The sequence below is a fragment of the Lactuca saligna genome, chromosome 5 (genome assembly GCF_052625555.1).
Source record: "Lactuca saligna cultivar CGN05327 chromosome 5, ASM5262555v1, whole genome shotgun sequence".
Lineage (NCBI taxonomy): Eukaryota > Viridiplantae > Streptophyta > Magnoliopsida > Asterales > Asteraceae > Lactuca > Lactuca saligna.
The window spans coordinates 11,046,779-11,118,867 of NC_136421.1; the positions used below are offsets into that span (position 1 = coordinate 11,046,779).

Sequence of the window (72,089 nt, forward strand, 5' to 3'; positions counted from 1 at the left end):
TTCTAGGCCCAATATGACCTAAAATGTTGAAATAAATTAGTGTGGGTCCAATTAGAGCCCAATTAGGGTCCTAAGCCCATGATAGTCCAATTGGAAGCTTATTGGTCCATTTGGATCCAAATAGGAAGTCCTAGTCCAAGTGGACTTAACAAGAACTTCTAGGGTCTCCAATTGTTTGATGACTACTTGTAGTGCTTGTATATTGTATTTGATCGAAGTTTTTGATTCACATTAGGTTGAATGTATAGATTACATGACACAAAATTTCCAGTTGTGACATCATGCACTGTGATTATGTGATGAACATGAAACATATTCTTGTATAAAAAGGTTAATATCATTTGTTAATTACATAAAAAATTTGACACATGTGTTTGTTATCATTTTCTTACATAAAAATCGTTATTGACTAGAGTTGACCCAAAATAAAAATATTTTGTGTTACAAATTTACAAACCGGTAAAAAGAGTGTTAAACAAAACTACAAAGTTTGATATTTTCTTTTACAAATAATTTATTAGTAAAATAGTCGTAGATTTGTCATCACTATTTTTGAATGGTTTAAAAACCCAAGAAAACAATGTTATGTTTACTACTAGACATAACTATTATTAACTACTAATATAAAGTTTTATAACTAGTTTTCGCAAAAGAGATTACTAGACAAACTTTTGACAGAATAATTTGCATGTCACAGAACACACGTCATAAAACATGTATCATGAAACTGTTAAAATGTCTCATAAACTATATGTCATGAAATCTATAAAACGCGTGTTATAAAACATCTGTCATAAATTTACACAAGTCAAGTCAATGCTCTAGTGAGACATTATCTTCACCGTACCTACCTAGTGTACACTTTAAGTCATGTAATTATAACCAGAGTCTCCTGGAGGGAGAGCGAGGTAGTTGTGTATAGATCTATACGGGGTTGACACCCCCACACCTGAGTTGTTCGCTACAACTAGACGGACTAGTCTAGGGTGACAAATATCTTACTTATTTCCGACGTCTGAAGAACGTTGCAACAAGCATACAGTCATATTAGGCATGGTTATAATGACTCACATAGAGATTAATAACACTATCTTGGTTTATGGGAAGCTCACACTCTACTGGTTTTATAAATTATAAAACTACATACTATTTTTCAGTATACTATTATCACTATTCCAGTCTTAGGGTTTAAGATTACAGATTTTCATACATAAGAGAATATTGGATTTTCTAGGAACATACAAGAAACATGCATACATACCTTTTCTGTCTTTGGTATAAGACATACAATTCACTATTATAAAAAATATCGGATTTTCTGGAAACTTACAATATTTTTCAAACAAAACAGATACAAACAAATTTTTCATACAAAAAATACTTATGAACTCACCAACATTCATTGTTGACGATTCACAAAATGACTTGTATTCTCAGAGAACTAGTAAGCAAGTACTTAAGTCGTCAGGAACTGGATTTTTGTTGCACTTTGGAATTATTACCTTTCAGTTAATGTTGTGCAAACTTTTAACAAATACACTATGTAAACCAGGGTCGGCTCTATGCTTTACAAAACTAAGTAAGGGCTTAGGGCCCCCAATTCTAAAGGGCCTCCAATTTTAAAACTTATTATGTTAATTATATATGTATATATACATATTTCCTAGGTTGCAAAGACAAGTTGTAGCTTGGCCTAGTGGTAAAAGTGGTGGTTTAGCAAACCAAGGGTCTTAGGTTCGAATCTATTTGCTTTCCTAAAGGGCCCTAATTTTTTTTGTTTTCTTAGAGCCTCTAAAATGGTTGAGCCGCCCCTGATGTAAACAATGTAAATTTGTATCTCTTAATGTATGTTGTGTGGGTTACTATGTTCAATTTATATTTAATTGTTATAATACTATACAATGACGACATCCACCCCCGGACATTTCCGCCATCTTGGTTCGGGGTGTGACAATATATACTTGATATTTTAGATTCGTTGCATATGTCTATAATTCGTAAAACAGTTTTAGAAGTAATCATTGTTACTATGTGGTGGCAATTTGGAATTTCATAAATATATATGTCTTTGATACAAATAAACTGAGAAATTATAGAATTTTTGATGATATAGTTTCAATTGTTTTTAGTTTGATAGTTCATAGGTAGCATTAGTTTCAAGTTAAATGGAACAATTGGTTTTAGAATCCTCTTTTAAACTTTATGTAATTTGTTTGTTTTTGCTCTAACTCTTTGTTAGAGTGTTGTTTTTTTAATGCATTCAGCCATTAAAAAAATGATAAATAAAAATAATAATAATACCTTAATTCGTATAATATAAAAAAAATGAAAAAACAAAACATACCAAGGGTAAAATGTAAAATATTTATAAATTTAAAAGGGTTTTTTTGCAAAAAAATATTTTATGATAACCTAAAAATCAGTAATTATAAGTTAAAAAAACAAACAAAAAATAAAACAAAACAAAAAAAACTTGAAAAGTTGAAGACAAAAAATCACCAAAACACAAGACCAATAAAAGTTGATAAAGTTCTTGACTTTTATGTCAATAATCCTTTTTAAACAACCTAAAAGTCTTATTACAAAATTTCTCTCAACAAACATATATGATCATGTTAATTATTCGGCATTCCCTGCAAATTTGAGTCGAACTTATAAAGTAAACAAAATCTACCGTAGGTGTTAGTTATATGCTTAAATTCAACATTAAAATATGTCTGTGTTTGTAGGCTTGAAATCAGCAATGGGATCAACACAAATAATGATATGATGATCACATCTGAAATGTTTCCTTAGATCCTAAGCCAAATAAACTCTGACCAAGAAGGCCAATTTTGATGAATAGAACATGTCCATCCTTAGAACAAAAAAAGACAGTAAAAGCAAAGCCTTCCAACGTGAAGAATCACTCAATTCTATAATCCTTTGACTCCAAGATAGAAAATCCTAACCTACTTTTTGGGTAAGCCAAGCCTCATGAGAGCCAAATAAGCAACAACCCGATAAAATACTAGCATTATAGCCAGAGCAACAAAGGAGATCACTTGGTTATCGAGCCCAATACTCTTAATAGCTGGATAATCATCAACCAAACAAGTCTTGTTACCACATGGATATCTCTGGCCATGCACATATTGTGATCCTATCAAGAGCTTGTAAGTATGTTGACTGATGGATATGTATTTGATCCACGATATAAAAGCTGGCACATTTTGAACATAGTATCCACCTGCTAATGTGAAGGATAGCATGATCACCGACCCTAAAACTGTGGCTGATTTCAGGTCCATGACGATTGCACCTAACGCAAGTCCTAGCCCTTGTGACACCATCACGCTTAACAGAAGTGTCAACAAGGCATGCAAGAAACTTCCCAACGCACGTTTCAACCCAGCCATCCAGTATGTTATGATGCAAAACACTGTGGGAAGAGCTAACTCCATTGGAAGATCTGCTAATGTTCTTGACATGAAATAAGATGAAAGCCTGTACATTCCAGAAGATCTTTCTTTCGCAAGCATTTCTCGTTCTTGAGGGAATGTGAAAATCGCTTGAAATAAAGGAAAGAAGCCCCAGAATCCAGAATAGAAGAACAACAATCCAGACTGCCAAGAAATTATGATTTTAACAAATCAAGAATTTATTAATTATATTGGTTGTTAGATTATATACTTTATATATATATATATATACCTGATCCTGTAAATGAGCCACATCCGATTGCCACCATAGTAAACCGCAAAGAAATGCAATTATTAAAACCTGACCAATCTTAAGACTGTCGAAAGATTCATGTTTTCTTTCTTTGAGGCCTCTTCTGAACAAAACCACGAATTGTTGCCACCAAGTAGTGCTCCATCGTTCAGACTTCTTGTAGTCTGAACTATCATCCTGGTGATCATCAGGTTCAAGTGTTTCAGCTTCCAGATTCTCTGCTAGATTCGACTTATAAGCCGAAACCAACTTCTGTTTGACTGTATTTTGATCCTCCTGACTAGAATCATCGGATGAAATCCCTGTTTTACAAATAATAAAGTTAGTAGTTTTTTTAATTAATGTAGATAGATACGATCAGTTTTCAGTCAAAAACTATTACACATACCATTTGCAAGATCTAGCAAAAAGTCGGAAGGATTCATGGCAACCGATGGTGAGAACCCAATACGATTAAAATAATCCATAACTTCTGATCCTTTTCCAAAAAACAATGGATTCCCTTCTGATAGCAACAACACCTTATGAAACATGTAAAAAAGCCTACTCGAAGGTTGATGAATAGTCATCACAACTGTTCTTCCTCCTCTTGCTAAATCCCATAGCGTTGAAACAATCCTTTGAGCAGTTGTTGAATCAAGCCCAGATGTTGGCTCATCCAAGAACAACAAACTAGGGTTTATAAGCATTTCTTGCCCGATACTAACTCTTTTGCGCTCTCCACCCGATACCCCTCTTAAAAGCGGGCCACCTATAATGCTACTCTTGCATCTTGTTAACCCGAGTTGATTAATCACAGATTCGGCATGCATAGCCTTTTCGTGACTAGTGAGACTTCGGGGAAGGCGGAGTAAGGCGGTGAACACTAGGGTTTCGGTGACTGTCAGGTGAGGGTATAGAACATCATCTTGAGTAACGAAACCAGTGTTTCGCTTCATTATACTAGAGAACGATTTGCCATTGTAGGTGATTGTTCCACCGAGTTTGCCACCTAGTCGGCCACCTAGCGCTGTCAAGAGCGTCGTTTTTCCACTGCCCGATGGCCCTAACATCGCCAACATTTCTCCGGGCATCACCTTGCCTGTAACCCCTTTCAGTATCTGCTTTTCTATTGATTTGTCGCTGTTCTTCTTCAGCCATCCTTCTTTCTTGATTCTGATTGTGTAAACCACTTCCTGAAACTGTTCGATCCCATAATAATAAAAAAAAAAGTTACTTGTTAATTAATTAATCATATTAAAATTCGTTTCAAGAACTGTTATGTGACTAGATAAATCAAAGACGTTATCTGCGGTTCGATATTCATTATTAATGTAGATGTAAATGCGATTAAAGAATACGTATAGATAACAATTACACGAATAGATGTCAATTAGCAGACTTAAATTTTCAAGAACTCGTCTAGAGAAAGAAGATACCGCTTTTAGTTGGATCTAAACCAAACGGCAAAAACCCCATTAGCCACAAGTAAAAAGAAAATCATTAATTTATTTAAAAAAGGTTAAAGACGAGTAAAGAAACTGTAGAAATCTTAAAACCCTCATGAATGTTTCGAGACAATCATAAAACCCTAGAATGGAATACAATGCTGTTTTTGTTCTAATGCAAGATTCAAGAACAAAAAGAGACCATGCATAGCTCATTATTGCATCTTCTTGGGGAAAAAGAAAAACCCTATATAATTAATGGAAGATGTACATGATCAGTTGTAGAATATATATATATATATGCAATCATTATTTGAAAACAAAAGAGAAAGGCCATTAATTTATGGCTCATCTTGTTCATGCCATCAAGAATTAAAAAGACGAAGAGCAAACCTTCAATATGACTGGACGATCAACTTTGTTGAAGATCGATGGAGGAGATGAAGATTTTCCATACGACGATTGTGCCTCTATATCCACCATCTGTGCTTCCATAATCAAATCGATAACAAGATACTCAATAAATCGTTTATGAATATATGACTATATGTGGTTTTATGCCCCCCTCTTTCTAGAAACACAATGTAATTATGTAAAGTAGGAATTCAGATTATAGGATAAAGAAAAGATGGAGGTGGTGAGTGCGTGTTGTGTTTTGCTTACGAACAGGTGTGCCAGCTATATATGGCTTATTGCCTTTTATTTGGGCATCTGGTGTGGTTTTTTGTTTTAAATGTAATTATGGATTGTGCTACTTTTTAAGTACCTCTCTTACGTTTGGAAAAAAAATAAACATTTATATCAAAGTATATGGTCAACATGATAACCCTTTTCGGATTGGTTGGATTAACTCTTAAACTATTTTCTAGAACAAAATATTAATTTCTCATCAAAGATTTAATTTACGTTCACATTATTATTTTGATAATGTTGATCCCGAAATGATTTTTGCTTTTTAAATTTTCTTTTACATCTGGTCAAATTCACGCCGGGGGTTATTAATAATTTTACTTTGTCAGTCAATTTAATTTAATTCAAATAAGTTTATACAATATTAAATAAAAAAAAAGAAAAAAAAAAAAAAGAAAAAAACTATCCTCCATAATAAATCAAAATTTTTTTTATCACATATCCTCTTCTCATTCACTTGGATATATAACATTTTCTAAAACTTTTGAATTTTCTTTTTTTCACTTGTTATTTTATTATATTTTTGATACAGTTAATAAAGTAAAATAACATAAAGATTATCAAAATCCCAAAACATAACAAAAAAAATTTAAATAGTTATTTTTATATAGCATTTTGTGTTTTGTTCATAAGTCTATCAGCATTATTTTTAATTAAATTTGTAAAATGGTTTCAAAATTTAAGTAATGTTCTTTGACCCAAGACTAATAATAAAATCATTGTAATATAAAATTTATTAGACAGAAAAGAAAAAAAAATAAAGACAATCATACATGATAATACAATTGTTTTATTTAAAATCGAAAATTAAGGTAATATAATTAAGAAATCTAAAATGAAAAAATAAATTACAACTCAAAATGATAGCGGTCAATTGTAGGAGCATATTAACGATGAGGGAGAGAGAGGTTGGTTGCAAGCACATTAGCGCCAATGATACTATGAGATCAACTATGTTATGTCTTATGATTTCATCAAATGGATGTTGTTTGTAATAAAATATTGATTAACTATAATTTGATAACCACTTAGTGAAAACTAAACCCTGACTATTAAGAGGATGGACAAATTTTTGATTGAACCATGCCAATAAAGACTCTTTTTTAAAAAATGATCTATTTTTTATTTAAGCCTAACATATATGACAACACTATGTTGTTTTGATTTAAAAATATAAGAAATATTGCTTACCCATCACATAAATTTTCTAATAAACCATGTTGATATGTAGACTTTGTCATGATTAAATGCTTTTGGCAAACTTCCTTAAAATACTTGTAGTTTTGTTTTGTTGCATGTTATCTACTTATCTTGGACGTCTCATAAAGGTTAATCGAGGGTGGGAAGATTACAGTCATAGATTTAGGCGATGGTTTGATTTTATTTTTTTTTAAATAAAATTTAGGATCGTCTATAAAGATAACATATAGTAGGACTAAGATGTAAGAAACATGATGGATCAATGATTACAGTAACATTTATTTAACCTATAATTTCTGAGCATAATAATCAAAAAATGTTATAACAAGTGAAAAATCAAAATTACAAACATTGGTTTCTAGATTTTCAAATATAAAAATATAAAAATATAAAAATTCCATCCTATAAAAGCATCCACGATTGTCAACCTCAACCATAATTTGTTTCTATTTTTGTTTTTTCTTTTGTTTTTTGTTTTTTTGGTTTTGTTTTGTTTTTGTTTTTTTGTTTTGTTTTTTTATTTTCATCAGAATTCTATATTAAAAAACCATTAGCTTAACTTTAACTATTTACTTAATAATAAATTATTCAAACTAATACTTTGTCCAATAAAATAACAAAGGGAAAAAAGATATTGGTTGTTATATGTTGTTGATTTTTAAGCTAACTTTGTTGCAATAAATGAGTTTTCAAAAGATTTAACCTTCAACGCCATCTTCTTTAAAATAAAAGAGATAAATTTATGTTGTGGTTTGTTACGTCAAAGGAATAGTTCATCATATTCTTCTAAAAGAAGTGAGAAAGTTCAAATATAAAGAGAAATGTGATGGATATTTTATTAGTACTTATTAAAACATATCTTATATATTGTAAAAGTTAAAAAATAAAAAGTTAAAATCATATTTGTCATTTGTTGTTTGGGTGTTGCTTGTGTTTTTATAATGTTCATTTTTACATGAAATTTCATCTAATAATTTTACTTACGTTGCAATATATCTCAAAGAAAATATCAAATGGATCACCAGCCTAGCTGGTTGTGATGCATCCTGGGTTATAATCCTCAGTGGGTGAGGTCAAAAGTTCGATTCTTGGCTGAGCATATTTGGGGGATTTTCCTTGGATTGGCGTGGGTTCGATTCTTCGTTCCCTTTAGTGGTGAGTGGTGGCCCGCCAGGCATTCCTGATCCATCGGGTTAGGTTACCCTCTCTCTATTTGCCGGTTCAAAAAAATGGATATTTAGGATCAATCATGAATTCATATGTGAGAGGAAAAACTCATTTTGATCCATTTTTATGTAAAAAAGATTGAAATTGTGATTTTATATAAACTGAAAATGAAAGGAAATATGTACATAGGTTTATAAAAGGACTTCACATATATAGTTAGATCAAAGTGCAATACTTAATAAGAAAAAAATTGAAAGTCAAAACAGATGATTTTCCATAATTTTGAAATATATTAATTTGGAACATTACTACTTCTAGTAGTTTATAATGTTACATCAATAAAAAATGACTTTCTAAGATTTTCAAATATGGTCATGCAGACATTTGGATCTCACACAAAGGGTAAAATATCATTTACTTTATTCAAATGGTCCATTATGTGTAAAAAATAGCATTTGTTCATGCAAGATGCAACACTTTCCCAAACAATTAAGTACTCCAGCTACTCATCATTTCCTTAAACTTATTTTGAAACACAATTAACATCAGGCCAGACTTAACCCTTTTATAGCACATCCTCCTTGCCCTCCATAGTCCTTGCCCCACTTATAACCACCACATGAGTCGCTTCATCCCCCTTTTCGTAAACATGTAGCAGATGCACAAAAGTAATGTAAAAAACAAAACGAAAAAAATAAGATAAGAAACGTGTTCATCTGCACATAAAACAAAAGAAGTTCATAATGATTAACCGAGAAAAGATTTAGCCCTTCTAATTTAAGACAGGAAGTCAATTAGTGGAGACAAATTTATCCCAATAGACGTGGGACAAATTTCATCTTGCAGTTCCATCTTCATATGTAAAAAAACATAGGTGTCATTCGATTTTATGTGATCCACATACAAACATACAACAATGACCAAATCAGACTTCAAAATAAAACAGGAATATACCTCATAGTTCAAAGGGAGTTAATAAGGATCATTGATTCCGGTAAGGCATGCATTGTCTCAAGATTATAAAAATGGCGACATAGTTCATGACTTTATATATATTTGATGTTTTTGATTGCTTTTGGTTTTAAAGATCAATAAAATATTCTGCCTTTAATCTCTCGAGCTTGTGCTTGTAAATGATTTTAGGGATTATACTTTCACACAATTGAAGAGGCATTTTCATGAAAGCATTTAAAATTATCAATAAAGCCGTTTATTGAAGAAACCATGAGATTAAGATACGCAAGTTACATCAAACTTTCTTTGAGACATTTCCTTGAACACCTGATATGCGTACTTTTAGATTATTCAATGATTTCACGGATATTAAAGATCAATCATCAAGAATTCAATCGTGACAAGTAAGAGGTCCAAAAAATACTAAATGTTAATATTAAAAAATACATACGAAATCAACATAAGATATTGCATATATCATAGCAAAAAATTAAAGCTTACACATCCTCTTGAAGAATGCCTTCATGTAACTGATTTACGCACGCCTTGAATCTTTTTCATGCTCATAGATAACCAAGCAGGTAAAAATCTCTTTCTCATTCCCATCCATATTTCACAGTAATCTAATGTATGGTGCATTATATTGGATCATGGAAATTAAAAAGAAAGGAATCCGATAATGATGTACACTCACAGTGAGAGGAGTTCCATTTATTTGCAAAGTAGATCCATGAGTGATACTCATGAAATCCATGAAGATCATTAGGGTTTCAATATTTATCAACAATGAAGTTGATTGTGTTTAAATATACCTGATTAATATTTTTATGCAAATAAATCCATGTGACCTTCTGTTTGACAACTACATAATAAGAAAATCGCAAATCAGTTTGAGGTTTATCGATTGTAACCTTGAAACCTGTTATTTTGCTTCTAAATTTATAGCATAATTTTGTTAGTGAGAGAGAAATTGTTTTTAAAGCATACGATAAATAAAAACCGGGGATCATGAAATCATATCAAATTATAAAAAATAAAAAAATAAAAAATAAAAAAAAAAAAAAAAAAACCCGACTGAAATTGTTTTCAAATCGATAACATCGTGCATAAAAGAAACATGAATTCTTCTAAAATTGCATCGTTGAGGTGCATATGAAATAGACATGGAGTTTTTAGAGGAATATATGTAGTAATCGATTTCAAATTTGGAGAAGACTTGTTGATTTCTCGTAGAATACGTCGAATTGAATGAGTTGTTGCATAAATAAATCTTGAGCAATTGGTATTTATCCTAAAAATTCAGGGTTTAACCTATATACCCTAATCTTCTCATTTATTTTGATACTTGTTATTTTATAGATTTTTTGAATTATTTAATATCCACTTGTCATTTTTATAGATTTTTTTTATTTTTAGTTAAATTTCACCTATTAAATGTCATCTCATATTAATTAATTTTATTAATATATTAACTAATGTACATAATAATTTTTTATTTGTGAATTTTTCTTTCTATTAATGTATAATTAACTAATGTAGATAATATCTTTTATTTGTGAATTCATATTAAATAAGTTTATTAGTATAGATTAATTAAGATTAAATTACATAAATGGCCCATGTGATTTACCAAAGGTCACAAACTCAGTTGTTACTTATTTTATTATGAACATAGTCCTTGTGGTTACGAAAACTTACATGAATGGTCTTTTTTTTCTCACACCTTTTACTTTTGGACCTTTTAATAAACTCGTGTAATACACGGGTCACACATCTAGTTTAAGAATAAATGAAAAAAAAAACGTAATTAGTGTGGTGTTTGTTTGGACAAAATAAAATCTTATGGTCAATTGATATTTATTTGACAGTTTATTTTATACAAAACTTTACGAATGGATCTTTTGATTTAAAAAAAAATGACAACTTAAGAATAATATTGAAAATCATTAATATGCTGGTTTTTATGGCTTTAAAATCTTGTATGGTTAGTTTCTCCGTCTTTAAATCTAACTTCGAACATTTAAATTTTTATAAAATAATCAATTTGCATTTGCACCAAATGGGAAAAATATACTATACTACAAACACCATTTCTGTAAATTTAGCTTATTTTTTATTTTTTATTTTTTTTCTTTTGTATTTTATAACTACTTTACATGTGAATTTTTGTATATTATTATACTAGTTGTGAGATCCATATATTATATTGGTTAATTTAAAAAAAAAAAAAAAAAAAAAAAAAAAAAAAAAAAAAAAAAAAGTTAAATATAATGTTCATCCTTTGAAGGAGATTTGGAGAGCTTGGTGTGTTTGATCAAGGAGGGGTTGTAGATCCAGAGTTCTCCAGTGGTTAGCTTCAGTGCAAAGGTAAAAAGCTCTTATCTTGACCTTTCCTTTGTGAGATCTTAGTTTAGGGAGATTTTGAGGGTTTTCTCCCATCCATTATTGGTAATGCGTTATTTGAGCACATTATGAGGTTGAAACCTCAGATCTAGACTATAGAAGGACCTAGGAGACCAAAGATCCAAGATTTATTGAGCCAGAGTCTAACTTTTATGCATCTAGCCCTTGTGGGAGCATGTTTTGGCATTATGAGTCTTATATGTCATGTTTAAACGTAAAGCTTGCAGCTTTATGTGACAATCGACCCTTAGGATGGTAGATCTGGTGTTTGGAGTGATGGATCTGCCTTAAATCGTCTGAATGAGGAATCTGATCGAAGGGACTCGTCGAGTCCATGGCCTGAATCGACGAGTCAGTGAGGGTTTGTCCCAATGGGTTGATTATGCGATAACTTGGCGAGTTGGGGGTCAACTCGACGAGTTGAGTTGGACTTTTTGAGACTTATGAGGATATGAGGGGATTTGACGAGTTGGGTCAAACATGGATTGTTGACTTGATCTTGATTTCTGTTGACTTTGGGGTTTTGGTCAACATGAGTAATAGAGATCATGGAGGGGTAAAATGGTCTTTTATCCTGTAACATCCGGATTTCCAAGCATGTTAATTTGATTATTTCTTTTGAAGTCATGAGGAGGGACTCGACGAGTCGATGCCTAGACTCGTCGAGTAGGATCGCGATTGGTTGACTGGATTAATGAAGGGACTCAACGAGTCCGCGCTGTTATGTGAAACCCTAAATCTCAGGGCCAGAGCCCTATTTTAAGGGCGCTTATGGTCGTCATTTGCGGCCACTTCACCCCTGAGAAACCCTAGAGGGCAGAGAGATCGTTTGTGGAGCAAGAGGAAGGCTAATTCATCATTTATTGAGTGTTTTAGCAATAGAGAAGGAAGGAAGGCATGCAATGAGGATTATGGAGCTTAGATCTACTATCTTTTGGTCAGATGGAGCTAATAGATGTACCAATATGTGCTTAATCTCGTGTAATTGTTAATTACCTTGAATCTAGGGTTTTTCCAGCCCCCTTCATTTGCTTGTAATGATATATAAGTTGTCCCTTTGGGTGTTAGACTCTGGATTTGGACCTTTTGAGGTCAAGAGAGCATTATCAATCATGCTTTATGTTATTCCATGGAAGAAATGAACCTATAATGCCATTTTATACACCGTTTCATCAAACAGAGTCGTATGAACGTTGCATGAGTGTCAAGGTTCGAACTTTACGTGGTTATTGAGGTTGGGAAGGACAGATCTATGGATTAGAGGAACAAACTGACCTCAGAAGGTCATTTTTGTTTGAGTATGGAATGGACTCGCCGAGTCCATAAGTAGACTCGACGAGTCGGGCCGGTTTGATTGTGACTCATGATAGTTAGTGACCGTCCGAGTTGGGTGAGTGACTCGGTGAGTCAGATCGGATTTAAGGAAGTGGAGTTCATGTTTGAACTCGCCGATTCGGTGCATGACTCAATGAGTTGGGTCAAGAGTTGATCGTTGACTAGAGTTGACTTATGTTGATTTAAGGGTATTAGTCAAACTAAGTCAGGGAAGTAATAATTAGATATGTATTTATGTTATAGGAGGAAGCGAGGTCGGAAGATTGAGCACGAGTGTTTATCCGACATCTTCGAGGTGAGTCTTCTCACTATGCCTTACCCGATGGGGTAATTATGTGTGACCGGAAGGTCTTATGTGTATGATGAATATGTGATGCATGTTGTATATGTGATATGTTATGATATGATTATGATGATGTGGACCGGAAGGTCAGGATGATATGGACCGGAAGGTCAACAGAGTTATGGGATGGAAATCCCCTGAGACACTTGGATCGGAAGATCCTATAGAGTTATGGCCTGGAAAGACGTATGTGTTGTATGTGGTATTTTGGGTAACTCACTAAGCATTTATGCTTACAATGTTTGTGTAGGATCATTTCTGAGGTAACAATCTATTACCTTGAGTTTCCTTCTTCTAGATTCGTTCTTGGTTGCTATTTTGGGGATTATGGCTTGAGTGGAATCAATTTCGAGTTTAAAAGCTAGATCTGAAGTTGAAACTTCAGATCCAAGCTTGTAATGATCCTGTTTGTTGTAAAGGTGTTGTCCTAGAGTGGTTGGTGAAGTCCATTTGCCTTAAGCCTTAGCCCTAGAGTATTTTAGGCTTATTTACACATGGTTTCACGTAAAGTTTGCACCTTTACGTATGGGGAAGATTGTAGGAGGTTGGTTCTATGGATTGGAGTCACTGCATGGCTTGAAAGATTTTGTATGGAATGAGGATTGAAGAGACTCGACGAGTCACATGGGTGAACTCGGCGAGTAGTATGAACATATGCTTGGACTCGACGAGTTGGAAGAACAACTCGGCGAGTTTGATGAAGATTGCCTTGGACTCGGCGAGTCTATTCTTAGACTCGGCGAGTCTGGTCATGAAACCCTAATTTGTTGACTTAAGCCATGAATTGGTGAGTTGAGGGGCAACTTGGTGAGTCGAGTAGGATGGGACTCATAGTTTGTGGGACTCGGCAAGTCTTGGGTGACTCGGCGATTTGGGTCGCGATATGGGAGTTTTCAGAGCCTAGGGACTCGACGAGTTGGCGGGCTAACTCGGCGAATAGAGTTAGTCAGGAAGTTTGACTTTAACTGAGGACTTTGACTTTGACCAAGAGTTGACCAGTTGACTTCCAAGGGTATTTTGGTAATTATTGGTATTTATTGAGTTCAGTCTTTTGGTATTGATCAGTGTGGGGGTCATGTTAGCGTTTGGAGCAGCGTGATTCTATTTCTTCAGTCGACAGTGCATGTGAGTTATCCTCACTTTATCAACAGGGTCTAAGGCACCAAGGTCGGCCATTTATCAGATTGTAATCCGGGTAGTACTCGTGATTGTTATTGCTTTGCTATGTTGATATCCTGGTAATTAGGATGGTATATGTTATAGACCTGGCTAATTTCGGTATCCTGGTATGTAGGATGGTATATGTTAGTGACCGGTTAGGTCGGTATCATGGTTAGGATGTTGCTATGCTATGTGATCTGTTAGATCAGTTGATTAGTTGTGAATGGTTATATGTTATATGTTATATGTTTATGTGCACATGGTTGTTGGACTGGGTTGGGTTGAGGTGGGTCCTGCTTTGTGTTGTAGGCCAACATACCCAGGGCGGACCGGTTAGACCGAAGGCCCAACGAGCGGTTCGGATAAGTTGAAGGCCCCACGAGGGCGGACCAGGCATGCCGAGGCTCGGAGAGTGGACCAGATAGACTGAAGGCCCGATGAGGGCGTACCAGTCATATTGTAGACCAAGAGAGTGGACCAGGTGGACTGAAGGCCCAGTGCAGGCAGACCAATCACACTGCAGACTCGGATAGAGAGAGAGTGGACCGGGTGGACTGAAGGCCTGGTGCAGGCGGACCAGTCACACTGTAGACTCGATATGCATGGCTGTTCTGTTATGTATGTTATGTTATGTGTATGGTGTATGTGGTTGGTATTTTGTGGGTATCTCACTAAGCTTTCAGGCTTACAGTTGTGGTTTAATGTTTTCAGGTACTTAAGGAGACCGTGGCAAGGCGAAGGTGTGACCGTACCGCTCCTCATGTTCTTGTTTTATGATATGGTTCTGGGAATACTCTGATAATAAATGCATTGAAAACCTTTTTGTAATAACTTAAATGAAATTGGGTTATTTTTGAAAAGTTTAAATTGGCTTGAATTTTTAGAGTGTTACATCTCCTCTATAAATAGGAAAGGTTGTGAAATATTTCAAAGGGACTAAGCTATGATATCTTCCTTGCATCTAACTTTGTAGGACGTTGAGTGTATTCTTTGGTGAGATTCTCTTTGTCGACAAGTAACCAATTAAATTTCAGAATATTCAAAATAATTTTGGACCATATATTTTAGATTTGGATCGAGTTTAATAAGGATCCGAGTGTCTTCTGGCTGAGTTAGGCAAACTCGCTTCCATTGGAGGCCGAGTTTAAGTAACATGTCGAGTATTTGGCTGTGTTAGTCAAGTTTTACAACTTTGTATGTAATACAATTTAAAGTTTTAACTTTATAAAAGACGTCATTATTATCATATGTTCTACATAATTATGGTAATATTTACGATACAAAACATTTTTTTACTATGTAAGATAAAAAATTTTCTCTATTATCATATGTTGTACAAAATGATAAAATTTAAGATAGATAAAAAGATGTTTCTATTATTGTATTTTCTATATAATGATAATATTTAATATAAACGTTTTAATTTAATATGAAATTATTATTTAATAGATAACAATAACGATTTATTTATTTTTAAAAATTAATTTTTTTTTCTATTTTAATCATATAACTTTGTATATGCAAAACAACTTCAAGTTCCAACCTTATCTCTTATAATATAGTTCAACATAATACCAATATTAAAAATCAATTTTTGTATTTTTTATGAAATTATTATTTAATTGTTAATAACAATGATTTGCTTATTTTTAATATAAAATATTTTTTTATATCCCACGCAACGCGCTGGCATTCGCCTAGTGTGTGTGTATATATATATATATATATATAGAGAGAGAGAGAGAGAAAGAGAGAGAGAGAGCCATGTTCATTTGTTTAAATTAAGTATTGTGTTATTGTATCCATAAATATGGGCCAATCAAAATTTAAAATATAAATAAATAAATAAATAAGGGTAATTAGGTAATTTTATAAACAATTTCCCCAAATACTTTCCTATAATTATGGTAGTTAATTTTAACCTAATTTATCCCCTTTTATAAACAACTTCCCCAAATACATCGATGAAGGTGAGAAGGAAAGCACGAAGCGGCTGCAAGGTTAGATGTCGATCGATTGTAGGCTAATTAAGCGTCTCCGGGGTCGACGAGACTGAAGCAACGAAGTGAAGAAGCAACATAAGTCATCTTCATTGTTCAATCTAATGAACGACGTTTCTTTGACTTTCGAAAGTCAAAGTCCTTCAAACCAAATTCCGATAGAAATGGTACGTAATCAGGTACCCATGTAATGTCGGTTATCCCATCGAGATTTGATTTTACGAGCCTATTTTGACTTCAATTTTGTTTGTAAATTCCGATTACAGATGCCAAAACAAAGAACTCCCGAGTCCCGACGAATTTGATTCCAACAAAAATTCCGATCAAAGCTTCTTCTGTAAATGCGAATGGATGATGGGAATATTTTTGACTATCAGTGATGGAATTCTGAATCTGATTTGAACATTCGATCAAGATTGTTGTGATCAACTTCCGATTATGAACCTGTGAATGCAGATACTGAGTCGAGCATCCCACATCAACATGTAAATTCGAATCCTTTGAAATCAGTTTCAGAATTGTCTGTATAAGAAAGCTATGAATCGGTATTTCAAACATTTATGCGAATACTAGACCTGTTCATATCAGAATGCAACAAGAAGTTCCGGTTTTGGAGTCAAAATCACAAACCTTCGTTTCCAATTTAATTGATTCATGTTTCAATTTATGTTTTTTAACTTGATTTTTGGCTGCATTTTATGAATTGAGTCATGTTTCAACTTTTTTTTTTCCTGAATTAACACTTCATTTATGTGGACAGTGCATGATATTGACAAGGTTGAATTCTGAAAATGTATCAACTATGTTTATGTAGATGATTCAATGATGATATTGGTGAGATTCCAATTTTATTGGAATGGAATCACGAATTCTAATTATGTTGGAATTGAATTACGAATTCCAATTCTGTTGGAATCACAGAAGTTGATACTTGAAGAACGGACCATAAAAGTAAAAGTGATTCTAAGCAACATTATTCTTTTAGAATGTTTTAGTCGTTGTTAGATTTTGATGTTTTCGTTCTCGTTTTGAAAGTTTTTTTTAGTTTTATTCTTTAACAATAAATGTAATTCTTAACAATTGTTACTCGTATTCTCTAAGAAATATTGTATTTTTTTGTTTTTATTTTTCAATTGATTGTTCAAGAATTTGTTATTCTACAAGAAATTTTTAAATTCATGATCAAGAAATAGGTTCAAGAATATTTTTATTATTTATGGTTCAAGAATATTTTTATTTTTGAATATATACTCATAAAAATATTCTGTTAGAATGTCCGAATTAAAAGAATTATAATCCGTAAAATCGGATTTTTAAAATTAATAGAATCTATGATCCCTTAAAAAATGCAATTTTCCATTATTAAATCTATATTATTTGACTAAATTACCGTTCTAATTAATTAAGATGATAATTTTCAATTATATTTAATTCAATAATATATATATTAATCACTTTCTTAAAATAAGTAAAATTGATTAACCCATATTTATGCATACAATAACACAATAATTATTTTTAAATAGAATAACCTACGCCTATATATATATATATATATATATATATATATATATATATATATATATATATATATATATATATATATATATATATATATATATATATATATATATATTAAACTAATATTATTATAAATAAAAAACAATCGTAAATACTTAATCAACGTTGCAATTGAATTCTCAAACATTAAAACTAAAACAATAATAATTATATACATATTAAATCATTAAAATTAGAACGATAATAACTATTATACATATTTAATCGTTAAAACTAAAACGTTATAAATATTTAGTCGCTCCATATAAATGGTAACCCATTCTGTTGCACATAGACATTTGCAATGAATTCATTGTGACGTACGTGTAATTGAGTTCTTTTTCTTCATGCGTAACAAATGATAGAATTATTTTTTTTTATTTGTAAAAATTATAAACGAAGAAATGTTTTACTATTTCAAATTGCAAGTTAAAAAAAAGTGATCAATTATTTTTTAAATTTTATAAAAGTTATAAATTAAGTGATATGTTATTCTTTTAAGTTGAAAATTATAAAAAAATGATATAATTATTTTTTGAAATGTGTAAAACTTATATAAAGAAAGTATATTTGTAAAGGGACCATAAATATAATGTGTTATAAAAGCATAATGAAAATATTGTTAATAATTACAAATAAGTTGAAAAAATCCAAAAATAAAAAGACAATAAATATAAAATAGAGAGTTTGATGTTAAAAAAAAAAAAAAAAAAAAAAAAAAAAAAAAAAAAAAAGCGAGTGAGGAATGAAAGAAAAAAAAAAAAAGCGCGTCTAACACCTTTTTGTATGTAAAATATAGGTTTATAGGGGGAAGAATAACAGGTCCAGAAATTAAATATATATGACATTTAAAATTATGAATTTTTCTTTCTAATTATCTTTCTTACCACTTAAAATTATAACATTTAAAATTATGACAAGATTAGTTAGTTTTATAAATATGAAACTTGTCATCGGAATCACCGGAAAAGATATAGCAAGAAAATGTTGTTTTGCTTAGTTTTTCATAGCTAAAAATCCTTTTTTGAAAAAAAAAAATGTTTAGCAAAAACTAATTTTAAAATCATACTTTGATACGAAAAGACATGAGTTCTCATACACATACACATACACATACACATACGAGGGTTAATCGAATCCATGGGCTCGTTTCCTTTAGCAAATCCTGAATCCAACGGAATCGTCATCACAAAATCGCAAATCCAAATTCGATTGCTTCTCTAGTCGATCAAGGAAAGCGCAATCGATCGAAGTCGATAGGTGGAGGTTTTAGGGCTGCGAAAGCTTAATGATGTGATCGACATCATCGTGAGGCAATCGGCTTCGGATTGGCTCCGCCACCTGCGTGAACATCACGGCAGCTTCGAATATCTGTAAGTGTATGTTTTGGCTATGAATTATGTTGGATATGACCATAGTAATTTGCACTCGAAGTCTTGAACACTATCAATTTTTCCCCTTTCTTCCTGTTCGTATCAAATTGAGAACTGTAAGGTTGAATTTATTATAGTACTTTTAGATTACGATTAATCACCTCCTCATTCTCTTTCACTCGGTTCTTTTTTGATTCATTCATATAAATTCTCACTTTGTTATTTAGGCACACCAATCCTCATGAGAGCCAAATACGCAACAACCCGATATAACACCAGCATCAGCGCCAAAGCGACAACCGAGAGCATTTGCCCATCAAGCCCAACGCTCTTAATAGCCGGAAAATCCTCAACCAAACACGTCAAGTTACCACATTTGTAAGTCTGCCCATGCTCATATTGTGAAGCTATCAACAACTTATAAGTATGTTGGCTGATGGATATGTATTTGATCCAAGATATGAAATCAGGCACATGTTGAACATAGTATCCACCTGCTAGTGTGAATGATAACATGATCACAGATCCCATAATGGTGGCTGATTTTTGGTTCATAACTAGTGCTCCTACAGCTAGCCCTAGCCCTTGTGATGCCAATACGCTAAAAAGAAGTGTGAATAACGCATACAAAAAACTTCCAAAATCTGATTTGAGCCCAGCCATCCAGTAGGTTATGATGCAAAACAATGTTGGTAGAACTAACTCCATAGGAAGATCTCCTATTGTTCTTGATATAAAATATGATGAAAGTCTATACATTCCTGAAGATCGTTCTTTTCCTAGCATTTGCCTTTCTTGAGGGAACGTGAAAATTGCTTGAAATAAAGGAAAGAACCCCCAAAATCCAGTGTAAAAGAATAGCAATCCTGACTGCATAATTTTCGATTAAGAAACCTGTTAGATTATTATTATCATTATTATTTATAAGTTAAAAGTGATGACAAACAAGAGTGTATATTTATACCTGATCTTGTAAGTGAGCCTTATCAGATTGCCACCATAGCAAACCACAAAGGAATGACACAGCTATAACCTGAATGATCTTGAGAGTGGAAAAGAATTCATGTTTCCTTTCTTTAACACCTCTTTTGAGTAAAACCATGACTTGTTGCAACCAAGTTGTGCTCCATCGTTCATGCTTCTTGTTGTCTAAAACATCGTTCTCATCATCATTGAATTCTACGACTTCTGCTTTTAATTTCTCATCAAGATTCGACTTATAAGCCAAAACCAACTTCTGCTTCACCGCATTTTGATCCCCATAACTTGAATTATCCGGCGATATCCCTAAAATATTAACAACATTTGTAGTAACTATGCAAATTCTTTAAAAAAAATAAAAAAAAGGTAATGTGTATGTTCAACACCAACGGTCAAGAGACAGTTACGTTCAGAACATGAACTTGCCAGGTTCTGAACCTGAACTGAAATGTCATGCCAGGTTCAGAACCTGGCAATATGCCAGTATGTTCTTTGTTGGACTCCTATCCTAGGGTTGTAATGAAACAATTTTTATACCATTTGCAAGATCTAGCAAAAAGTCGGAAGGATTCATGGCGACCGATGGCGAAAATCCAATACTGTTAAAATAATCCATAACTTCTGATCCTTTACCAAAAAACAACGAATTCCCTTCCGATAACAACAACACCTTATGAAACATGTAAAAAAGCCTACTTGAAGGTTGATGAATCGTCATAACAATTGTTCTTCCGCCTCTTGCTAATTCCCACAAAGTCAAAGCAATCCTTTGAGCAGTTGTTGAATCAAGCCCAGATGTCGGCTCATCCAAGAACAACAAACTAGGGTTTATAAGCATTTCTTGCCCGATACTAACTCTTTTTCTCTCTCCACCCGACACCCCCCTTAAATTCGGCCCACCGATGATAATATTCTTGCATCTTGTTAACCTAAGTTGGTCGATCACCGCTTCCGCATGTGTAATCTTTTCTTGAGTTGTGAGCTTTTTAGGCAAGCGGAGTAAGGCAGTGAAAACAAGGGTTTCGGTGACTGTTAAATGAGGATATAGAATGTCATCTTGAGTGACAAAACCGGTGTATCGCTTCATGATACTTGAGAACGGTTTGCCATTGTAGGTGATGGTCCCGTCTAGCTTGCCACCTAGGCGGCCACCTAATGCGGTTAAAAGGGTGGTTTTTCCACATCCGGATGGCCCCAACATGGCTAAAATTTCTCCGGGCAACACCATGCCGGTTATTCCTTTGAGTATCTGTTTCTCTGTAGGCTCGTGGTTTTTCTTTTTTTGTATCCATCCTTGTTTCTTGTTTTTGATGGTGTAAACCACTTCTTTAAACTGTTCAATTCAATAATCGGAATAATAAGTTTATAACATATAAACACATTTTTTTGAAAAAGGATGAAAAATGAACCTTTAGTGTAACCGGATGATCGACTTTGTTGAAGATTGATGGAGGGGATGAGGTTTGAGCTGATGATTGAGCCTCTATATCTACCATTTGGGTTGCCATTTGAATATATTTTTTTTCCTAATGCTGCTTTACAAATAAAAAAAATGGTATATGTTGTTATTTACATACATACATACATGTGACTCGTTAATTGTATGTTGGTGTATTATATAGTAAGAGAACCGAATTAAGGTGAAATAAAAGTCATGCAATAGAGGTGTGCGGGTTTATGGCACATACCCTTGATTTGGTGTAAGAGAATAGAGATGGAGAAGGAAGTCATGCAATAGACATGTGCGTTTATGATGTGTTCCCATGTATTTGGGAGGATTTGGTGTGATAGTTTGTGTTGGGTGAAATATTTGTTTGTGTAAACATTTTTTTTTTTTTGAAAGAGAATGTTTGTTTGTATTTGATTCAGCAATGATTTTTTTTTTTAAATGACATTCAGTGTCCCGTTTTTGTTATGATCAAATGTGTAACATTTTATTTGTAACGTGTTTAACGGATTGAAATATGAATGAATATTCTGTCAAGGTAAGTTACATAAATTGGGAAAAGATAAAAACGAAATACGAATTGCATAAATTATTGGTTAACAAAGTGAAAGATTGTTGTTGTGTAAGTATTTGAAAATGGTAAACCGTGTCCATGTCACAAGACCCATCAAATTGGGTGTAAATCGTAGAACAAAATTAGCAATACTTTGCCTTTGGCATGTACAAGTTTGAATCATGGGCCTCCTTTATAGAATTTCACATATGTACTCCATTTCCCATCTCAGCTCAGGGGTAAAATTAAAATCATCTTGTCATTTTTGTGGTTTTTTAGGACTTATATTTTTATGTTCCAAGTTTTTAGGATAGTTTTGGATTTTAATGTGTTTAGGCTCTGGTTATTGATCTTCTGGATGGTGCTCAAGAAAGAGTTACTAATTCGTTGTCATTGTTAACGGTCTCATTGATGTTTCAAGCTAGTAAAGTTCTTTGCTAACTCTGGTGATTAGTCATTGTTCATTTCTATTCTTGGCATGTTGTTTTTTGTTTCGATTTCATTGGTATAAATTTCAAGCTAGTGAGGAAGGAGATCGTTGACTTCCGTGGTGTATACCATGAAAGACCATAGCCACCAGCTTCTCTTCCTCTCTCTTTCTCTCATTTCGTTGCAAAGTACACCCACCAATGGTGTGGAAGGAGACAACGGTGTGGCGGAACTATTTGGCGTGTCCCCAATACCCGATGGCCTAATAGAAGCTACTTAGAGGTTGCTTGATAGTTGTTAATTAGATTAGAGCTAATTGAGTTAGAAGCCGATTAGGTTAGAAGTAATGAGTTAACTTCTGATTGAAACTTGATGTTTGGTTATGCATTTAACTGATAGTGCAAAATGACTATATTATCTTTAGACAACATTTTTTTTATAATAATTTCTTTATGATTTACCATTTAACTTATAACATTATAAAAAAAAAAAAATACAAAGTTATTGGCTTGATATAAAAACATTCTCGATTAGCCACACCCATTATCCTCTTCCTCTTGCAACCATTGCCACCTTCTTTGAAGGTTAACAACTATGCAACATACAACCGTTAGTACCTAAATTAAACCAAAATCAATCCCAATCTATGCATCAACCCACTGATATTAACAACTAAACTATGTGTATCAGTTAACAACCAAACTATGTTGTATCAGTTAATAGTCAATTGGGAAATCACAATTGTACATGTGAATGATTCATAGATTGGAAACTTTCATTAATTAATGTTAATAGACTAATTAAAAGCTAAGAAGATTATGGAGAAGATTGGAGTGAGAATTGATTGACCTTTAGGTAGACTTGGTAGTCATATGTTCAGTGTTATCTCTTTTGTACGCATGTATATTTGTTTAAATAATAAACCAAGCAAATATTTTTTTTTAATGGTTGGTTAGTGGTTAGAAGTTAGATTCATTAAGATTATATTATTTGTTATGTTAAACCCAACAATTAAACTTATCAATCTAGAACTCAAACTTTAGTCATTTAAGCTTAGCGAACTCCAAGGCACTTTAAAGTCCAAATTCAAAGAGTATCTGCCATTCAAGCATTAATGCTTATGAAATCATATGAGAATTTTCAAAATATGATTCATTTCAAAAAAGGCAATAGAAAATAGTTAATTGAGTGAAAACAGAAGGATAAGAAGAAATCAATAGAATCAGAACAAATTGACAAGCAGTCAATAGCAATCAACAATGTTGAAATCGATTTTGATTTTGCGAAATTGACTCATTCGATAGCCAACATCTTGTTAAAAAAAAAAAAAAAAAAAAAAGAACTCACCGACGGCGCAGAGGAGGAATCCGACAGCATCGTCAGTGTCACCGAAACAACGAACATGGTGCGTAAGTGATGGTGGTTGGTCTCGTTTCGACGTTCATTTAAGGAAGAAGGATGGAGTGTAAATGTTATTTGGGTAATAAAGGGTGTTGGTGGCTAAGGAAGAAGATGGTTGTGATGTTGATTTGTCGTCAAAGGGAAAAATGATCAGATGATGGAAATGATCCAGTCTGGCCCTTTTTTCCTTGGACCGAGTATGAGACGTGGCAGAGGCTATGTTGATGTCATGAAACACACAAGAATGAGACCGTGTCAGCAAAAACTTCTTACTGGATTATGACAGAATTAGAAGGCAATCAAACAACCCTTAACCAAACATCACTGATCATACAAAATTGTTGGAATTGTTTTATATCAACATTTTAGTTTACTATATCAAATATTATTTATAGCTCATGAGAATGATAAATTTATTTTCAACAACATACATAATAAAAAATTAATATTTTCTTTCACTTCAATTTTAGTCTAAGAACATTGAAAAAGTTATATGTGGTTTGCTATTCTACTTGGAGTTTAAGAAGTTTTGAAATAGAAAATGCCTTTTTTGAGAACGTTTTATTATAGTTTGGTCTCATAACTTAAACCGTTAGTGTTATTATGTTGATGACTCTTTTACTTTTATTCTGTATTTCTTTTATGTAATTGAGTGAGCTCAATTTTTGTCCCACCTTTTTCAAGAACATCCCCAAATCTAAGGTGCCAAATCGGACGAATTTATTGTGTTTTTAGCTGACACGACAAGATAAGTTTTATATAATACAAACACAGCATGACATGACATCGTGTTTTGCTTTACTGACAATAAAACGACCCAACTAAAACATGATAAATACAATCAACACGAAAAACACTAATATATATATATATATATATATATATATATATATATATATATATATATATATATATATATATATATATATAGTTTATTTAAGCCCGCTTTCGACGGGGTTTGAAAGGATGATAGAAGGGAAAAGATCACATCGAAAAAGTCGGAATCCGAGTATGATTGCAATTGCTACAGTAGATCCATTTTGAAAGGTCAGTATAGTAAGAAATTATACATAATTAATCATATAAAACACGATAAACACAAAAAAAAAACACAACAAACACATGTTAATATCACGTCGAATTTTGAACACAAACACAACACTACACGATGTTGCATTTTTATACATGACATGAACTTAATTCCAAATTTAATTTCGTCCTAATTTTGTTTTGTGTCGTGCCATGGATAGCCATTTGATCTATCAACCTACTTCCTCAAACACGTCACCAACACCACTCCCCTTCCCCTCCTCCATAGTTAGTCATCAACACCCCACCTTTTCTGCATTGTAAATATCGACAACACAATCACCTAATGTCTCCCATTCCCTGATGAATCCTCCTTCACCCCTGATCTTCTTTGCCAACTAGGCCCCTTTGTATTCATCGAATTGCCTATGTTGTCATCGATGGTTATATGGTTCATATAAAATCTATAAAATATTTGTAGGTTTCTCTTTAGAAAAATAAAAGCGAACCATGAAATGGAGAGATATGAGAGAACATAGAACATATAGGGGTTGTTTGTTTTTTCGCTGTAGATTTGCGCAATCACTTTTCTATGCGCCTGGCAGATCAAGTGTAGATAGATATCCACGCAGTGTGTTTGTTTTTACGAAGTGTGCAGATCGAAAAACGTTTGCATGAGGTTTTCGCCACACTGACATTGGCCAACCTCTTCTAAGATCTGCATAAGTGCTTTTAACCTAAAAAAACACGATTTTTGTTTTCTTTTCTCTTTCACGCCTCCATTCTTCCGATAATTCCCACCCTTGACGCCTACCACCCATAAAGCCTCCCCTGCTTCCCTCCACCATTGTCTTCATCATTCTTCATCTCCAATCAAAATCGCTACCCTCCTCTCCGATGACAGACGACCTCATCACCTGTCTTCAACTCCCTCATCTCCAAACAGGTATGCACCTCCTTTTTTTTTTTTTTTTTTTTTCAGTTGTAACATGAAAATGATGTTTATTCTTGCTGGAAAACTCTTTAATGTACTAAAACATGATGTTTAATTTTTCTAAAATTGTTTTTTGTTGCTTATAGTTGTTGAATGTTGGAAATCCGAAAATATTGTTGAAAATAACCTTTCATGCTTAACATTCTTCTTAAATGTTGCTGAAAATCAATATTTCATGATGTATTTGTTGTAATTCCATAACATTTGTTAAACCAAGCTTTTTTCTTAATGAAAATATGAAAATAGTGTTGAAAATATGAAAATTGTGTTGGAAAAGTCATTATGTGTTTTTTTTTCTTTTTTTTTTTTGAAATTCAATTTATTTCAGCAGTATGCAGACATTAAAAAACAAACAGACTTCTTATTGCAGACTGCAGACGTTTGGTCCATCTATTCTGTTGCAGAAACTTGCAGATATGGCCCGCAGTATAGATATTTTGGCTTTAGAAAAACAAACATCATCATAATGAGGGAAAGGGAGGGGTCAACCTCATCGCCGGAGGTATTGAATTAACAATAACAATAGAGAGCAAAATGGTTGTGACACGAGAATACGATGGTTACATGGGCGGGGAGTGGGACGAATGGAATAGAAGACGGGGGAGCATAATGGTTAGGGAAGAGATATGTAACGACCCGTTCCCGGTATGTTGATTTATTGGCAATTGTAGTGAGTTTTCCTAGAGGGACTCGGCAAGTTCTAGCCTGACTCGCCGAGTTGGGTCGCATATTCTGTGCACGCGGGAGCCGGGGACTCAGCGAGTCCATATCCCGGACTCGACGAGTCCGTCCGTCTAGGTGAAACCCTAAATCCCCGGGTTTGCCCACTATTTAAACCACATTATAGCCTCATTCTCGCCTCCCTCACCCTGAGAACACAGTGTTAGAGCCCCAAACCTCCATTGAAGAGCTTATATGTGTTTTGGTGCCATTTTGTGAAGGTTTGAAGAAGGAGAAGAAGGAAGAAGCAAGGAGAAGCGTTGTAGTGCAAAGATCCAAGGCCAAATCAGAGCTAATAGAGGTATTTTCGGAGTTCCATCTTGTTATATGCTTTAAACTTCCATTAGAGCTCTCCCAAGAGTTAGTTGATGCTTGTTCCAAGCCTTACACTTGCATAAATGTCTTATTAAGTCGGAATATCTATGGATCTGAATGTTGGGGTGTTGTAGAGCCCAGATCTACTGTCTTTTTGGAGTTATATTGCATGATAACCATAGATCTACCCATTTTATACATCTTTTAGCCTTATTTCCCTTATTCATGAGGTTGTGCACGTAAAGTTGGAAACTTTACGTGGTAAAACAGCTTATTGGACCCAGATCTATCAATTGTATGCATTGGATTCAAACAGAATCAAGTAGAAATCAGTTGCATGGCGGCGACTCGGCGAGTCGGAAGAACGACTCGACGAGTCGGGTCGCGAGTCCCGAGTCCTTCAGTTTTATCAGTGTCGAGTGTACGAGGTGAGTTAGAGAGTGGACTCAGCGAGTTGAGAATGGACTCAGAGATGGAGGGACTCGACGAGTTTGTTCATACAACTCGGCGAGTCCAAGGCAATCTTCTTGGGATCAAGAACAACTCGTCGAGTCTGTTCATCCGACTCGGCGAGTCGGATGAAGATTGTCTGAGTTCTTGGATCAAGTAGGTACTCGTCGAGTCGATGCCAGACTCGACGAGTAGCAGTGAGCAGAAGTGAAAAGTGAGAGTAGGACTCGGCGAGTTGGGTGGCCAACTCGGCGAGTCAGCCCAAAAGAGAGTTGACTTTGACCAAGGGTAAAAGAGTCATTTTACCCCAAGCGCAGTGTTTAGTTTTTGATTGAGTGTGTTTATGGACTTGTAGCCGAGGAGATTCAGGAGCAGCCGCCGTTAGCTTCCCGAGCCACACACTCAGCAGCCAGCTTACGAGGTGAGTTTCCTTCCAGTAGGGACGGGTCTAAGGCCACAATGCCGGCCCGTCCAGATAGCAGTAGTTTCCGGACTTGGTCCGATGCAGTAGTTAGTATGTTTGATGCCTTCGTGGCTCAGACAGGATTTGTGAACTATGCTTTATGTGTTATGTATTATGTGTTCCGGGCTACGGCCCGATGCAGTATGCAGTATATATGTTCATGCTAGTTGTTATGATATGCTATGCTATGCTCAGTTCCGGACTTCGGTCCGATGTAGTCAGTTCCGGACTTCGGTCCGATGCAGTCAGTTCCGGACTTCGGTCCGATGCAGTCAGTTCCGGACTTTGGTCCGATGCAGGGGACAAGGTCCCAGTCAGTTCCGGACTTCGGTCCGATGCAGTTAGTTCCGGACTTCGGTCCGATGCAGGGGACAAGGTCCCAGTCAGTTCCGGACTTCGGTCCGATGCAGTTTCCGGGCTTCGACCCGATGCAGTGGGCAAGGCCCAATATGTGTTTATATGTTATTGTATGGTATGTGGTAGTTTGGGGGAGCTCACTAAGCTTCGTGCTTATAGTTTCAGTTTTGGTTTCAGGTACTTCTGCAAGCAAAGGGAAGAGCTCGGGATGACGGCATCGCACACACCACCGCCTTAGCTTTAGCCTGGGATTGATTTAGTTGTTTGATTTGATGTAGTATGACACAGTTTTCCGCACAGTATCTTATCATGTTTTGGAATACATCACGCATGGTTTTATTATATGATACTCTGATTACGGTTTTGATTATATTAAAACAAAAAAATTTGGGTCGTATTTTTGGGTCGTTTCAAGTTGGTATCAGAGCCCTGGTTTGAGGGATTCGGATACACTTCCGGGTGTATCTGAACTCAAACTAAGGGGAAATAAAAGATTTTAGTAAAATAAAAATGTTTTACAAAAAGAATTTTGAAAGCACTCGGAAAGAAAGAATTGTTTTTAACAAAGAAAGAGGTGTGTGCATGCGGCCAGCCGAGCTCAAGTAAGTACTCCCAAATTACCCATACAAGCTATTTGTTCAATTTCAGTTTTAGTAGAACAGCATGCTAGTATAGGACTAAGGATTTAGGAGAATGACTTATGTGCCTGCTTATGTGTTACAGCTTTATGAGTATTGCATGCTAGTACTGAGTAGACAGCAGTAGGATAGCCTGATTAGGTTATGCCCGATAGCAGGAGCTTAACATCTTATGCTAGTGCAGTTTCTTGTTATGAGAATAGTTTGCTTGAGTCTGTTTTCCGTGTCCGAATGCTGCTTGCTTCGTGCTTAGGGGGATTCCGAGTGATGGGAGTTAGCCATTAGGTGAACACGTCACACCACATGTGACTAGGATTGAATAATCTCAGAGTACTGGAACTGGCCCTATTGCGCAGCTCTTGTTTGAGTCCAACCGTTATAGGGACGGGTCTTTTACTTGAAGGATTATCTGATCCTCATCACATGTGATGGTGTTTAGGTAATGGCTAATTGGCGTTATGAGGAAACCTTCAGCAGCTGAGGACCAGTTGTGTCGAGCTTGAAGTTTCCCTAGGGCAAGCCTAGGATGAGAATAGCAGAGAATGGCAGTAGTAGGAGTGACTTGGTGGAGTCAAGGCGGTTCTTGAGGAAGGTACGGATAGATGTGGAAGGTAGTAGGGGCCCATACTACTGAAAGCAGAGGATCCGTACTTGAATTAAGGAAGGCCAAGACAAGACCAGGAAGCTAGTAGTAGTATCATGATCCCTTGAGATATTTCAGTGTTCTGATGTTGTTATGATATGTTTCAGAATGGTAGTTTTGCGTCTTAGGCCAGCAACCGGCAGTTCAGATGCCGGAGGAGGATCAGGATCGGGATCAGGCCCGGAGGTCGGACAGATGGATGAGCAGACTAGGGAGTTCCTTTCTTCTGAGATTACCCGCATCATACTAGAGCAGACTCCTGTGATCTTCGGTTCGATCAAGGAGGGTATTTTAGAGCTGATGGATGAGCGATTGAGTACTTTTCGGGCTGAGATGGCGGCCGTGATGGGGTCGCGCACTCTTACATTTAGGGAGTTCAGGGCATGCGGAGCTCCAGACTATCATGGGGCGCGGGACCCCATAGCGAGTACCAGGTGGTTGGCGGATGTGGCCAACGCATTCCGCACTAGCAGATGTCCCGAGGAGGACAAGGTCAGATTGGCGTCCTGTCTTCTGAAGGACAGGGCACGAGACTGGTGGGAGGAGGTCGGACACGCCATCGGGGATGATGCGGCGTTGGATGCTATGACCTGGGCTGATTTCTCTACCAGGTTCAGGGCGGAGTTTGCACCGGTCATTGAGGTGCAGCAGCTAGCCAGGGAGTTCCAGGATCTTACCCAGACTACCGAGACAGTGGCGGAGACCACCGCCAAGTTCAGGGAGAGGGCTCTTCTTGTTCCTCAGTATGCAGCCGATGAGGAGATGAAGAAGGCCCGTTATCATGAGATGTTGCGGAGTGATATCCGCATGTTTGTGAGCCGGTCCAGTTGTAAAACGCTGGACGACATGATTGCTAGAGCCAGAGAGAGGGAGATTGATCTCGAGATGGAGAAGAAGAGGAAACCAGAGGCGGTTTCGGGTTCAGGCATTATGGGCAAAAGGCCCAAGGTTTCAGATCACAGGTCCAGGGGTCAGCAGAGCCACGGTCGGTGTGGCAAGTGCGGGAGGTTGCAATCAGAGGGGACACAAAAGGTCCCAGTGTCCCAGTTTAGCTGCAGCAGGGAAGGTGGTTGCACCTGCCCCTGCCACCTTGAGGATTACGGATGGCCGGCAGGGCCGAGCTGATGCGCCAGTGGCGAAGAGTAGGGCATTTCAGATGACAGCAGAGGAGGCGCGAGCGACTCCTGATGTGGTGACGGGTATGAATCTTTCCTTCATCTTTTGTTATTATATCGTTTGTATATTATTTGATGATATGTTTTATTTAGGGTCGTTCTCGGTGAACGGCATCCCTGCTTTGGTATTGTTCGATTCGGGGGCTACCCGATCATTTGTATCGCTTGCGCTTAGTAAGAGACTTAGCAGAGCTCCCGAGGAGCTGGATTGCCCACTAGAGGTTGAGATAGCAGATGATAGGACCGTGAGGGTCGGCAGAGTACATAGAGGGTGTTCCCTTCTGATATTTGATGAGCAGTTTTCAGTGGACCTGGTTCCTATTCCCCTGCGTTGGAATAAAGTTATTGTGGGCATGGATTGGCTGAGCCCCAATGGGGCGGTGATTGATTGTGAGCTACAGCTAGTGAGGGTTCGCACTCCCAGTGGGGGAGAGATAGTGATTCAGGGCGAGAGGCCCCAGCGAGGACCGATCTTCTGTTCCGCCACGAGGGCGAGGCGCTATGTTCAGCAGGGTTGCGCCGGTTTTGTAGCTTACGTCTTGGATGCCCGGGAGAAGGGCAAGACGGCGATTGATGATGTTCCTGTTGTTTGTGACTACCCGGATGTATTTCCTGAGGATTTGCCGGGGATACCTCCAGAGAGGCAGGTTGAGTTCAGGATCGACCTAGTTCCTGGTGCGGCTCCGATAGCCAAAGCACCGTATCGACTTGCTCCCCCTGAGATGCAGGAGTTGTCTACGCAGCTTCAGGAGCTGTTAGACAAGGGTTTCATTCGGCCGAGCAGTTCGCCTTGGGGAGCGCCGATCTTATTTGTGAGGAAGAAGGATGGGTCGCATCGTATGTGCATTGATTATCGGGAGTTGAACAAAGTGACGGTAAAGAACCGTTACCCACTTCCGAGGATAGATGACTTGTTTGATCAGCTTCAGGGAGCGTCTTGGTTCTCCAAGATCGATCTACGCTCCGGTTATCATCAGATGAGGGTTAGAGATGAGGATGTACAGAAGACTGCTTTCAGGACCCGGTATGGTCATTATGAGTTCGTGGTGATGCCATTTGGGCTCACCAATGCCCCAGCCGCGTTCATGGATCTCATGAACCGCGTGTGCAGACCGATGTTGGATCGGTCGGTGATAGTATTCATAGATGACATCTTGGTATATTCCAAGACTCAGGGGCAGCACGAGGAGCACCTGGGGGAGGTGTTGGAGACTTTGAGGAGGGAGAGACTTTTCGCAAAGTTCTCCAAGTGTGAGTTCTGGTTACGCGAGGTGCAGTTTCTTGGCCATCTCGTCAACCAGAAGGGTATTCTGGTAGATCCGGCCAAGATTGAGGCCGTGATGCAGTGGGAGGTCCCGAGGTCTCCATCTGAGATTCGGAGCTTCCTAGGGTTGGCAGGGTATTATCGGAGATTTATTCAGGACTTCTCCAAGATAGCAGTGCCACTCACCCGACTAACCAAGAAGTCGGTGGTATTCCGTTGGGGGCCTGCGCAGCAGGCGGCGTTCGAGACTCTCAGACAGAAATTGTGCGAGGCACCGATCCTTACCTTGCCGGAAGGAGTAGAGGACTTCGTAGTCTACTGTGATGCTTCGATCACAGGTATGGGAGCAGTATTGATGCAGCGAGGCCATGTGGTAGCCTATGCCTCGAGACAGTTGAAGCCTCACGAGGCTAATTATCCTACCCACGATTTGGAGCTGGGGGCGGTTGTGTTTGCCCTCAAGATTTGGAGACATTACCTTTATGGGGTCCGCTGTACTATATACACGGATCACAAGAGTTTGAGATATCTTATGGATCAGCCAAGTCTGAACATGAGGCAGAGGAGATGGTTAGACGTGCTGAAGGACTATGACTGTGAGATCCTTTATCATCCAGGGAAGGCCAATGTGGTGGCCGACGCCCTGAGCCGCAAGGTGTCGATGGCCCCTATCAGAGATCTGTGTATGAGGATGACAGTGATCACTACCTTGTTGGAGCAGATCAAGGAGGCTCAGATGGAGGGCCTCAAGGAGGAGAGGCAGAAGTGTGAGAGGATAGTGGGCCGAGTAGCTTCATTTGATTACGACAGTCGTGGTTTGTTGACACTTCATGGTAGGATATGGGTACCTTACTGGGGTGGGGTACGGCAAGTATTGATGGACGAGGCTCATAAGTCTCGGTTTTCTATCCACCCAGGGGCGACGAAGATGTATCGAGATCTTCGATCGGATTATTGGTGGCCCTGCATGAAGCGAGATGTCGCTTGGTATGTGGAGAGATGTTTGACCTGTCGAAAGGTCAAGGCGGAGCACCAGAGACCTCACGGCAAGATGCAGCCGTTAGACATTCCCGTGTGGAAATGGGAGGATATCACCATGGATTTTGTCACCAAACTCCCTAGGACCGCACGCGGGGTGGACTCGATATGGGTAGTAGTGGATCGGTTGACGAAGAGTGCCCATTTTATTCCGATTCAGGAGAGTATATCGGCGGAGAAGTTAGCCGATATCTATGTGCGAGAGATTGTGGCACGTCATGGAGTGCCGGTATCGGTGGTGTCGGACCGAGATGTTCGTTTCACGTCCAGATTCTGGAAGCGATTCCACGACGAGATGGGTACTCGTCTCCATTTCAGCACCGCTTTTCATCCTCAGACTGACGGGCAGAGCGAGAGGACGATTCGGACTCTCGAGGACATGCTTAGGGCATGTGTTCTAGATTTTGGGGGCAGTTGGGATACGTATCTTCCGTTAGCGGAATTCTCGTATAACAACAGTTATCATGCGAGCATTGATCGACCTCCTTTTGAGATGTTATATGGCAGGAAGTGCAGGACCCCGATTTGTTGGGGAGAGGTCGGTCAGCGAGTCATAGGGAGCACCGAAGTGGTGCTCAAGACGACGGAGTTGATCCAGCAGGTCCGTAGTAGGCTGCAGACTGCGCAGAGTCGGCAGAAGAGCTACGCCGACAGGAGGCGTTCAGACTTGGAGTTCCAGGTGGGAGATATGGTTCTTCTGAAAGTCTCACCTTGGAAAGGTGTCATCAGGTTCCGGAAGAGGGGCAAATTGGGCCCCAGATTTATTGGTCCTTTCAGGGTCTTGGCCCGGGTGGGTTGGGTTGCTTATCGGTTAGATCTTCCTGAGGAGCTTAGTCAGATCCACAACACTTTCCACGTGTCGCAGTTGAGAAAGTGTTTGGTGGATGAGTCAGCAGTCGTTCCCCTAGAGGATATTCAGGTTGATAGCAGCCTGAATTATATTGAGAGGCCGGTCGCGATTCTGGATCGGAAGATCAAGACCTTGAGGAACAAGGTCATTCAGCTAGTGAAGGTGCAGTGGCAGCACCGGAAGGGATCTGAATGGACGTGGGAAGCTGAGGAAGAGATGAGAACGCACTACCCGAAGTTATTCGCGGACCCAGCCGCAGCAGACTTCGAGGACGAAGTCTGAGTCAAGTGGGGGAGAATTGTAACGACCCGTTCCCGGTATGTTGATTTATTGGCAATTGTAGTGAGTTTTCCTAGAGGGACTCGGCGAGTTCTAGCCTGACTCGCCGAGTTGGGTCGCATATTCTGTGCACGCGGGAGCCGGGGACTCGGCGAGTCCATATCCCGGACTCGACGAGTCCGTCCGTCTGGGTGAAACCCTAAATCCCCGGGTTTTCCCACTATTTAAACCACATTATAGCCTCATTCTCGCCTCCCTCACCCTGAGAACACAGTGTTAGAGCCCCAAACCTCCATTGAAGAACTTATATGTGTTTTGGTGCCATTTTGTGAAGGTTTGAAGAAGGAGAAGAAGGAAGAAGCAAGGAGAAGCGTTGTAGTGCAAAGATCCAAGGCCAAATCAGAGCTAATAGAGGTATTTTCGGAGTTCCATCTTGTTATATGCTTTAAACTTCCATTAGAGCTCTCCCAAGAGCTAGTTGATGCTTGTTCCAAGCCTTACACTTGCATGAATGTCTTATTAAGTCGGAATATCTATGGATATGAATGTTGGGGTATTGTAGAGCCCAGATCTACTGTCTTTTTGGAGTTATATTACATGATAACCATAGATCTACCCATTTTATACATCTTTTAGCCTTATTTCCCTTATTCATGAGGTTGTGCACGTAAAGTTGGAAACTTTACGTGGTAAAACAGCTTATTGGACCCAGATCTATCAATTGTATGCATTGGATTCAAACAGAATCAAGTAGAAATCAGTTGCATGGCGGCGACTCGGCGAGTCGGAAGAACGACTCGACGAGTCGGGTCGCGAGTCCCGAGTCCTTCAGTTTTATCAGTGTCGAGTGTACGAGGTGAGTTAGAGAGTGGACTCAGTGAGTTGAGAATGGACTCAGTGATGGAGGGACTCGACGAGTTTGTTCATACAACTCGGCGAGTCCAAGGCAATCTTATTGGGATCAAGAACAACTCGTCGAGTCTGTTCATCCGACTCGGCGAGTCGGATGAAGATTGTCTGAGTTCTTGGATCAAGTAGGTACTCGTCGAGTCGATGCCAGACTCGACGAGTAGCAGTGAGCAGAAGTGAAAAGTGAGAGTAGGACTCGGCGAGTTGGGTGGCCAACTCGGCGAGTCAGCCCAAAAGAGAGTTGACTTTGACCAAGGGTAAAAGAGTCATTTTACCCCAAGCGCAGTGTTTAGTTTTTGATTGAGTGTGTTTATGGACTTGTAGCCGAGGAGATTCAGGAGCAGCCGCCGTTAGCTTCCCGAGCCACACACTCAGCAGCCAGCTTACGAGGTGAGTTTCCTTCCAGTAGGGACGGGTCTAAGGCCACAATGCCGGCCCGTCCAGATAGCAGTAGTTTCCGGACTTGGTCCGATGCAGTAGTTAGTATGTTTGATGCCTTCGTGGCTCAGACAGGATTTGTGAACTATGCTTTATGTGTTATGTATTATGTGTTCCGGGCTACGGCCCGATGCAGTATGCAGTATATATGTTCATGCTAGTTGTTATGATATGCTATGCTATGCTCAGTTCCGGACTTCGGTCCGATGCAGCCAGTTCCGGACTTCGGTCCGATGCAGTTAGTTCCGGACTTTGGTCCGATGCAGGGGACAAGGTCCCAGTCAGTTCCGGACTTCGGTCCGATGCAGTTAGTTCCGGACTTCGGTCCGATGCAGGGGACAAGGTCCCAGTCAGTTCCGGACTTCGGTCCGATGCAGTTTCCGGGCTTCGACCCGATGCAGTGGGCAAGGCCCAATATGTGTTTATATGTTATTGTATGGTATGTGGTAGTTTGGGGGAGCTCACTAAGCTTCGTGCTTATAGTTTCAGTTTTGGTTTCAGGTACTTCCGCAAGCAAAGGGAAGAGCTCGGGATGACGGCATCGCACACACCACCGCCTCAGCTTTAGCCTGGGATTGATTTAGTTGTTTGATTTGATGTAGTATGACACAGTTTTCCGCACAGTATCTTATCATGTTTTGGAATACATCACGCATGGTTTTATTATATGATACTCTGATTACGGTTTTGATTATATTAAAACAAAAATTTTTGGGTCGTATTTTTGGGTCGTTTCAAGATAAGACACTGAGAGAGGAAATGGAAGAGTGGAGATGTCGGATGAGGGAGGATATGGTGTGTTGGCTTCGAGAAAGGGATTAAGTTTTATTTTAAGGTTAAAACTAGTAAATATGGGTAAATTGGTCATTCAACATATAAAAAAAATAACGGATGTTAAAATAGGGATGATCGGTTAGTACTAAAACACAATCATGTATCGGTACCATACCAGAGCCAGTACTGAATTTAAACTTATGGGATGGTAGGCAGTACTTTAAAATTACAAAATTCGGGATTTGGTACCGGTGCTAGTATCAAAAACCGATATCATTTTTGGTACTGGTTTCACTTTTTCACCAGTTTTGATATTCACGATTCTTAGGTCGATAAAGGTTCCGTCTCATGCCCGTCCGTATGTTAAAGTCATGGACAAAAAAATACAACGAAACCTTATTAAGGGGATGATATTTGTAATAAGAGAACTTTTTGACTATTTAGAGAAAAAAAACAACAAATCTAATAGATATTTTTGTAATTTTCTTTTATTTATTTCCAAGACATATCATAATTAAATATGTATATTTAAGGTCAATTTTTGTATTTTTAATTTAATTAAATAGTTATCCTATATTATGATTTAGAATTATTATTATTTGATCATTCCATTGACTTTATCTTCTGTTTAAAGGACGCAATAGCTTTTTTTATTTAATTGATCTATGTTTATCTAAAATATTTTCTAAAACCCACTCGTTTAGTTAATTATTTTCTCAAAACACATCATATTTTAAATAACTAAAAATATTATAATATATATATATATATATATATATATATATATATATATATATTACAATTATCCGTAAAATTAATACGTCATCCTTAATAAAAAAAACTTGAGAATATTATACAATTTTTTATAAATTTATATTTCATAGATAAAATGCCACTAAATATTTTATCAAAGTAACTGACAAGTAAATATTAAATCAATAAAAAAAATATTTAAAACCAACAAAATAAAATATAATTTAAAAAAATGAGATGTTAGATATATAAAGAGATTAAAATACACCAACCCTTTATTATATGTCAAATGAAACGATGATTAATAAAATATAAATAAATTACATATTCAAATGTGGTAAATAAAAAAATCAATAATAATCAATTATTAAAAAAAAATCTTATGTAGAATTGTAGATGCTAATAAAAAAGATAACAGGAAACTTATGAAATTAAATACTATATTTTTTTTTTCAACTAAGAAGAGTGTGGTTAGTAAAGTAACAAATTATCTTGCTGGATGCCAACGAAAAGGCAAAATCCCACCACCCCCGCCAACTGTCGTTAAAAACAAACCGTTGGATGTCATCTCCCCGTCACAAACTGTTCCAACGTCCTCTTCTTAAACCTTAATTTACGCTCACCGACACTCCACCCTCACCGGAAACTCGAACCTCCTCCCCATTCGCTTGTACATTCAGCTACACCCCTTGTACATTCCCTCATTTCAATCACCTAACCCTTACACGTGAACTTCAGTTACCCAACCAATAAACAGATCGAAAACCCTTCATTAATAAGCATCCTCATTTGTGAGTTTTATTTTTTTTATATAGTGTTTACTGAAACGGTAAAATGTCAACATCGTTTCTCTTCAAGTGTTTATGTCTGTCTTTATTAGCCTGAATTTTTTATTTATTTATGGATGCAGCTAGCTTCGCTTCATTGACAATCAATTCATCCCTTGTATTATAAAATCGAAAAGGGTGAAAAGATACTGTGAGATCTAGATCTGTGCGACTCTGTTATTGTTGCTCAAGGTTCATCAATGGCTTCCAAGTTGTTAATGGTTGTTGTTTCTATTCTGGATCTCATCGCTTTTGGCTTAGCTGTTGCTGCTGAACAAAGGAGAAGCACTGTGAGTAAAACTTTTCAATTCTTTATTATCGACTACGTTTCATCTATAGTTCAACTCGATGTTCACTCATTCTGTAAATTTAATTGAAAAACGTATAAGATAAGATCTTGCAATAGTTAAATCTTTGAATTGTTAACAGGCTAAAATAGAACAAGATTCAGAAGATGAGTACAACTATTGTGTGTATGATTCAGACATTTCAACCGGTTATGGTCTTGGTGCGTTTTTTCTTCTGTTTGCGAGCCAAGTTCTTATAATGGTGGCTAGCCGATGCTTCTGCTGCGGGAAAGCCTTGAACCCTACCGGTTCACGGGCTTGTGCTGTTATCCTCTTCATCTTTTGCTGGTATACTCTTCAACATCTTTCGTATGTTTTAAGTTAATTAAGAGTTTATTGGGCCAGGATGTAACTTTGGGCTTTTGGTTGATATTCAAAGCAAAAAAAAAAAAAAAAAAAAAAGATTTTGTTTTTATGATAACATTTTTTTATTTTTTATTGTGTTACAATATGGTATCAGAGCAATCATCAATATGATATCAGAGCAATAATCGGATATTGTGTGTGTGTGTCAGGATAACATTTTTGATTGCTGAGTCTTGCTTGCTTGCGGGGTCAGTGAGGAACGGATACCACACGAAGTACAGGAAGATATTCAGTGAAGAACCTCCGTCTTGTGAGACGGTGAGAAAGGGAGTGTTTGCAGCAGGGGCGGCTTTCGTGTTCTTCACGGGGATCGTCTCACAGTTCTACTATGCATCTTACTCTAAGGCCCGGGGTGCCTTTCAACCATATGGTGGTGAAGCTAATGTGGGCATGGGAGCCTATAAATGAGAAATATTATATTGGTTATTGGTTGCGATCTCTCTAAATTGACATAAGTATTTTTGGGGTTATTTTGTTAGGTGTTACGTTTGTTTATGAGGTTGTTTTGGATGTGAAGTGCATGTTATAATTTTTTTTTCCACCAAGAGTTATACTTGTAGTGTTACTGTTTTGTATAAATAATTGATTTCTTTTTATGTTTTTAGGGTCTAAAATCAAAACGATCAGTTTGGAGAAGCACCTAAGAATGAATTACTGCAAGAATACTGATTAAAAAGAATAATTTACTTTTGATTGGATGAATTTTTAATTCAGATTATGATTATTGAAACAGAAATGACTAAGGACCAAAATTAAATAGGATGACACTTTCATCGTGAACAGAAATAAGTCAAACATTATTAGGTATATTGTCAAAAAAAATGTTTTAAGAATCAGTTTTTTAGTTGATCCGGTCTGGTTTTTTAGTTGAACTAGTCTAGTAACTAATTCCGGTTCGAACGACGTTTCAATTCGGTTTCAATGATTTTTATGTATTTTTTTTTCCTAAAAGGTTTCAAGTTGAGAAGATTTGGCATCTGGTGACTAGTGTGCATCATTTGAGTGGTGTATAATTCGAATAACCTGATCTTCTAAGCTGTTTAATTTCCTTTGGAAATGGATTGTTTTTAAGAAATCCAATTATCTAAATCTAATAAGCCGATTCAAACGGTTTTTTACCGGTTCTAGTTCGATCTGATCTATAAATTTGTATACAACCTGTCGTTGTTGAAACGTTCTTATCTCCAGTGTTCTGATTCAAACTAGTTTTTAAAAGATTATGTGAAAAACCTATTTGACCAACCTTTCGTTTTAAAAGTTCTGAAAGCCAAATTTGAACATTTGTTATTGACGCCACTTAATATGTCACTACACGTTACATAAATATAGAACTTGAAATAGACGGCTTGTCTGTTATCATTAAAAAAACATCACATGTGTGTAAAATTGATCTCTTCGCTAACCATTTACATGATAAAGCAAGGGATCCCTAGAGGCTAGAGGTCTCCATTAACCGATCTTAAGTTAATGTGAAAAAGATGAATCATTATATTTAAAAAGCAATAAATAGGAAATTCAGACTTGAAACTAAAACCTCTACCGACACCTGAAAGCTTAAACACTCATAGGCCCATGTCCAAACACAATATCTCTTGGGCTTCAACCTTGGGCCTGAATCATGATATTTAAAAATAAAAATAAAAAAAATGGTTTTAGATGCTTATTTCAAGCTGTGTGGAGTGATGCATTAGATATAGGCTTGTAAATGACAGACAATATGTCTTGGGCTTCAACCTTGGGCCGGATGTTTGGTGAGCAATGACATTGGACAATATACTTGTTGAATAATTTTTTTTTTTTTTGAGTGTCGGCAATGAAGTCTTTGTTGGTTTCTTCAACATTCGTGTCAGTATAAGATGACATTTTCGTTGGTTTTTTTTTTTTTTTCTTTTAAAATCACATTTTTCAAATAGGTTAAGCCTTCTTCAAGTTCCACATAGTTTTGTTCTCTCCCCATCAAATCATAATAGTATTTAAGCATCGCATACATTTTGTATTGTTTCACAAGTCTAACAGACATCTTTTTGTACTTAATATCTTGTCATTAAGAGAAAAACAAGATTACGAAGTTGTGGTGCTAACTTAAACCCTTAGTACATCCTTAACCACTAAGAATGAGATTTTATATTGACCTAAATTTTCTCTTTCTAGAAACCATATTACAAAATCAAAGTTTGTAAATTTTTTTGACAGTTAAAGGATAGTCCATTGTTTATAAAATTGAATATTCGACGTTTGAATTCTGGAATGTTTTGGTTATTAAACCACGAGGTGTTAGATACTCATAAAACTCACAAACTCATGTATTGAAGAAGAACTAGTTTAATGAGTTGGTTGCCTTATAACAGAAAATGAGTGTTCTTGTCTTGTGTCTCAACTCATGTTTTTGATTATCATATATGTTATATAATATTTGAATATAATGTCAACAAATTGTTGTTTTTCCTTTATTTCAATTTCTTATTAACCTCAAAGTTGACTAATACTATCATAGTATACATTTAAAATTTACAAATGGATTGAATATTGAAGATGAACAACTAGCTTTTAGACAGACATTTGAAGGAAAACTAGTAGTTAGAGATCGGATCGGGCTTGCCCAACCAAAGAGCGATTTAGACCTGAACCAAGACCGCTCTAAGGTCAATCGAGACCGGTAAAAGAGCAATGGATGCATGAATAAGGACTAACCTAATACTGCCAGTTTAGACAAATCTATACTACTCGATTCTAGGTCGGTTCGGCATGGGTCAGAATTTTCAGATCGTTTCAACTATCCACACCTACTTTAAGCACGTGATTTATTCTTTAGAAATCCAAACTAACACCCTCTTTTCTTCCTTTCACGACACATTCACTCAAGTCTCGACGCGAGTTTGTTCATGATGATACTTTAAATACTGCCTGCGGACATTTTTCCTACACGTGGAGGACCGACATATATTTGGGAAATGAAGCCAACTTTTTGATAAGTTTTGTGTACTTTAGATGGTACTTTATTAAAGACTTGGGTGGTTGTAGGTCGTCTATCTTCTTTATAGATACAACAAACATGTCAAAAGTGCATGCCTATACACCAAGTGTTCATCTTGTTGCTTCCACATTTTTAATCACTTGTTTCTCTACAAGTACAAAATGCACATGCCGAACACTTCTATTATTGAAGCTTTCACATGTCTTCTTCTTTCCTTTCACAAATTTATTTCCTTTTTCTTATTATCAATCGAATTCGGTATATCATTTAATTTTTCTTGAATGAGCTTAATGGCCATGGCCCTTTACGAACAAAATCCCATCTTGTACTTAGTCTAGTGGCATTTAAATATGATTATTGATTCGTAGCAATCTAGCATGCTAAGATTTTGATGTGAATGTATTTTAAGATTCATCGTAGCTTCTTCCGGACTTAGTCTAGTGGCATTTAAATGATTAAATCCCATCTTATTGAAAAGCATATATGCCTTATAGTCTAGTGGCATCTACAAAACACGTTGGTTAAATTAATGAATCAACTAATATCGATTACTAATTTTAAACAGGTGAAAGAGCGAATTTACAACCCGACTAAGAAAATTGTTAAGGTTTTAATTATTGTTGATAATTTATATTTCTTAGTCTGATTAAAAACAGATAAGTGAGATAAAATATTGGTATTATATGATCATAGACGTATTACCTCTTTTTCTCTTTTAACAAAACTTTGTTATGGTATAAAAAATAATATAGAGACAACAGCATAATGAATTGTGACAATTTAAAATAACATAAACTTACTATACACATGTTACATGCATTACGTGACAGGTACATATCCACAGCAAATATATATATATATATATATATATATATATATATATATATATATATATATATATATATATATATATATATATATATATATATATATATATATATATTAGTTTATAACCCGTTAGAAACACGGTTATAAAATTAATTAAATTTTCATATTAAAAAAATTAAAATTATTAATCAATTATTTTAAATAAATTATTACATAAGAGATATTTTTTTGTTATATAAAATTATAATTGTTGATTTAAATAAATAGTTAGACTTATATCACCTTATAATATGTATTAATTTTATTTTATTTTTCAATCTAATGTTATGAAGTTAATATAATTAGAGTGGAAAATTTAAAATTTAAAATTTAAAATTTAAAATGGATAATCAATTATTAATTAATGTAATTATATTGGAAATTTAAATTTTGAAATTTAAATTGGATAATTAATAGGTTGACAAATTACATAAGGCTATCAGGAGTGGAAGGAGAAAATATGCGTGGGAGCTGACGTGTCAACCCCCTTCGCTGACGTGTCAACCCCCTTCACGCGTGAACACCACCCCACCTTCCGGTGGGTGTCTTGTTCCGTGGAGCTGGAGACGGGTGAAGACGGAAGATTTGATTGGGGGATAAATTTTGACCGTTGCTTTATTGACCGTTTGTAAAAAAAATAATAATAATTAATTACTAACAATTCTCTATATATATCAACATATTTTTACCTTTCAAACACACACCAAACTTTGAACACAAACACATATATTTTCACTCAAAAAATACACTTTCCTCCATGGATCCAAACCAAAATAACTCACTCATCCCAAACACCTCAAACACTCCAAATGATCCGTTAGCAAACATTACCTATATGCAATTGTTATGATCCCCCGTTCAACAACAACATGTATTCATCAATCTTTCATACCACCCACACTACTACCAACAATAACCACCACCACAATTTGTTCAAACCCAATTTCAACCCTTTCAACAACAACCTACTCCGCGATTTCAGCCCCAAACTTCCCAACATCCATAACCAAGTTCACAACCATCTCAAGTTCCATTATCACAATCTCTATCCATAAACCTCGACATTGAAGACGACGACGAACGGGTACAAGAAACACAACCAAGTCGTAGAAGGCAAAAAAAAAAAAAAGATTCAACAAAGAAGAAAAATACCCAATGGACCGACGAGGAGGAGGAGGCAGCTTTAGCTAAAGATTGGATTGCCATATCACAAGACGAGGATGTCGCCAACACGCAATCGGGAAAAGCTTTTGGAATCGTATTTTAGACCACTTCCACGCGTTATTGGGAAGACAAACGGGCCGGACATACGATTCAGTCAATGCTAAATGGCGCGATCTGAGAGCGACGTGTACCAAATTTAACGGTGTATTTGACAATCTAAAAAAATATGCATCGAAGTGGTAGCAAAGATTTCAACATTTTGTCAACGGCGTTGCACCAATACAAAATTACCAACAATGGTAAACCTTTTGGCAACCAAAAAGCATGGGAAGTTTGTCGCAATGACCAAAAATGGGTCCTATATCCGGAAACGGCGCATTCGGGATCTACCACCGGTTCCGACAAAAGGTCGAGAACATCCGAGTCGAACATCGGTGGTAACCTCAACCTCAATGATGAGTTCGATGCCACCGAGGGGGAGGGTCCATCGGACGTCCATCTTCGTCGACCAGCGGGTAGGGACAAAGCGAGAAAGGGGGCTTCGTCTAGCGTGAAATCAACCTACAAGTTCACTATCGTATCACCCGGATCCACTCGCTCTCTTATCACCTCAAAATCTCATCATCAAGTCATCACCACACTGAGTTCACTATCTCATGCTCCGTGGTCCAACATAGTTAGGTACACACACCTTCCCAAATTATGCATCATGTAACGACCCAAATTTTCAAAAGAAAATTTTCATTTTAAATTAATCAAACACATTTCCATAAACCATGAAATCCCAAAACAATTGTTTTCAAATCCACATTGATTACAACTTTATTTAAAAACATCATAGTGTCCCATAAAATATCAATGAGAGAGTGCACGTCGCACCATCTAGCCTTGCCCTTGCCCTTGCCCTTGGGCTCAGATGTACCTAAAACAAATACAAAAACGGTAAGCTAAATGATCAGTGAGTTCCCCAAAGCATACCCACACACAAACCACACACAACATATCATACTAGCTATAGCAGCTATACATATCACATAAGTTGGCCTTGGTGCCTTAGACCCATTGATATGGTGGGGAGACTCACCTTTGTCTATAGAATCTGAAGGTTGCTCTCCTAATAGTTCGTAGATACTCATGCTGAACAATAATAATAATACTCAATGTTAGGATCAAACACCATCTAAGTGGGGAACCCAAATCCCCAAATTCTTTCACAAAGCCCCAAAAGGTCTTCCTTAGTTAATGGGCCCAAAGTCCATATCCAAAGTCATTAATGGGCCTCATGGCCGAATAAAGCCCAATCATAACATCCATGGTCTAAAACAGATAAACTGCCCCTAGCTCCAAAACATGACCAAGCCCAATGACTAATTGAGGCCCAAAACAAATCCAAGGCTATTTGATGTGCGTACGCTTAGCGTACCACCCTGGTACACACAACGTACTGAGTCCCTACCTTACGCGTTGCCTACGTTAGGTTACGCCCAACATACTAACAGATTAAGCACTTTCTCAATTAAGTGCTTAATACTCGATTTTCTCACGTCCAAAAGTTAGATCTAAGCTTATTAATATGACCTAGGGCATAAAGTTGGCAACTTTATGCCTTTGCATGTCTCATATGTTCCTAATAACCCCGTTAAGACCTTTTTAAGGATATTAATCCATGAATGAGGTCAAAACACCCATCAAGACTTCAATTTTATTTTATGAATGGACCAAAGGACCTCAGATCTAATATTTCCACCCTATGGAGTTGCTTAACTCACAATAGGAGGTCCAAAACCAACAAAAGGGACAAATATTGAAAACCCTAACTAGATCTAATGAATAAGATGGAAATATCAAAGCTTTATACCTCTAGAAGCTCCTCAATGTGAGTTAGGTGCAGATTCTTGAAGCTCAATGACACTCCAAGCTTGCTTGACAACTTCTCCTTCTTGAATGGACACTAAAATGGCCACAAATTTACTTCTCTAAGCTCAAAAATGATCGCACAAACTTTATCTGGATTAGAAGGACGAAATAAGACTATGGAGGCTATCTAGGGTTAGGTCCAAGAGGCTTAAGGACATTTAAATAGGCCTCAAGTCAAAAAATTAAGGTTTGGTCATCTGGCATGTACGCCCAGCGTACTCCTGGTACGCACAGCGTACGTGCTGCCCCTCTACGATCCTCCTTGAAAAGTACGCTAAGCGTACCCATAAGTACGCCCAGTGTACTTAAGCGACTTATTATGCTATATTTAAAATTCTTCAAGTGCTTCAAGGGAATACCTGATTTGGGAGTGTTACAACTCTCCCCCTAGTGAACTAGACTTTGTCCTCGAAGTTTGTAGCTGTGAATAGATCGGGATAATCCTCCCGCATCTCCTCTTTGGCTCCCATGTCCATTCGGAGCCCCTATGGTACTACCATTGCACCTTTACCATCTTCACTTCCATGTTCCGAATACCCTTTGTCTTCCTGTATAAGATGGCAACCGACCTATTGATGTAGTTCAGGCTCCCATCTACCTGAATATCATCCCGTAAAATGACTACAGACTTATCAGTGGCACACTTCTGAAGCTGAGACATGTGGAAAGTGTTATGAATTTGGCTAAGCTCCTCCGGCAGATCCAACCGATATGCCACATTGCCCATCCGGGCCATGATCCTAAACGGGCTTATGTATCGAGTCCCCAGCTTGCCCCTCTTCTGAAACCTGATGATCCCCTTCCAAGGCGATACCTTTAGTAGCATAATGTCCCCCACCTGGAACTCAATATCTGATCGCCGCCGGTCAGCATAACTCTTTTGATGGCTCTGTGCGAATCGCAGTCAGTCATGCACCTGCTAAATTAGCTTGGTAGTCTTGAGCACTACCTCAGTGCTCCCCATGACCCGGTGCCCAACCTCATCCCCAAAAACTGGAGTCCAGCACCTCCGACCATATAACATTTTGAATGGAGCTCGGGCGATATTGGCATAATAACTGTTATTGTATGAAAACTTTGCGAATTGGAGTTATGTGTCCCAACTCCCTCCAAAATCCATTACGCATTCCTGAAGCATGTATTCCAGTGTCTAGATCGTCCTCTCACTCTGTCCATCATTCTGGGGTCGTACACCATGCTAAAATGTCGCTGAGTGTCCTGTTCCTTGTGGAACTTCTTCCAGAACTTGGATGTAAACCGAACATCCCTGTTAGAGACTACCAACACTGGCACCCCATGTCTAGCCACCACCTCTCATACATAAATGTCCACCAACTTCTCCACGGATATACTTTCAGAAATCGGAATGAAGTGGGCACTCTTCGTTAGTCTGCCCACGATCACCCATATGGCGTCCACACCCCTCGTCGTCCTTGGTAACTTCGTGATGAAGTCCATAGTGATCTTTTCCCATTTCCACATAGGGATTGGTAGCGGCTGAACCTTGCGATGAGGCCACTGATGCTCAGCCTTGACCTTCCTGCAAGTCAAGCATCGCTCAACAAACCAGGCGATTTCCCGCTTCATACAGGGCCACATGAAATCAATCTCAAGTAAATATACATTTTCTTAGCGCTAGGATGTATAGAAAACTTGGAATTGTGTGCCTCCTTTAATATCTTCTGTGTCATTCCTCTAGTTACCGGTACACACACTCGGCCACACTATGTCAAAAGTCCCCAACTATCCTTAACAAACAAATGATATTGTCCTAGAATCTCTATCTTCCAATTCTCCTTCTTCACTCCCTCGATCTGGGCCTCCTTGATCATATCCAACAATGGAGAGATCACTATCATCCTCATACAAATGTTCGCCGTCTTGCAGTCAAGCATCGTCCCCCATGTTGGCCTTCCTTGGATGGTATATGATCTCACAATCATAATCCTTCAGCACATCCAACCACCTCCTCTGTTGCATGTTGAGGTTCTGCTAGTCCATCAAATACTTCAAACTCTTGTGATGAGTATAGATGGTGCACTACAATCCATACAAGTAGTGCCTCCATGTCTTGAGGGTAAACACCACTCCCCCCAGTTCCAGGTCGTGAGTGGGGTAATTTGCCTCATGAGGCTTCAGTTGCCTCGAGGCTTAAGCTAGCATGTGCCCCCTTTGCATCAACACCGCATCTAACCTTGAAATCGATGCGTCACAGTATACCACCAAATCATCTAACCCCTTAGGTAGTACTAAAATTGGAGCCTCACATAACCTCCATCTCAGGGTCTCAAAAGCCAACTATTGATCTGTGCCCCAACAGAATGTCACATTCTTCTTGGTCAAGCGGGTCAATGGCACAACAATCTTGGAGAAATCCTAGATAAATCTCCGATAATAACCTGAAAAACCCAAGAAGCTACGAATTCCAGACATATTCTTCAGTAATTCCCATCACATCACTGCCTCGATCTTGGCTAGATCAACCGAAATGCCCTCCTGGTTGAAGATGTGCCCCAAAAACTATACCTCTCACAGCTAAAAATTACACTTGGAGAAGTTGGCATACAACCTCTCCGCCCTCAGGGTCTCCAATACCTCCCTCAGATGTTTCTCATGCTGCTCCCTAGTCGTAGAATAGACTAGGATATCATCAATAAAAACAATCACCGAACGATCCAACATCGGTCTACATACCCTGTTCATGAGATCCTTGAACGCTGCTGGGGCAATGGTGAGCCCAAAACGACATCACCACAAACTCATAATGCCCATACCGAGTCCTGAAAGATGTCTTCGGTATATCCTCATTCCGAATCCTCATCTGATGGTACCCCGACTAATGATTAATCTTGGAAAACCAAGAGCCACCCTGCATCTGATTGAACAAATCATCGATCCTTGGAAATGGACAACTATTCTTCATCGTTAGTTTGTTCAACTCTCGGTAGTCAATGCACATCCTGTGTGATCCATCCTTCTTTTTCAAAAAACAAGATCGGTGCTCCCCACGGGGAATTGCTTGGACGAATGGTGCTAACCGGTATGGTGCCTTTGCTATCGGGGTGGAACACAACACCAAATCGATGCGAAACTCAACCTGCCTCTCCGGAGGCACTCATGGTAACTCTTCAGGAAAGACATCCTAAAATTCATGTACTACCAACACACTGCCCACATCTATCATAGTCTCAACCCTCGTATTTGAGATATAAGCCAGAAAGCCCTTACATCCTTGTTGCAGAAATCTCCTAGCCCTCGCAGCCGAACAGAGAGTTGGCCCCTGCGAGGCCCTCTCACCATGTATAATGATATGGGCATATTTAGTTATAAAATTCATGCATTATCTTAATACTTTATGTTGATTTTATCTCATTTAATGAAAAAAAAGTGCTTAATTAGTTTATAATTTCATTTTTAGCAACAGTTACATGCTCGGATGGAAAAGGAAGCGGAACTAGCGATTGGAAGCTTGGATCTTGGATATTGAAGAAAGAAGGGTGTAGCTGGACAGCTTAACTCGTCGTCAGTGTTTTGGACATATCTCATGAACCGTAACTCCGATTGACGAGATTCAAAATGTTCTGAAAACTAGACACAATTTCGGACGACTTTTGTGTTTTGAGAAAATGCTGATTACAAATGGACTCGGAGAGTAGGCCATCAACTCGACGAGTTGTTAAGAAGTTTCGCGATTCTGGACGCGCTGACTTGCCGTACACGGGTTTTAAGTCACGGACTCGCTGCGTAGGTCACTAGACTCACCGAGTAGCCCCTGTTTTGTGAAAATCTATATAAAGAGACTTTCAGATCGATACCCGAGGATATTGATGAACCCTTGGAGGCCAATTGTCGACTAAAGGTGTTTCTGGAGTGTGGGAAGCAAGGGAATCAACCCTACATTCAATTTTAAGGAGAATCAAAGCAAAATCAAGTTTACTCTTTACCTAATCTCTTGTTTGAACTATGTTTTTACCAATTGATTTCGTTTTTGTGCTATTAGTTACCTCAATCATGAGCTGAAACCTTTAAACTTCAGTTTGGGGAGACAGAATTGATACTTTGGTTTGATATATGGTAGGATTGATTTAATATTGGTGATTTTGTTAATTCTAGCTTGTTAAAGAACCTTATGTGTGAATGATAACTACTTTTCTGTTAATAGGAAGATAATTAAGTTGCACGACCATCTCTTAATTGCTACCTCATATAATTTATGTGACCACTTTATTATATGACTAGGATTAGCGACTGTGAAACTAGAATTAATAGAAAAATAAGTAAATTCATGTGTGAGCTTGTGTGATGACCATCAACAAGAGGTTAAATAAAGGACCAAATTAGTTAGCTATTACAAGTATAAATTAACCCGAATAAATAACCTAGTGAATTAAATGAAATTAGACAACTGACCACTGTTTGAGTTAGTTTGTTCTCTAAGGATTAGTGCAACGAACGTGAATCTAATTACTTGAATCGGTAGCCAATAGAAGAATTTATCCATTGCACTGTTACCATAATATCAACCATAGGATCAATTCCGTTGAACTAAACAGAAGTTCCATTTGTCATTGAATTTAGTTGAATCTTTGCTTTTCTAGTTCTTAGTTTAAGTTTTAGTTAATTGTTTAAGTTTCTAGTCTTGCAAAACTAGAGAAAACCCCATTTCTATTACTTCTTTTATTTATATAATATTAGCATTTATTTTAATTGTTTACCGTTCCCTGTGTTCGATACCCTATTTACCTGAACTAAACTGCTAATCAATAGGTACACTGCCTTTCGTGTGTTTGTCTTTGTGTTTAAGTTAGTAGGATTAAAACTAGTTAGTTTTACACACATCAAGTTTTTGGCGCCGTTGCCGGGGAACGGTTCAAATATTTAATTTTATTTTCTAACTGTTATCGGTTTTAATTTATTGAGTATTTTTTTTTTAATTTTAAATTTTAAATTTTTTTTATTATGTATTTTCGAAATCTCGATGTTTTTGATGCTTTTCTTGAGGATGTAGTACAGTAAATTGAGCAAGAAGATGAGGAGTATGACTCAGATGAAGATTTGAAGAAATTTGGAAGATGGTTAGATAACATCTTGCCCAACACAAAAGGGACATCTGAGTTACAAGATGAGGAATTTAATCTAGAAAGAGACTTGGAGGAGTTGGAAAGATTGCTAGCAGAAGGGTCAGATGAAGAACAAGAACAAGCTAAATTGTAGGAACCAAGCTGTGGTTTGACTATTACCACGAAATGGCCCCTGTATTTCCGTTTTGTGTTTCGAAGCATGGGGTGACGATTCCAACTTTGGAAAAAGTTCTGAAGCGCGATCCATTTAGGATTAGTATCCAACCGATTCCAACCCTTGTCAAGATTGTTGGGTTTCATGAATTCGAGCTTGTTTGGCCAATTTTAGAAGAAACGAGCCAAATTTTACAAATTGGTCAAAAGAAAATATTTAATGCAATGGATGGAATGGCATTGATTTTATTAGAATTTTATTAAGTTGGGATTCCAGCTAAAGACTCGCACAAAAAGAAGCGCTTGCGGGAGGCAACCCGTCATTAGAGTTTGCTTTTCTTTTTCTTTCTAAAATTCTAGTATTTAGGGATAATTTAGGATTTTTATTTTGATTTATTTTTATTATTACTTGGTATTTTTTTGATCTTTTCAGAATATAGGGTGAGGGATAAAATGAACAAATAAAGCGTGAGGAAATAAAGTGAGGGGTCGAGTCGTAGACAAGAAGATTAGAAGATTTGAGTGATTTTATAAGTCTGATGGTTTTAACGGTTAAAATGGAGTTTTGTCATTGAAGAATATAAGGAGGTGTATTACCTTGATACCCTCTTTGACCTCAAAAACAGACCTGAAGCAGAAAGAAAATTTTGCACGATTAGAGTCGAAAACTCATCGAGTGCGCCCTTATAACTCGACGAGTTCCAATGGAAATTCACAATTTATGCCCATATGACGATTCAACTCGGCGAGTCTCCACATAAAACTCGACGAGTTGCTCATTCTTTTATCTTTGATTCGACGATTTGATTCAATTCAAGGCGGCAATTGGCTATTTTTTGAAGACCATTTCTAGGCGATTCCAAGATGCCTTTTCCCATATATTTGGAGCTATCAACCGCACGAGATTTTGACACCCAAGACACGGATGAGCTGTTCCCATGTCTAAATTCAATTGAAGATGGAGCTTAAAGACAAAATATCAACTTCGCACTACTATCCCAGGGGAGTTTGTTCCAATTCTCTCTTTATTTTATTGTTCTTTAACATGCATAATATGCAATGGTGGGACATTGCATAAATTAAGTGTGGGGTAGGGGTTGGTTAAATTAGTTAAAATTTTAGTTAAAATTCGAAAATTCTGAAATTTTAGTTAATTTTGAAATTTTTGCATTAAAATTGCTAGGGCTAATTTTTGGAGCATCAAAGTTAAGTATGAAATTAGAAGATCGAACGTTCCGAAGAAATTCAAAAAGTTGAAGATACCAAAAATCAAACAACAAGATGGTGAATTCAAAGAAATTAAAGATCAAATGTCAAAGAAGTCAAGAATTCCAAAGAGCTCCAATGTGGTATCATAAATTGTAATTGTCTAGATTATGTATGCTTGGGTTGCTCAACCAAAAATACCTTGAGGTTAAGAGGTTTTCTGAGGATGGATTCGGAGGGATGCATAAAATGAGCAATGTTCGGAAAAAGTGGGCGAATGTTTATGAGGATTGTGAGTATTTGGAGTATGGGGGGTTATTAGGAAAATTTTAAACACAAATGCATGCGTTGCAGTCTTGGCATAATGGTTGGGTTCGATTGGAGTTGTCTTATGTGATTCTAATGTGTTAAAATTCAGTTTTGAAGAAAGAAGGGTGTAGCTGGACAGCTTGACCCCTCATCAGTGTTTTGGACATATCTCATGAACCGTAACTTCGATTGATGAGATTCAAAATGTTCTAAAAACTAGACACAATTTCGGATGACTTTCGTGTTTTGAGAAAATGTTGATTCCAAATGGACTCGGCGAGTAGGCCATCAACTCGACAAGTTGGTAAGAAGTTTCGCGATTCTGGATGCGCTGACTTGCCATACACAGGTTTTAAGTGAAGGACTCGCAGAGTAGGTCACTGGACTCGCCGAGTAGCCCCTGTTTTGTGAAAATCTTTATAAAGGGACTTTCAGATCGATACCCGAGGATATTGATAAACCTTGGAGGCCAATTGTCGACTAAAGGTGCTGCTGGAGCGTGGGAAGCTAGGGAATCAACCCTACATTCAATTTTAAGGAGAATCAAAGCAAAATCAACTGTACTCTTTATCTAATCTCTTGTTTGAACTATGTTTTTACCAATTGGTTTTGTTTTTGTGCTGTTAGTTACCTCAATCATGAGCTGAAACCTTTAAACTTCAGTTTGGGGAGACAGAATTGATACTTTGGTTTGATATATGGTAGGATTGATTTAATATTGGTGATTTTGTTAATTCTAGCTTGTTAAAGAACCTTATGTGTGAATGATAACTACTTTTCTGTTAATAGGAAGATAATTAAGTTGCACGACCATCTCTTAATTGCTACCTCATATAATTTATGTGACCACTTTATTATATGACTAGGATTAGCGACTGTGAAACTAGAATTAATAGAAAAATAAGTAAATTCATGTGTGAGCTTGTGTGATGACCATCAACAAGAGGTTAACTAAAGGACCAAATTAGTTAGCTATTACAAGTCTAAATTAACCCGAATAAATAACCTAGTGAATTAAATTAAATTAGACAACTGGCCACTGTTTGAGTTAGTTTGTTCTATAAGGATTAGTGCAACGAACATGAATCTAATTACTTGAATCGGTAGCCAATAGAAGAATTTATCCATTGCATTATTACCATAATATCAACCATAGGATCAATTGCGTTGAACTAAACAGAAGTTCCCTTTGTCATTGAATTTAGTTGAATCTTTGCTTTTCTAGTTCTTAGTTTAAGTTTTAGTTAATTGTTTAAGTTTCTAGTCTTGCAAAACTAGAGAAAACCCCATTTCTATTACTTATTTTATTTAGATAATATTAGCATTTATTTTAATTGTTTACCGTTCCCTGTGCTCGATACCCTACTTACCTGAACTAAACTGCTAATCGATTGGTACACTGCCTTTCGTGTGTTTGTCTTTGTGTTTAAGTTAGTAGGATTAAAACTAGTTGGTTTTACACACATCATATAACCAGTTCTCCCCCACTTGGGGTTCGAACCCTCACCAACTGGGGCTCGCAATCAATCATGGCCTCATTGGCCCCCAACCAGTCCATCCCAATAATCACCTTTAGCCCTCGTAATAGTATCAGAACTAGATCAACACAGAACCTCCCCCAAGCACATTTAGGACACAATCCTGATACACCCTTGCTGCACTCACGATGCGATCATACGCAATCTCAACCTTAAGAGGGGAAACAAAAGTCCGTGGCGCATCCCAAAACTTCTTGCTAAATGCAAGAGATACAAATGATCAGGTAGCCCCCGAATCGAATAATACATTAGCAGAAATACCATTAATCATGAAGGTCCCTATACATAAGTACAATGTACACATAAGTAATGCAAATAAATAAATAAAGATCAGGTAGATGAGTACATACCAGCCACAACATTTGGCTGCCCGAGCCTCCTCGGTAGTCATCTGAAAGGCGCAACTCTTCACCGCTGGAGCATCTGCATTAGCAGGGTGGCCATCTGTGATCCTCATCGTGGCAGGCGCGGGTACCACCACTACTCCTCCCCCCCTGCAATTTCAGACAGTCGACGAGCTTGTGTCCGGTCCGGATGCAGTGAAAACAAATCAAGCCTTTCTTGGGGAAATCCTTGATCACGTGGTCCGATTGGCCACAAACATAGCATATCGAGCTTGCCACCTAGAAAACCCCACTGTGCGGTTTATTGTACCTGTCATATCGTCCCCGGCCCTGCTGGAAGTGTCTGAGGTCTTAGGATTTTTAGCCTGACCTACTCCTGTCTAGACTTGCTCAGGCTTCCACTTGGCATGGAAGTACAACTCCATCTCCCACTCACTGTAACGCCCTTAGATCCGGGCTAGTCAATTTAGAGGCAATGGGGGTCGAAAATGACTTTCCGACAAAAGATTATTAAGAATAAATAATATCAACCAAGTTTTAGTATATGTTACAAGGTTTCCGAACATATAAAGAGCGTCGAAATCCGAGTTATAACAAAGAAGTTATGGCCCGTCGAAGTTTTACGGCAAAACCGGCACGACACCGGGAGATGTAAATAATGAATTTATGATAGAGCTTCTTTTAGCCTTAGTAATCTAAATGAAAGTCGTATAATATGTTAACCTGATAGTGTCCATAAAAAGGACGCCCAAATCTGACATCTTATGAGCAAGTTATGATTTTTCGAAGTTTCGGCTTAGCGGTGTACAACCCGAAGTTCGAGTATTAGATCGAGCGGTTTTTAGCCGATACAACCTAAATGAGAATCGAAGATCTTGTTATTAGTAGCGTAATGATAAAAAGACAGATGAAAATGGACATCGGATAAAGAAGTTATGAGATTTTAACGGACCAATCCTGTCCCGGCCTGTTAAAAATATAACTTTAAAATAAAGTCAAATTAGCAGACGGAGTCTAAACGAAAGTTGTAGAGTACGTCTCCACCTATGGGTGGATATAAATAACGTCAAAAACGGAGTTCGTATGAACGAGTTACAAATTATAATAGCATATTTACGTATTAAAATAAAGTATAAATCATATACACGTACACACACACACACACAAACACACACACACACATACACACACACACATATATATATATATATATATATATATATATATATATATATATATATATATATATATCATTAGAAAGGTATCGATGATGCGGTCATTATAAGACTAATGTTGAGTTCTTTCGACATTAGTTTAGTGCAAATATCGTTAAATCTATTTAAAATAGTATTATAAAGGGGTGTTTAGTTGTTTATATAACTATAAGGTCATTAAGTAATTATGGAGGGTAGTTTTTGTAAATTCAATTACTATAAATAAGAGGCTTGGACTCTCATATTTCTTGCACCATTCTCTTGATTCAAGAGTCGTTCTCTCCTTATCCCCCGAGCATTTTGGTCCCTCGTGATTCGACTTCTCTTTCTATAGTTTTAGTATAGTAAGGTGAGCGCTGAAGCACTGCACGAATCTTTCTTAGAAAGATTCAGCGACGAAGTTCTGCCCCTGCAGATCCCGACTCCTAGCTAAAATCTCCTTGTAAGTAAGTTATGCTTACCCTATTTTAAATATAGTTTACATTTAAAATTAGTATTGTTATTATAAATTTATAATAAATATTTGAGCTATTATTATGACCTATATAAGTGTCGTTATAATATCTTTTTAACTACTCGCGGTACGGGGAATCTGGTTTAAAGGGCTGCGTAGGGTTGTTGGATTTCAAAAGTGCTATACACCAAAATGGTCATGCCCTCCGGTGTTTTATGTCTGGCCCGTGTCTGTACATAGTGGATGGAAAGTATTGTTTAAATGCTTATATAATAATAATAATAATAAGACTAATAATTATTCACGGTAGTATTAGACTAAAATCTAGTGGTGATAATACTAGGTTTCGGCGAAGGAAATTATTTTAAAGTAAACAAAGCGTTGTCCGAGTACCGAGTCACCACCTTCTCAGGTGAGTGCATAGTTACTTTCAGTTTACACATAGATATGAAGTATTTTATATAAATTACCTGCTATGTGTGCATATTATCTGAATACTTGCTATGTATGTTGGATGAACGTTTTATACATGTTTTCAATGATTTAAACTATATATGTATTTTATATCTACAAAATGTGTTGGGTAAAACATGGGTAGATGTAATAATTGTTGTGTGACAAAATAAAATAATGAGAGGCCTCGTTATAGATGTTAATGATGATCCAGTCATCTAGCGGAGTATAGATGATGACCACGGACTATTCTAGACAGTCCAGTGGAGCACTAGCAGGCTCGCAACCTGTAGGTGTTTATTCGAAATGTGTGTTTATTTGAACTATGTGCTCACCAGATGTACTCCATCCCCCACATGGTTGCCTTAAGGACATTTACGGCTGAGGAATCCCCTTAGAAGTAATGTCCATCCCAATGATAGTCCTTAGACTAGGTCCCTTGTGTTAGATGTCTTAGGGACGTAAAGTGAGGATAACGGGAATGGGTAATCGGGTTTATTTGGTTTGATAAAGTTAATACTTATTTATTGTGGGTTGAAAACCCTATGTGCTCACCAGGCTCCCAAGCCTGACCCACTTAGTTTCTTGTATTACAGGTAGTGGCGCATGAGCATAGATGTGATGTTTTGGACGAAGGATTACGGATACAAGCCTGTAGATATGAAATAAAGTAGTAAGGCCTATGTTGTATTGTTTATACTTATGTACTGTATCGAACATGACATCCCGAGTCTTTTTAATGAAATACATTTCTAAGGAAATGCTTTTGATAAATATTTATCATAATATTGTTTTGGGACAAATTCCGCAACTCTTTTATTAAAAGATTACTCTGATTTTCAAATAAAGTATAAACAAAACCAGTCTTTTCTGGCCGTGATTTTGGGGATGTCACACTTACGGGCCTTCTCCACCATCTCATTCAAGGTTTTGCACCCTGTGAAACTCATAAACTCCCAGATATCATCCATCATCATGGAATGATAGTTCTTCCTCCTCATATCCTCATATGTAGCGTACAGTGAGATCAACAAAGCTCGTTCCTGAAACTTGGCGGTGATCTCCTCCACAGTCTCGGTGGTCTGTTGAAGGTCATGAAACTCCCTCACAAGCTGTTTCACCTCAATAGGTGGTGAAAACTCCACATCAAATAACAAACTCGGCCCACGTCGTCTCAGCCACAATGGCTACTCCCATGTAACACCCTGTTCTGAAAATGTTTGTTTAGAGGCTCAGGAAGGGAATTTTGGTCTTTTATGGGTTTTTAAGTTTTTATTCGAGAGGTTTGGAGCCGGGGTGTGCTGCTAGAAGAATAGGGATTCTCGCCACCTTTTCGTGGATATAAAGTTTATCGGAAACAGACTCAGAACGAAGGAGTTATAGCACTTTGAGGTTATTTACATTAATGGTCCCTTAATGTAAATAGATAAAAAGAAGGGTCATGCATGCAAGGTGGTGAAAGTGTGAGTATGCCCAACATAAGGTTGGGTTACGCCCAACGTATAAAGGCACAAAGTCAAGGGTGCTTTTCGCATACGCCCAACATACAGAATGTACGCCCAATGTACGTCTAGTGTCCAAAAACCCTAACTTTAGGGTTAGACACTATATAAAGAACATAATGGCTCAAACCCCAACCTCCTTATCTGTTCCCCCGACCTCAGTGAAACCTTAGAATGCCTCATTTGTTCATCCTTGGGCGATTTTGACTTCAAGAAGATCATTTTGGTGGTGTAGGCTTGGAAGAGGCAAATAAGAAGTTGGCAAGGAAGACCCTGGAAGGTTGAAGCTCATAGATCTAGAATAACATCCTCAATTAGAACTCTTTGGAGGTATAAAGTTCATAACTTTACTTAAGGGTGATTAGATCTAGTGTAGTGTGGTTTTGGAGTTAGTTTTGGTCCCAAGATTGGACCTTTATGATGAAATTTCGTTTGTGAGCTTGGGGTTGCAACCCTTAGAGCTAAAAGGGTCCCATAAGCAGTAAAGTCTCCATCTTGAATGTCTTAATGAGTTCATGCATGAGATTTAGCCCTCTTTATGGAAGAAGAGTATCATTTAGGGGAGTTTGGGCTTGTTGGGACAATTTAAGTCTCCATGTCAGTGACTTTATGGATTAAGACCTGAAAAATGATTTGGATCTATGTTTGTAGCCTCTGAAGTGGAAGTATTAAGCTCTTAATGAGAAATGGACTTAACAGGGGGGTTACGCTGAGCATACATGCAGGTACGCCCAACATACTCACCACTTACTTAGTACGCTTAGCGTACGTGGGGGTACGCCCCGCGTACTTTGTCAGTTTGGGCTTCGTGTTATTGGGCCTCGGTTTGGGCCATGCCTTGGGTTCTTGGGCCTTAGTGGGGCATCAGAAGTCAGATAACATGGGCCAAGGAAATTTTGGGCTTAGGATAAGGCTCATTAGAGGAATTGGGCCCAATTTAGCAAATTGGGTCATTACTGGGCCACTAGTGGGCTTGGGAAGCTTACATATTATTGGGCCTTATTTTTGGGCCATAGTTATGGATCAGGTTGACTTAGGGGTAGAATTTTCATTCTACCCTATGAAGGGTAATTGAATTGGACTAAGTGATATCTTGGTGTTGATAGCTCGGGGAGTCGAGGGATCAACAGTTCGGGGATCTACCAGCTAGCAACGAGAGGTTATTTGAAGTATTCTACAGCCAGCTTTGCGATGTGAGTTTTCTCCAGTAGGAATGGGTCTAAGGAACCAATTATGGCCCGTTTATGTATGTTAGTGAATACCGGATTTAGATCCGATGTCGGGTGAGGGCCGAGGAAGGTTTATATGCATGTTTCCGAGCTACGGTTCGATGTCGGGTGGTACTTGAGGTAGTAGTGTATATGTAGTTATACTCGTTGTCTTTGTGATACTTGTATATAACTGGTATGGGGATGAGTGTTGGCGGGGACCCGTATCTCATCACTAGCTGAGTGTGGACGGGGCTCTATATCTCATTAGTAGCAGAATAGGGGCAAGGCCCAAGATAGGTGGGGCCTTGAGACTAGCATTTATTGTATAGTGATTGTGTTAGCTTGTTTATATGTTATTGTTGTATGTGAGTAGCGGGTGGGGCCTGGTAGAAACAAATATGTATACCGAGCGGGGCTCGATGCCAGGCGAGGCCTGATGTCGGATTCGTCTGATGTTGGGCTGGGCCCGATGTAGTAGGCTAGGACTGTTGTTTGCAATATGTGATTATGTATGGTATGTGGTAGGTTGGGGAACTCACTAAGCTTCATGCTTATGGTTTTTAGTTTTTGTTTCAAGTACTTTCGGTAGCGGAGGAAAGAGCTCGGGATGATCGCATGGCACACACCAAGAAGTTTTAGCATGGGAGGCTTATACTCGGATAAAAGATCGTGTTTTGAGATGATACTATGATTTTGATATAACAACCTTTGTTTATGAATGATATGATCTGTTATTATGGTTTTTATTAATTAATTAAAAAGAAATTTTTGGGACCGTATTTTAGGGATGTTACAAGTTGGTATCAGAGCCTTGGTTTGAAGGATTCGAGCACACTTTCGGGTGTGTCTGAACTCAAACTAAGGAATTGATATATAAATTTTCAAAAGGAAAAATCAAATGTTGGTAAAAGGATTTTGAGAAAGGAAATGAGTTATAGAAACAGCGAAAGGAAATTTTAAGAAAGAAAAGAACTTGAAAAGAGAAAAGGGGTGTGGTGCATGCAATCAGTCGAGCTCAAGTAAGTTCTCCTAAATTACCCATACATGTTTGTTATGATATGATATGTGCTTTAGAACTACATGCTAGATTAGGACTAAGGATCTAGGGAGGACACCTTATGTGCCTGTTATGTGTATGAGCTTTATAAGTTACATGCTAGTACAGATTCTCGAGTAGGGGATAGCATAGTATGATTGGATTATGTGGTTAGACTTTTTACCTTTTTTCTGAATGCTACTTGCTTTGTGCTTTGTGGGACTCTCAGTGATGGGAGTTGGCCATTAGGTGAATACGTCAAGTCACATGTGATCAGGGTTGAATAATCTCAGAGTGCTGGATTTGGCCCTATTGTGCAACTCTCATCCGAGTCTAACTGTTGTAGGGATGAGTCCTTTACTCGAAGGATTATCTGAGCCTAGTCACATGTGATGGTATTTAGGTAGTGGCTAATTGTAAATATGAAGATAACTTCGGTAGCTGAGGATTGGGTGTGGGTTGGAGGTTACCCTAGGGAAAGCCTAGGATGAGAGTAGTGTTGGGAGCAATGTTAGTAGTAGTGAAAGGGACTTGGTGTAGTCGAGGCAATTCTTGAGGAAAGTACGAATAGATGTGGAAGGTAGTAAGGGCCCATACTACTAAAAGCAGAGGATCTATACTCGATTCAAGAAGGGCTGAGATAAAACCTAGGAACTTGTAGTGTGTGTGTGATCCCTCGGTAGTGATGTGTATTCTGATAGTTGTTATGGCATGTTTTCAGCATGGTGATGTTGTGTGAGAGACCAGTGGGCGAATTAGGCACCAGAAAGGGATTGGGCTCGGGATCTAGAGCTGAGCAGCTCGAGGAGCGCATGAGGGAGTTCATCTCAGTTGAGGTTACACGTAGTATTCTGGACCAGACTTCCGTGATCTTTGGTTCAGTCAAGGAGGGTGTTTTGGAGCTTCTGAATGAGAAGTTGGGAGTTTTTCGTACTGAGATGATGGCCATTATGGGAACGCGATGGCTGACATTTCGAGAGTTCAGAGCTTGTGGAGCTCCGGATTATCATGGGGCTAGGGACCCCATTGCTAGCAGCAGGTGGTTTGCTGATGTCGCCAAAGCTTTCCGTACGAGCCGGTGCCTAGAGGGGGACAAGGTACGACTTGTCTCCTATCTTCTGAAGGACAGAGCACGGGACTAGTGGGAGGAGGTTGGACATACTATTGGAGATGATGCCACATTGGACACGATGACATGGATTGATTTCTCAGCTAGGTTTATGGTCGGGTTTGCACCAGTTATTGAGGTGCAACATTTAGCACGGGAGTTTCAGGACCTCCAGAAGACTATTGAAACGGTGGCGGAAATCACCACCAAGTTTAGGGAGAGGGCTCTTCTTATTCCGCAGTATGTCGCAGACGAGGAAATGAAGAAGGCCCGATATCACGAGATGTTGAGGAGTGACATCAGGGAGTTTGTGAGCAGGTCCAGCTGCAAGATGCTGGAGGATATGATTGCTCAGGCCAGGGAAAGGGAGATCGATCTGGAGCACATCAGGAAGAGGAATCCGAAGAAATTTTTGGGATCGTATTTTGGGGATGTTACATCCCACCTGGCTAGTCACCTCTCCCTACCAATCTCAGGCTTTGTCTCTAAGCATACATGAAGCAAAACCCACCTTGTCCGCATCAGGAAAAGAACTCATGCGCTGGGCCTTGTCAATATCCACCACCCAGCATCGGCTAACAGTGGGGTCCCTAACCCCGATAAACTTCAACGCTCCGCACGCCTTCAACTCTTGGAACGAGGGAGTTCGGGCCCCAACCCGGCTTGCAGCAATCTCGACTCTGAATGCCCTGAGTCTCTCCTCCATAATCTCCATCATATCATCCTTGACAATCCCAAATATAACTTGGGTAGCATCAAGGATGCCCCTTGTAACCTTGGTTGCAATAAGCTCATGCATCCTCTCGTTAATGACCTCGGTAGTGTCGCCTGATCCATATCCCGATCCGTATCCCCCAGTCCCATGTCGTGTCACCACCATACTTTACTACAATATCATAAAAGATAATGATCAGGATATCCATAATAGGGATCTTCCCACACTGGTCCTCCTTAGAGCTCCCAGTTCTAACATTGATTTGGGTACAAGTCTTGTGCTTTCAGTAGTACGGGCCCAATACTACCTTCCAAACCTACATGTATTTTGGGACCGTATTTTGGGGATGTTACATCCCACCTGGCTAGTCACCTCTCCCTACCAATCTTATGATTTGTCTCTAAGCATACATGAAGCAAAACCCACCTTGGCCGCATCAGGAAAAGAACTCATGCGTTGGGCCTTCTCAATATCCACCACCCAGCGTCGGATAACAATGGGGTCCCTGACCCCGATAAACTTCAACGCTCCGCACGCCTTCAACTCCTGGAACGAGGGAGTTCGGGCCCCAACCTGGCCTGCAGCAATCTCGGCTCTGAATGCCCTGAGCCTATCCTCCATAATCTCCATCATATCATCCTTGACTATCCCAAATATAACTTGGGTAGCATCAAGGATGCCCCTTGTAACCTTGGCTGCAATAAGCTCATGCATCCTCTCATCAATGACCTCGGTAGTGTCGCCTGATCCATATCCCGATCCGTATCCCCCAGTCCCATGTCGTGTCACCACCATACTTTACTACAATATCATAAAACATAATGATCAGGATATCCATAATAGGGATCTTCCCACACTGGTCCTCCTTAGAGCTCCCAGTTCTAACATTGATTTGGGTACAGGTCATGTGCTTTCAGTAGTACGGGCCCAATACTACCTTCCAAACCTACATGTACCTTTTCCCAAAGCTCTAACTGATAACTCCAATTCATCCCAAAATAATTCATATCCCACAGACTACCGTATATCTCAAATCCTAGGCCGTCCTAAGATTTGCTCTACTCACATCAATCAGACCAATCAACAGGTTGCTTTTATGCATGCAAATTATACATAGAAAAGGATCAAATAGACTTTCGAATAAAAGATTCTATCCTAGGACCACAACCAAACGAGGAACAAGAAATAAGGTCAAATCAATCATTCTAAGGATATAAGCTCCTATCCATATACAATTTTAAAAGCATACACTTAGCAAGTTCCATACGATCATCAAAGCTCAAATATCAGTATAACATGTCTAACATATTGGGGAACTACTTACTTGGCTCGGCTGATCACGCGCATTGCACTCTCATATTTTTCCTTTCATTAAAAGGTTTTTATTTTATTTGTTACCATTTTCTTACTTTTAGTCCTGATACTCCCGAGAGTGTGCCCGAATCCCTTAAACCAAGGCTCCGATACCAACTTGTAACGACCCAAATTTTCTAAAGAAAATTTCCATTTTAAATTAATCAAACACATTTCCATAAACCAGGAAATCCCAAAACAATTATTTTCAAATCCACATTCATTAAAACTTTATTTAAAAACATCAGAGTGTCCCATAAAATATCAATGAGAGAGTGCACGCCGCGCCATCAATCCTTACCCTTGCCCTTGCCCTTGGGCTCAGATGTACCTGAAACAAATCCACAAACGGTAAGCTAAATGCTTAGTGACTTTCCCAGAGCATACCAACACACAAACCACATACAACATATCATACTAGCTATAACCAGTGTTGTAAAACTCGCCGAGTTGGCCGATTACTCCTCCGAGTACTCGCTACTTGGCCCCTTACCATGGCGAGTTACAGAATCCCGAGTACTCCCTGATTATCTTGTTACTGAACAGAGGAGTGTTGTCAAACCCAGTCTACTCGGTGATTACTATGTATAATATACTTAATGATTTATTATTTAACACACACAAATGTGATTATTTCTACATATATATATCTTAAATTTTCAGTAATTATTCACGAAGTGAGACCATTATGTGTTTTTTCAGTTTTTATGTATTCACATGTATCTAATTTTGTTATATATTTCAATCAACTTAAGATTTTAACTTATGAGTTTGACATATATAAGTTCCCTAAAAATATTTCTACATGAACTACCAAATCCGAGTACTCCCCGAGTACTCCTGAGTACTCACTACTCGGTAGTAGGCCGAATAGGTACCAAGTAACGAGTTCTACAACCATGGCTATAACAGCTATACATATCACATAATCCATGCATACAATAGATAAGGATGTTGTGGGTTCATCCCCAGGGTCTTACTACAGGATGCCATGGGCTCCCCATATGGTCTTACACCTAAGTGCCATGGGCTCTCCCATGGTCTTCGATAGGAAAGCCATGGGCTCCCCACATGGTCGTACATCCACGTGACATGGGCTCTCCCATGGTCTTCCACACATACATATCACATATATCACTAGCATTCTTCCTAGCTCAACAAACTATCATACCACACAATACATCTACAACTAGGATGCTAAACATCATAAAATGGGCCAACCTTGGTGCCTTAGACCCTTTGGTATGGTGATGAGACTCACCTTTGTCTGTAGAATCTGAAGGCTACTCTCCTAACAGTCTGTAGACACTCGTGCTGAACAATAATAATATTACTCAATGTTAGGATCAAACACTATCTATGTGGGGAACCCAAATCCCCAAATCCTTTCACAAAGCCCCAAAAGGTCTTCCTTAGTTAATGGGCCCAAAGTCCATATCCAAAGTCATTAATGGGCCTCATGGCCCAATAAAGCCCAATCATAACATCCATGGTTCAAAATAGATAAAATGAGCCCTTAACTCCAAAACATGACCAGGCCCAATGAATAATTGAGGCCCAAAAGCTCAAAGGCCCCAAACAAAAACAAGTCCATCTGATGTGCGTACGCTTAGCGTACCACCTTGGTACGCGCATCTTACTGAGTCCCTATCCCTTATGCGTTGCCTACGTTAGGTTACGCCCAACATACTAAAAGATTAAGCACTTTCTCCATTAATTGCTTAATACTTGATTTTCTCACGCCCAAAAGTCAGATCTAAGCTTATTAAGACGACCTAGGGCATAAAGTTCGCAACTCTATGCCTTTGCATGTCTCATATGTTCCCAACAACCCGTTAAGACCTTTTTAAAGATATTAATCCATGCATGAGGTCAAAACACCCATCAAGACTTCAATTTTATGTTATGAATGGACCAAAGGACCTCAGATCAAATATTTCTAGCCTCTGGAGTTGATCAACTCACAATAGGAGGTCCAAAACCAACAAAATGTACAAAACTAGAAAACCAAACTAGATCTAAAGGATGAGATGGAAAGATCAAAGCCAAGTGTACTCAATTCAAATCAATCAAAAGTCAGACTCGTTTCTACTATCGGTTAACTGTGTTTAGAGTCAGTTTGAGGGTCTCTAAGCCAAGTGTACTCAAGGGTTGAATGTTGGGAAGCGTTATCTTGGAATCAATAGTTTGCACTCGAGCTTGGAACACCTTAAAATGTGGTTCACAACCGCAAACTAGGTTCACGGTCGTGAACCCATGCTTGGGTCTTGAACCACCATCCATATATATGGGATTCACTCATTTTCTCCTCACTTCTTCAAGCTCCAGCCATGACGATCCCCATTCTCTCTCAACTATCTTCAACCATGATCACTCCTAAAAGCCTCAAAACATAAGTATTCCATCCCTTTACTTGTTCATGCTTAGAAACCCCTTTGTTCTAGCCTTGATTCATCACTTTCATCACCATCTTCAAGATCTTCAAGAGTTCACGGCCGTGAACCTTTCAAAGGGCTGTGAACCCTTCATAAGATCTTGGGATGTGAACCCTTGTAAGTTCGTGAAACCTTCTTAGATGTAAGATTGGATTGTGAACACATCATGTGTTCTATGTCTGTGAACTCTCCCAAGGCCGTGAACACTCCTTGTTTGGCGGTGAACTCCCTTCAATCAATCATATGTGATTGTAACACTTCATTGCAAGTGTTTCCTAGATCCTAAGGTTGTGTACCTTAGCATGTTAGTTGTTATATACACTAATTGTATACTATATGTGTCATTATATGCTTAATAGGATCCATTTGTGCTCGAGATTTCACTTGGCATACTTAGCATCCTATATTGATCTTTCATTCGAATCACTCACTACAGGTGAGTTTATACCCCTAAAATCAACCTTTTACATATTTTAAATGGTTTTAGGGGGGGGGGGGGGGGGGACACAAGTTGAAACACAATAGAATTATGTTTGTTTATACATTTGATTACTTGCAAACAAAAGGACTTTACTGTTTTCAAACATTGTTAAACCTCATTTCAATCCCTTTTCAAACTACTTATAAACTCTTTTACTTTCAAAACCATATTCATATAGATATTTGTGTATAAATATACTTTAACTGACTTAGGACTAGTTTTAATGACCTTGACTCCTATTCCTTGTTTGGTTGTGGGCTTAGGGTACTATTCGCTAGTCTGACTGTCGATTAACTTATGATTATACATACTAAATACTTATATGAACATTAAGCCTTTTACTCAAGGTCTTACTTAACATGATTGTTTATGCTTAACAATTGAATCTTTTCAACAAGTCAGTTATATAGTAAACATACTAGTAAACTATAATAGGTATAGTTTAGAGGTCATACATATACAAGTACAAGAAGTAACACTATACATATACATTTACAAACACACACACACACACACACACATATATATATATATATATATATATATATATATATATATATATATATATATATATATATATATACAAGAAACAGAAGGAACATACACAATATGCAAGTACATGATAACAAAAATGTGAGATACTACTTCATCGTACAACAATACACTTGCTATGTCATGTTTTATAACCAGAGTCTCCTAGAGGGAGAACATGAGTTTTTGTATAGATCTATACGGGATTGACCATCCTACCCCTCGCTGCTAGCTACATTGGGACCTGCAAGTCTACGGGTGAACAAATGTCATACCTTTTCGACGTCTGTAGAACATCGTGTATTTACACTAGGTCAATCAAGCATGGTTATAACCCCATCACATTTTAACCTAAATTAACCTACCTGGTTATAAGGCAGTAAAAATATCATTAGAGTATCATTCACTAGTACAAACTTTCATTTTCATTATTACAAGAGAACAAGCATACAAACAGTCGGGTCTTGATAGAAAACTACATTTCATTATAAGCAGAAAATATAGTATTTTCTGGGAAAACAAACAAACCTTTTTATCATACAAATACAAACATTTCAGTGAAACAAATAAAATATAATGACACTAAACTGCTTATGATCTCACCAACATTTTTATGTTGATGATCTCTTTTCAAAATAACTTGTAGTCTTAGGAAACCAGTAAGATAGGTGCACACGTTCAACTTTTGAGAAGATAGAGCGGAATACAAGACTCGTCTTATTCTTTTGTTTCACTTTCATTTTTGGTGTCAATTAAACTTTACAACACACTTGTATTAACTATACTATTTAATGCAAAGGATGTTGTTTCTTGATTTACTATTATGCATTGTTATGATACTATACATGATGTCCTCCACCCCCGAATGTTTCCGCCAATTCAGTTTGGGGTGTGACAAAAAACTATAGAAAGAGAAGTTGAATCACGAGGGACCGAAATGCTTGGGGGATAAGAAGAGAAAGACTCTTGAATCAAGAGAATGGTGCAAAAAATATGAGAGCCTAGAGGCTCTTATTTATAGTAACTGAATTTTCAAAAACCACCCTTTATATTTACTTAAATGACTAAACACCCCTTTATAATACTATTTTAAATAGATTTAATGATATTTGTACTAAACTAATGTCGAAAGTACTCAACATTAGTCTTATAACGACCACATCGTCCATACTAAGTTTCATCCATATCTTTCGCATATGAGCTCTGTTTTCGACTGTCTTGTTATCATTGAGCTCCTATTAACAAGATCTTATATTCTCGTTTAGACTATTTTGGTTAAAAATTGACTGATCTAAAATTCAAATTTCGGGCTATGTACTGGTATGCTAAATCTTAGAAAAATCATAACTTCCTCACACGAAGTCATATTTGGGCGTTATTTTTATGCACACTCTCATTTTAACATATACTACGACTTTTTTTTAGATCGCTAAGGCTAGAAAGTATTTTATTGTAAATTCACTTTTTACGATTCCCCGTGTCGTGCCAATTTTGCCATAAAACTTCGACGGGTCATAACTTCTTTGTTACAACTTGGATTTCAGCGTTCTTTATATGTACGGAACCCTTGTGACATATACTATAACTTGGTCAAGATTATTTATTCTAAATAAAATTATATCAAAAAAATTTATTTTTGATGCTTATTGTCTCTAAATTGACTAACCCGAATTTGCGGGTGTTACAGCCAGAAGGGCCGCAGTTGTAGCAAGTGCGACAAGAGTCATGAGGGATCATGTCGGGTATGGATTTTCTACAAGTTTGGTAAATAGGGACATATGGAGAAGGACTGACCTATGGGATGTGCAGTTTGATTTCATTGCAACCAGACCGGCCATCAGAAGGCCGAGTGCCCTTAGCTCACTCAGGGATCAGCCCAGACTTCTACTCCTGCTGCCTTGCGCGCTACTGATGGTCATCTGGTGAAGGCTAAGGCTCCGAAGGCTAGTGGGAAAGTTTTACAGTTGACAGTGGAAGAGGTCTGCGCAACACCTGTTGTCGTGGCTGGTATGTATTTCCTTATTTATGTTATTTGAGATTTTGTTTATGCTTATACTGTGTTGTATATAGGTACTTTTCTTGTGAGTTATGTGCCTGCTTTGGTGTTATTTGACTCGGATGCAAGTCGATCTTTTGTGTCCTTATCATTTAGTTGTTACATTAGTGTCAGATGCAAGGCGTTGATTTGACTACTAAGGGATTCTATAGCCAAGGAGCATGCGATTTTTTCCATCGAGGTATTCCGGGGGTGTGTATTGGAGATTTTTGGTGTTGAGTTCCTGATAGATCTGGTACCGATAGCGATGGGTGATGTCTTTGTCATAGTGAGCATGGACTGGTTGAGTCGGTTTGGAGCTTTGATTGATGGTGAGCGTCAGATGGTGACCATACGATACCCTAGTGGGGAGTGCTTACTGTGTATGGCGAGGGGACCAGATCAGGATCAACTTTCAGTTCTGTTGCTAGGGCAAGACAGAGTTTACAGCAGGGATGTATGGGTTATCTAGCATATGTGATGGATACGAGGGTTGCCACTGAGAGGACGAGTTCTGTCTCTGATGTTCTGGTTGTGTGTGAGTTCCCCGATGTTTTTCCCGAGGAGTTATCAGGTGTGCCTCCCAAGAGGCAGGTGGAGTTTCAAGTGTGACACCTATTGACAAGGCACCTTATCGCCTTGTGCCGCCTGAGATGCATGAGTTATCCTCACAACTCCAGGAGTTGTTGGGGAAGAATTTTATTAGACCAAGTAACTCGCCGTGGGGAGCACCGATCCTTTTCATCATGAAGAAGGATGGTTAACACCGGATGCGTATAGACTACCGGGAGTTGAACAAGCTGACAGTCAAGAACCGTTATCCACTACCGAGGATTGATGATTTGCTCGATCAGTTGAGAGGAACGTCTTGGTTTTCCAAGATTGATATAAGATCTGGGTATCATCAGATGAGAGTTTTCGAGGAGGATATCCAGAAGACGACCTTTATGAATCGTTATGGGCACTACGAGTTTGTGGTTATGCCTTTCGGTTCACCAATGCACCGACAACGTTCATGGATCTCTTGAATCGGGTGTGCAGGCCCATGATGGATCGGTCGATGATCGTGTTCATCAACGATATTCTGGTATACTCGAGGTCCAGAAAGCAACACGAGGAACATCTTCGGGAGATTCTTGGAGTATTGAGGATGGAGAGGCTTTACGCAAAATTCTCAGTGTGATTTTTGGTTACGAGAAGTCCAGTTCCTAGGGCACCTCGTTAATTAGAATGGGATTTTGGTCGACCCAGCCAAGATTGAGGCAGTTATGCGATGGGAGGTGCCGAGATCCCCATCCGAGATCAGGAGTTTCCTTGGCCTAGCAGGCTACTACCGGAGATTTATTAGAGATTTCTCCAAGATTGTTATTTCGCTTACCGAATTGACCAGGAAGGGTGTCACTTTTTCTTGGGGACCCGAGCAGCAAGCCTCATTCAAGACTCTTCGCCAGAGATTGTGCGAAGCTCCAGTATTATCCTTTCCCGGGGGAGTGAAAGACTTTGTAGTTTAGTATGATGCATTTATAGCAGGAATGGGTGCGGTGTTAATGCAAAGGAGGCATGTGATAGCATATGTATTGAGGAAGTTGAAGCCTCACGAGATAAGGTATCCCACCCACAATTTGGAGTTGGGGGCAGTGGTGTTCACCATCAAGATCTGGTGCCACTATCTCTATGGTGTCTGGTGTACCATATATACAGACCATAAGAGCCTGAAGTAACTTATGGATCAACCCAACCTGAATATGAGACATAGGAGATGGTTGGATGTAGTGAAAGACTATGACTGTGAGATATTGTATCACCCTGGAAAGGCTAAAGTGGTAGTTGATGCCCTATGTAACACCCTAATCTAGGTATGACTTAAAACCCTTGAAGAAACTCCATTTTTATCATATTGGTCCCTTAAGTATGTTGGGCGTACTTATGAGTACACTTAGCGTACTATGCATGGGTGATCGGGAAGGGGCAGCGCGTACGTTGGGCCTACGTGCCGAATGACCAAACCCTACTTTTTGGACATGAGACCTATATAAACACCCTTAACTCACTTGAGCCTCACCCTCATCAGCCCCTTTCACCTTCAAACATCTCTGGAAACCCTAATATCAATTGTGAGTGCATTTTGAGCTTTAAGAGGGCATTTTTTTCCTTTTTATTGTTCATTCAAGAAGAAGAGGTTGGCAAACAAGCTTGGAGTGGCCTTGGACTTCAAGAATCTGAATATATTCAACCTTGAGGAGCTTCTGGAGGTATAAATCTTGCATCTTTTAACTTAAATCTCTAGATCTAGCTAGGGTTTTCTAGTTTTGTCCCTTTGGTTGTTTTTGGACCTCCACTTGTGATTTAAGCAACTCTAGAGGATAGAAATGATAAATCTGAGGTCCCTTAGTCAGTTTTCAACATAAAAATGGAGTCTTGGTGGGTATTTTGACCTCGTGAATCGGTTAAGAGCCTTAAAAAGGTGTTAATGAGGGTGTTAGGAGCATATGGGACATGCAAAGGCATAAAGTTGCCAACTTTATGCCTTTGGTCGTCTTAATAAGCTTAGATCTAACTTTTGGACGTAAAAGAATTGAGTATTAAGCACTTAATGGAAAAAGTCCTTAATCTGTTAGTACGTTGGGTATAACCCAGTGTACGTTGTGCGTAAGCCCCAGAACCCTAGTACGTTGCGTGTACCGGGATGGTACGCTAAGCGTACGCATCACAGATGGGCTTGGATCTGTTTTGGGCTTTTAGACTGTTGGGCCTCATTTGGTTATTAGACTTGGTTTCATTCTGAGTATAGTGGGCCATTTTATCTGTTTGGGCCATTGGTGTTATGATTGGGTCTTTCTAGGCCAAAAGGCCCATTAATGATTTTGGACATGGACTTTAGGCCCATTAACAAATAAAGGATAATTGGGCCTTTTTGGAAGGACTTGGGGTTTGGGTTCCCTTTGATTAAGTAAAGTCCTAACATTGATTAATATTATTATTCATCATGGGAGGTTACGGACTATTAGGAGAGCCGCTTGCGCATTCAGTAGACAAAGGTGAGTTTTATCACCATACCATTGGGTCTAAAGCACCAATGCCGGTGCATTTTATGATAGTTGGTATACTCATTGTGTAGAGATGTGTGGCATGATTATGTGGTAATATGTGGTAGAGATATCCTTTATGGAAATGGTAGAGATAGCCTTTATGGCTAAGGGTAGAGATAGCTTTATAGCTAATATGATATGTGATATGTGGT

At 38.0% G+C, this 72,089-nt stretch overlaps 3 protein-coding genes and 1 long non-coding RNA gene across 4 annotated transcripts; 2 read left to right on the forward strand and 2 right to left on the reverse strand.

Annotated features, from left to right (window-relative positions):
* Positions 1-2,893: 2,893 nt before the first annotated feature.
* On the reverse strand, positions 2,894-5,636 carry LOC144997128 (ABC transporter G family member 9-like). Its single transcript, XM_078956959.1, has 4 exons — positions 5,535-5,636; positions 4,103-4,895; positions 3,694-4,016; positions 2,894-3,605 (listed from the first exon to the last, which is right to left on the reverse strand). The coding sequence occupies exons 1-4, from the start codon at positions 5,634-5,636 to the stop codon at positions 2,952-2,954; spliced, it is 1,872 nt and encodes a 623-aa protein (XP_078813085.1). The 3' UTR covers positions 2,894-2,951.
* A 13,555-nt stretch (positions 5,637-19,191) lies between these two features.
* Positions 19,192-20,885, forward strand: LOC145047873 (uncharacterized). Its single transcript, XR_013682501.1, has 3 exons — positions 19,192-19,327; positions 19,555-20,715; positions 20,769-20,885. It is a non-coding gene; the product is annotated as an uncharacterized LOC145047873 (long non-coding RNA).
* On the reverse strand, positions 19,322-21,851 carry LOC145047871 (ABC transporter G family member 9-like). Its single transcript, XM_078996234.1, has 4 exons — positions 21,718-21,851; positions 20,846-21,641; positions 20,292-20,614; positions 19,322-20,197 (listed from the first exon to the last, which is right to left on the reverse strand). The coding sequence occupies exons 1-4, from the start codon at positions 21,814-21,816 to the stop codon at positions 19,547-19,549; spliced, it is 1,869 nt and encodes a 622-aa protein (XP_078852360.1). The 5' UTR covers positions 21,817-21,851; the 3' UTR covers positions 19,322-19,546.
* A 15,951-nt stretch (positions 21,852-37,802) lies between these two features.
* Positions 37,803-39,363, forward strand: LOC144998440 (fiber (DUF1218)). The gene is made up of 4 exons (XM_078958204.1): positions 37,803-38,018; positions 38,138-38,344; positions 38,484-38,689; positions 38,917-39,363. Exons 2-4 carry the CDS (start codon positions 38,255-38,257, stop codon positions 39,173-39,175), a joined length of 555 nt encoding a protein of 184 aa, XP_078814330.1. The 5' UTR covers positions 37,803-38,018; positions 38,138-38,254; the 3' UTR covers positions 39,176-39,363.
* The last annotated feature ends 32,726 nt before the right edge of the window (positions 39,364-72,089 follow it).

What these genes read in the sequence shown, in the direction of transcription:
- LOC144997128 (XM_078956959.1), bottom strand. Translation starts at nt 5,636, where the DNA reads ATGGAAGCACAGATGGTGGATATAGAGGCACAATCGTCGTATGGAAAA. An exon ending in TTTGCTAGATCTTGCAAATG is followed by an intron (nt 4,017 to 4,102) that starts GTATGTGTAATA and finishes TTTGTAAAACAG; the next exon opens with GGATTTCATCCGATGATTCT. An exon ending in TGGCTCATTTACAGGATCAG is followed by an intron (nt 3,606 to 3,693) that starts GTATATATATAT and finishes ATTTCTTGGCAG; the next exon opens with TCTGGATTGTTGTTCTTCTA.
- LOC145047871 (XM_078996234.1), bottom strand. Translation starts at nt 21,816, where the DNA reads ATGGCAACCCAAATGGTAGATATAGAGGCTCAATCATCAGCTCAAACC. An exon ending in ATCATCCGGTTACACTAAAG is followed by an intron (nt 21,642 to 21,717) that starts GTTCATTTTTCA and finishes TGAATTGAACAG; the next exon opens with TTTAAAGAAGTGGTTTACAC. An exon ending in AGGCTCACTTACAAGATCAG is followed by an intron (nt 20,198 to 20,291) that starts GTATAAATATAC and finishes AAAATTATGCAG; the next exon opens with TCAGGATTGCTATTCTTTTA.
- LOC144998440 (XM_078958204.1), top strand. Translation starts at nt 38,255, where the DNA reads ATGGCTTCCAAGTTGTTAATGGTTGTTGTTTCTATTCTGGATCTCATC. An exon ending in CTGAACAAAGGAGAAGCACT is followed by an intron (nt 38,345 to 38,483) that starts GTGAGTAAAACT and finishes AATTGTTAACAG; the next exon opens with GCTAAAATAGAACAAGATTC. An exon ending in ATCCTCTTCATCTTTTGCTG is followed by an intron (nt 38,690 to 38,916) that starts GTATACTCTTCA and finishes TGTGTGTGTCAG; the next exon opens with GATAACATTTTTGATTGCTG.